This window comes from Chenopodium album, chromosome 5, assembly GCF_948465745.1.
Source record: "Chenopodium album chromosome 5, dcCheAlbu1.1, whole genome shotgun sequence".
Classification (NCBI taxonomy): Eukaryota; Viridiplantae; Streptophyta; class Magnoliopsida; order Caryophyllales; family Amaranthaceae; genus Chenopodium; species Chenopodium album.
The window spans coordinates 76,162,645-76,232,739 of NC_137838.1; the positions used below are offsets into that span (position 1 = coordinate 76,162,645).

General features: G+C 34.4%; 8 protein-coding genes across 10 annotated transcripts in view; 4 read left to right on the plus strand and 4 right to left on the minus strand.

The window, feature by feature from the left end:
* Window positions 1–4,839: 4,839 nt before the first annotated feature.
* LOC145631119 (uncharacterized) lies at window positions 4,840–8,955 on the minus strand. 3 transcript variants are annotated; one of them, XM_081683208.1, is made up of 9 exons: window positions 8,519–8,955; window positions 7,564–7,619; window positions 7,391–7,468; window positions 6,613–7,302; window positions 6,391–6,531; window positions 5,865–6,284; window positions 5,699–5,761; window positions 5,436–5,546; window positions 4,840–5,358 (listed from the first exon to the last, which is right to left on the minus strand). In XM_081683208.1, exons 2-5 carry the CDS (start codon window positions 7,609–7,611, stop codon window positions 6,493–6,495), a joined length of 855 nt encoding a protein of 284 aa, XP_081539334.1. In that variant the 5' UTR covers window positions 7,612–7,619; window positions 8,519–8,955; the 3' UTR covers window positions 4,840–5,358; window positions 5,436–5,546; window positions 5,699–5,761; window positions 5,865–6,284; window positions 6,391–6,492. The 3 variants fall into 3 exon arrangements, with proteins under 3 accessions (XP_081539334.1, XP_081539335.1, XP_081539333.1); XM_081683209.1 differs by having other exon boundaries at window positions 5,829–6,284; XM_081683207.1 differs by having other exon boundaries at window positions 5,699–6,284.
* A 1,330-nt stretch (window positions 8,956–10,285) lies between these two features.
* Window positions 10,286–15,396, minus strand: LOC145632325 (uncharacterized). The gene is made up of 8 exons (XM_081684671.1): window positions 14,379–15,396; window positions 12,993–13,125; window positions 12,664–12,879; window positions 12,140–12,295; window positions 11,708–11,960; window positions 11,173–11,573; window positions 10,904–11,020; window positions 10,286–10,818 (listed from the first exon to the last, which is right to left on the minus strand). The coding sequence occupies exons 1-8, from the start codon at window positions 15,323–15,325 to the stop codon at window positions 10,477–10,479; spliced, it is 2,565 nt and encodes an 854-aa protein (XP_081540797.1). The 5' UTR covers window positions 15,326–15,396; the 3' UTR covers window positions 10,286–10,476.
* A 3,795-nt stretch (window positions 15,397–19,191) lies between these two features.
* On the minus strand, window positions 19,192–24,126 carry LOC145632326 (pentatricopeptide repeat-containing protein At1g80270, mitochondrial-like). The gene is made up of 3 exons (XM_081684672.1): window positions 23,921–24,126; window positions 22,550–23,129; window positions 19,192–20,703 (listed from the first exon to the last, which is right to left on the minus strand). The coding sequence occupies exons 1-3, from the start codon at window positions 23,956–23,958 to the stop codon at window positions 19,453–19,455; spliced, it is 1,869 nt and encodes a 622-aa protein (XP_081540798.1). The 5' UTR covers window positions 23,959–24,126; the 3' UTR covers window positions 19,192–19,452.
* A 1,581-nt stretch (window positions 24,127–25,707) lies between these two features.
* Window positions 25,708–33,307, plus strand: LOC145631120 (uncharacterized). Its single transcript, XM_081683210.1, has 7 exons — window positions 25,708–25,825; window positions 28,062–28,221; window positions 30,747–31,382; window positions 31,467–31,607; window positions 32,115–32,206; window positions 32,705–32,773; window positions 32,965–33,307. Exons 2-7 carry the CDS (start codon window positions 28,089–28,091, stop codon window positions 33,112–33,114), a joined length of 1,221 nt encoding a protein of 406 aa, XP_081539336.1. The 5' UTR covers window positions 25,708–25,825; window positions 28,062–28,088; the 3' UTR covers window positions 33,115–33,307.
* A 4,640-nt stretch (window positions 33,308–37,947) lies between these two features.
* LOC145632327 (F-box protein At2g26850-like) lies at window positions 37,948–41,543 on the plus strand. Its single transcript, XM_081684673.1, has 5 exons — window positions 37,948–39,449; window positions 39,585–39,664; window positions 39,807–39,979; window positions 40,106–40,180; window positions 41,244–41,543. Exons 1-5 carry the CDS (start codon window positions 38,799–38,801, stop codon window positions 41,429–41,431), a joined length of 1,167 nt encoding a protein of 388 aa, XP_081540799.1. The 5' UTR covers window positions 37,948–38,798; the 3' UTR covers window positions 41,432–41,543.
* Window positions 41,544–43,972: 2,429 nt separating this feature from the next.
* On the plus strand, window positions 43,973–51,637 carry LOC145631121 (rhomboid-like protein 20). Its single transcript, XM_081683211.1, has 8 exons — window positions 43,973–44,200; window positions 44,345–44,445; window positions 44,834–44,974; window positions 45,445–45,511; window positions 48,835–48,983; window positions 49,142–49,243; window positions 49,527–49,652; window positions 51,110–51,637. Exons 1-8 carry the CDS (start codon window positions 44,176–44,178, stop codon window positions 51,275–51,277), a joined length of 879 nt encoding a protein of 292 aa, XP_081539337.1. The 5' UTR covers window positions 43,973–44,175; the 3' UTR covers window positions 51,278–51,637.
* Window positions 51,638–52,327: 690 nt separating this feature from the next.
* LOC145632328 (uncharacterized) lies at window positions 52,328–59,048 on the minus strand. Its single transcript, XM_081684674.1, has 7 exons — window positions 58,913–59,048; window positions 58,383–58,817; window positions 55,508–55,560; window positions 55,328–55,392; window positions 55,132–55,210; window positions 53,825–54,133; window positions 52,328–52,782 (listed from the first exon to the last, which is right to left on the minus strand). The coding sequence occupies exons 2-7, from the start codon at window positions 58,796–58,798 to the stop codon at window positions 52,628–52,630; spliced, it is 1,077 nt and encodes a 358-aa protein (XP_081540800.1). The 5' UTR covers window positions 58,799–58,817; window positions 58,913–59,048; the 3' UTR covers window positions 52,328–52,627.
* Window positions 59,049–66,020: 6,972 nt separating this feature from the next.
* LOC145632329 (uncharacterized) overlaps window positions 66,021–70,095 on the plus strand; it is a 4,744-nt gene continuing 669 nt past the window's right edge. The window contains exons 1-3 of the mRNA XM_081684675.1: window positions 66,021–66,713; window positions 68,139–68,368; window positions 68,902–69,180. Of these exons, the coding sequence (XP_081540801.1) occupies window positions 66,308–66,713; window positions 68,139–68,368; window positions 68,902–69,180 (915 nt within the window). The 5' untranslated portion in view covers window positions 66,021–66,307. The remainder of the gene's footprint in view (window positions 66,714–68,138; window positions 68,369–68,901; window positions 69,181–70,095) is intronic.

Sequence of the window (70,095 nt, forward strand, 5' to 3'; positions counted from 1 at the left end):
TTATTAATTACGAAGCACGAAGTTTTAGATTTCTCATATGATCAAGTTATGTGTAATTTTTATCTTTCAGGAAAAATGAGATTGAATAATTATCGATGACTTTTCATACCTATATAAGTGAGAAGTCATACCGAGCTAGTGATATATTGACAAATAATAGTTACATATGGTGATAAATACAAAAAAGTATGTCATTTTTCGGGTAAATTACGGATCGGGTTGACTTCGGGACGGGTCTAATCGGTTCAGTTTGAGTTCATGTCGGATCAAATTGGAATCGGGTTGAGTTCAGGTAGGATCAAATCGGTGCCGGTTAAGTTCATAACGGGTCAAGTTCGGATTCGGGTTGTGTTCAATTCAGTTACGGATCGGGTTTGATTCTTGAATTTCTCGGATCAAATCGGATCGGTTACAATTCGAAACGGATAATTTTTTTCGGGTCAGTTCGGTTTTGACACCTCTAATAGTACCACCATAGTCACTACTTGTTTTATATATATGAATATCAACCACAAGCACTCCCCACCCTTCACCCCTTTAACCAAACGCCATTTGATCCTATCCAATTCACAAGGTAATCATCTTATCACCACCATGCCTATCCCTAGAATTGCCTACACCAAGAATTTTAACCGTTGCTTCCTATATTTCCACCCACCCGAAGCTACCCAAACCGAGCCCGATTTCAATTGCATGATTTACCTTTGTCATGATGAGGCCAACAATCCCGAGTTTGTGTACAGACAAACTATAGCCCAGATGATCCTAAACCCAAATGTTTTCAACCCTCAATACCCCACTCTAAAGATGCGGCCTGACCACCTTCGAACGGTGACTAAACCAGCCCACATCCCCAGCTTTTACGATTGTTACTCTTTACCTGATGAAGCAAAAGCAATCATCAAGTGGTACTTGGAATACCAGAGCATGATCCCTCGAAATTTACAACACCTGATCGATCCAAAGCCAGTTTTGGATTTGAACGTTCCACCCGTTAGATTGTGCTTGGACACAGTCTACCTCTGCATGGGAACATTCACCGACGCCTTCCAGGTGATTGATGTTCCCTTGTTTGAGTGTTTGATTATGGTGAAAATTTATAGGGCTACAAAATCTACAAAGAGAGGGCCATTCCATGTTGTATCCTTTGATCCAGTTGTGTGCCCAAATTGGGTTCCTCATTTAGAGAATATACCCAAAGACACTAGAATAGTTTGTTGGAATGTGCGTGGGATTGGGAGGGATTCCTTTTTAGAAAATTTTAATTTAATGTATGGTGCAGTTAATCCATCGGTTGTTGTACTCTTAGAAACAAGACATTTCGATGAAAATGTTAGAGAAGTAACTTCTCAGCTGCCCGTTAACTTCAGAGTACACACATCGTTCATCCATTCATGCACAGGTGGCACGACTATTCTCTACAAGGAGGAATTCATCAAGATGGTGGAAAATCCCATGTTCTCTCATTATGCATTGACTGATGTTGTGTTACAGGTAACGCTTATGTAATACTTTAAGTTAGTTATTAACGATGGAAAAGTACTTATAAAAATTTTCGTATTGGCAGGGGAAACAAACAAGTCCGCCAAACCTGAAATTTCTTTGCCCAAAAAAGCTCAAGGCCATCAAAGAGTGATGATGGTTATGGTTGGGTGCTGTTATGAAGGGGTAAAAGGTCTATGAAGTGGGTTGGTTTTGCTTTTCATTAGATTATTAATAAGTTTCATGAAAGGTGTTACCAAATTACTAACATTCACTTGTAAGTCATTATGTGAAATGCTCGTTTTATAATTGCTATTAGTATAAGTATAAGTAGTGGGACTTTTAAATTTTCATGTAATATGTAAGTCCTACAATTAGTGGTATTTGCGGAAGTAATGTATGCGGATAGGACTTACAAATTTTCAGTTAATATGTAAGATGTGTAACATTGTGTTCTTACGGAAAAGTTGATCTTTATTTATTAAGCAAATGTATTTCTTCAGGTTGCTAAACCTCTACAATTTTACTGTATAAGTACAACATGAAAAGATAATTAACTGTTCTAGTTTAATTTTATTTTCGGGATTTTTAAAATGAAAATGGAACATTGAATATATCGAGGAATTAGATAATATAATGTTTAGGCTTTAATTGTTTTAATTTTATAAAAAAATTAAATAAGCAACAACAAAGCAAAATTGGGTAAACAAAAGAACTAAATAAAAAAAATATTACATACCAAATAAATTTTGGGTTGAAGGATGAATAACTTCATTTAATATAATATTAAATGCAGTTGATAGAGTAAGTGAAATGAATTACATTTAAATGTTTAAAATTATTAGGAATAACTTAATGGAATTTTAAGTTAACCAGAGACTGAAAAAACACGCAAAGAATACTTCCTCCGTTCTATTAATATTGCAACAATGGACTTTTTACACTATTCATCACTCTTGTTTGACCATATAATATAGATTTAACTAGGATAAGCAAAATATAGTCATGTGGGATCTTATTGGATTCGTCTCATAAAATACTTTCACAATATCAACTTTTAATAATTTTTACTCTTTCACAATTATATATATTTAGCATATAAATTGTGCTTTGGGATGCGTAATTTCCTCATTGTTGCAATATTAATAGAACGGAGGAAGTACTTAACAATGTGTATTTCAACTATTACAAAAATGATTTTTTGTAGGCCCAAAACTAGTGGATATTATAAATATTTCAACAACAGGACAACCATAAGATGATATTAATCAGTATATCATATCAGTAGTTTCCAGTAATTAAGAAACTTGAATTGGCTATCAAATAATAACAGCTATATGATTAACTACAATCCCGTGACACTAAAAATCTTTTCGCAAAAAAATTAAAATTCTAGTAAAACTAATGTGAGGTTAACAATTCTCCAGACTACGTATGTTTTTAATAAGGTAAATCATCATAATTTGGGAATTGTATTACAAATGATGTGATGGTACTTAGTTTGTTATTTTTGGGTTAAATAATCACAGTTTGTATTAGATTAATAATATAACTCTGATGAATAAAAATACATAATAAAATTATATAGGATGGAACTTACGCTATTGTAAGTTTCTATACATTTCATCTTCGTTTTATTAATTATGGTTTTCCAACGTACAAAGATAGTTATATTAATAATGAACAATTTAAATATTCCTAAATTTAAAAGTAGGTACTCGTCTGTTAGTTCTTCCTCTCGTCCAGTTCAAAAATTTAAAAGTGAACTACTTAAAATATTTTTTGTTGCTAGAAAATGGCTCCAAATTTTCCCGCCAACATTTGGCATTTTGGCGGATTATTTATTGCATAGTTTGCTATAAAAGGTGGGCAACAACACCTGCAACTAACAGCACCTAATCCACTCTACTAAAAACACAATGACTCCCAACGAAAAACTTAAAAAAAAAAACAGCTAATTCAAAAACAAAAGAAATACTTATACCAGCTACCATCATTAAACCCCTAAAATATATCCAACCAAAAATGAAGAGGAAGAGGTTCAGCGCCACAAGTTCAACCCAACCTAAAGGTCTCCTTGCAGTGGTAAAAAGTTGTGTTTTAAACAGTAAGGGGGAAGTTCCAATCAGGCTTGTAGATGCAAAATCAGCTGCGACCACTGTCTCCCAAGGTGGTCAATTTGGGGGTGATATTGTGGTTATTCACCATAATAACCAAGTGAATCCGGGATATTTACCGGAGTTGTCAGATCTTGCTCTTTTACCTGCAACTTTAAAAGTTGCGGTGAAATGGATTATCGCGAACCATGGGGGTGAGGGTGGTATTGGATGTGAAAAAATCATCCCAGAAAGCATTACCAGTTTACTCGCTGGTTCTGCTACCCCAACAATTCAGACGCTCATTCTTACAAGGGGAACTAATTCCATTCACTTCAACAGTTACAATGACTACAACCACTTATTTTTAACACCCAAATATTGTAAGATTAAACAAATGTCTATTTCTTCAATTTTACACACTAGTGAGATATTAGACGGAAAAAAAAATCAAAATTAATTTGAGTGTAGAGAGCAATGCTGATGTAAAAGCATGATCGATACAAGGCCGCAATGAGTGGGTGGTGTGGAACTGCAAAAGCATGGCCAAAAATACATTTGTGCAAGAATTCCATACCATGGTGGAATTAAATATGCCAGACGTGGTTGTCTTAACCGAAACAAGAGTTTCAATACACATGGCCCGTGTGATTAGCCATGGAATATTTCCTTATGCGGTGTACGGAACTTCAAAGACTGCTCTAGACGGTGGCCATGCTATTGTGGTTTTCAGGAAGGAAAACAGTCTGGAGTTAATTGATAGCTTTAACAACTCAAAGACATGGCGATCTTTGAATTGATATCAAAAGCACTACATACTTTTATATTTAAGTGCAGGTCATCTTTTGTCAAAGTTGAATGTAAAAGTTTACTACTTGATGTCCTGTAGCAACCTTAATGTGTAGATGAGAATGAAAACGCCTTTGTATTTTGCAATATGATGTAAGGTCGAGGTTATAATCGAAGTGCATGGGCCTTATAGCCCTAAAAATTATTCTGGATTCTATAACTCAAAATATTAAGGAGCTTTGGATTAACTGAAAAGTATTCGAAAAGGCCCATAACATCTTTTTCCCCATCTGAATATTGGGCCATATGTTTGTTGGGCCATATTTGTGTTCCTACGGGATTCTATCTGGCCATATTTATGGACTTATAATTATTGTCCTAAAGGTAATTGATTGTTAAACCAAGTTAATGTCAAAGAACAATAGTTATTGGACCAGATGTTTCGGCCATGAAGGTAGCATGAGTAAATTCATGATCAACAAAGCAAACTACTAACTATTATGTATTATTGTGTGTCACTTAAATAAAACTTGAAAATAAGTTGCTAAAAATTTGGAGAGGAGATGACTACTTCCATACAGACAGAACTAAGAATATGGTGCCTCGAAATACACAGTTCTCAACAACAATTTACCATACTAAAAAACTGTTTTACACAATAGTATTATTTACCAATAACAAGTTCCTTGACAGCTTGCATGCATTGAGACCCTTCATGCAGGTGACGAATATATCATGATAAACTTGGTTTAAGTTCAACATCTACACACAAATAAAATAAGGATAGTATGTGATTACCTAATTGTACTACACCAACGAATGAATATAAGCACATACAGCTACTTACAGGTCTGTTTAAAAAACTCATGTCCGTTGTTATTGAATCAGCAGATAGCAACATCATCTCAAACCCCGCAATAGTCTTTAACACAATACAAATCCGGTGCATAACAGGAGCACAGCTTGAGGACCTTCTGTCCGGGAGATGAACCTACAACCAAAAAGTTGTAAAAATAAACGATGACCACATTATACAAAAACTCTAACACCACGACATACAATACTCACCTCTGACACAACCACTAACACTGGACATCTAGGGTTGCCAATGAATGCCGACAGTGAAGGAAGCATAACAGTATTGTAATCTAATGCCGCATCAAAGGATTTTACCTCAAGCTAAAACAAAATAAAATTAATTAAATTCAGACACAAAGGAAATAACTTTACCCACAACAACATAATCAATGGAATAAATAGATCAACAAAGTTAACAAACAAAAAACAATAATACTTAATTGTTAATGAAATGTGCATGGACTTAGACTCACAAATGCACGAGATAAAAAATGTGGCCAATCTCGAATGAAGAACCAGTTAGACCCTCTGAGTACCTGTCAAGAAAAAAAATTATTTGAACATATAAAAGTATAGTCAGTGCAAACAACAATATGAAAATACCTGAAACCAAAGTGTATTAGCCAAGGTTAATCTAACCAATGAAATCATATTTCTTAGCAGGGACAGGGATCCGGCAGATAGAAACCTACAGAAAACACCAAAAAGAGGTGGCTTACTGTAATGAAGCATAAACCATTCATATAGACCATATATTATTCATTACCTTCTAAAGTTATCTACATTACTAACAAACGGAAAATCAACAAACCCAACTTCTATTTTGCCTTCTGTTTGTTTCACTCCTTCAGAAACTACTGTAACACCACTTCGACTCTCTATTACGTCTGTAAATTCAACCCCTTGGCGAGGCAACTTAGACGATGACGCCCCTCTACGTCGTTTAGGACCAGATGTGCAATCAATATCATCTTCGATAACGACATTACTTACAACACCCGATCCATTTGTATCTCTAGCTTGCCTTGGGTGAACCTCCCCATACGCAACATCCAAAGTCTAAAAACAAAACACAAAAAATGTAACAAATGAATACTTACAATTATTACCGTAGTTAAAAAAAAGTAACTGCAGATGTAAGTTGAAAATTAACAACATAACATACCCCTAAACATCCATAATCACCTCCATTTGGTGATCTGTCCTCCTTGCTAGCAATTGTTATCTCTTTCATGGTCCACACCTTCAACCTAGGGAAAACACCCCATTAAACAGCCTCCCTATCAAGCCGGTCCAAGTAAAAAATCTGTCAAAAGAACAAAATCAATATACTTTTCCCATTAAAAACCACAGTCAAACAAAGACATACACATTACACTTATCGTACCACAGCAAACAAAATGCAGCCTCCACATCCACCAGCATTCCCGCAAGAATAAAATCTTTGAGCAAAGGACCGGACACCAGAAAGCAACTTAGATAGCACCAGAGTGCACCAATCATATTCAGCGGCTACCATAGCACATGACAGAGCAGGTACCAAATCAGGAGCCAATGTAGGTGACAGAGTAGGACACAACAACATTTCCAATGCAATCAACAAGAACAGTGTCTTAAATTCCTCCTCCTGGTTCTCTTCCCAGATACTCTCAAGCCTCTCCAGCAACTTAGGGTACACCCTAATTCCTACAATATTGTAAACCGTAGATTGTCCATTCTGAGAATGGCTCTTTCGAGTTGTGCCATATTGTCCTAGTATTTTTCTAACCTTTTCACGTTGTACCCTGTTTAATGTTTTGCAAGATGGAAGTACCTTTGGCCCATTAGGGATGCCAAGAACCCAATTGACTTGATTTTTAGACAGCCTTAAGCACCTTTCGTCTGGTGTTATTACCATCTTACTGATCGGATCGATTCGGGTCATTAGCCAGTACCCAAGCTGCCTAGGAAGATGCATGTCACCGGAAAAATACAGCAGCCCTCCAAATCCCATTTCAGCTACCCAACGCCTCCTACGTGAGTCAAAGGTTTGACAAATCCTAGCAAAACTCTCCACCCGACAATTTGTGTTCGATGGCTGTTACAAATAATTAAGCAATGTTTAAAGCTTACTTAAAAGCAACAATATGGAAAAAAACCTTTACTTAATTTACATAAAACATTACCTTAGATCTCGCCTTAAAAAACTCCTTCAGAACTTCTCCTTTAGCTTTCACTTGCCCACCACAAGTCAAACTATCGTCCTAAATGTTGATTATTAAAAATCAGCAAAAATGAAGAAAAGCCACACAAACAATCAATGTTCCCAGATAGGATAAGTATGTGGTTACATAATTACCTTGAACATTGCCTGAAAAACATGTTTGCTACTACCTTCCCCTTGCATGGTTTCCCCTAAATCAACACCAATAAAAATTATATAACATTGAACAGGATGGATTTAACTTATAAATATTGCATTTTTAAAAAGCAAAACCACTAACTATTTGTTCTTATACCCACAAAAAAGGCATGAAAATTTCCAATTGAATTTAACTAATACAACAGGCAGAGATTCACAACAACTGCAATAAATCACAATTATTGATCTAACACAAACAAAAATGGGTCTTAAACACTACACAAGCAATGATAATTCATATTGGCATCTAGTCACATTTTTCGGATTTTACAATTGATAACACTACCCGCTGCATTTTGCAATTCAATGCAGCCTTGCATTGAACAAATCAAATCAAAACAACTAACTTATTCATATTGTTGTTAAGGCCACACAAAAGACAGGAACAATTCCAATTGCATTTATTGCAGACCTACAAATCAACTAAAATAAATCACATATATTGTTCTTTACACAAACAAAAATGGGTCTTACAGAATAAGCAATCAATGTTGCATTTGCAATTTAAAACAAACCCGGTTCATTTTGCAATTCAAAACAAACCCGATGCATTTTGCCGGCTAGTCCAAGTTTTCAAAATTAGCAATTGAAAAGAAACACGATGATGCATTTTGCAATTCATTGAAGCCATACTTGTCCAATTTTTGACATATTTCGTCCACCACCCCAATACTTACATAAACACAATCGATCTTCTTTAATTATAATTTAAAATACACTACAAACGACACACTATGAAATCAAATTGCGATTCCATCTAAAGTAGAAAAATTAAAACAAAAAACAATGAGAACGCAAATACCAATTCCATCCAAACTACATACCAATTAAAATGAATCACTCTTCAATTGAAGCCAAATATTACATTTATTACGAATTACAATCAGCTAACCTGATTTCGTTCTCCACGATCCACTGGGGGGGGGGGGACTGAGGGTGGAGCGGAATGTCAGATAATCCTATAACACTGCCAAAACCCAATTGGGACTACCTCAATTACAGTTTCAGCTACTACCGTCGATTACCCTCATAATTCAAGGATCTCTGATAACTTTACTGCACTCCCGATTCGGAGATAAGTTTACTACACTCACAATTCGGAGAGAAGGTCGAATTAGGGTTTCTGAGAAATTTACTCCACGATTTCAAGCAGACGGACGTTAACGTCTGAGTTGGAACAACGTTGACGTTCACGTCTGAGCTGGAACATCGTTTGCCAATTCATTTGAATAACTTGGTGATAATGACTTAAATACCCCTAACTTTATTCGAGAAAAGACATTTTTGCCCGCTAATTTACAATTCTTGCAAATCAGCCTGATGAACATGAATTTACTATATATATATATGTATATATATAGGTATAGGTATAGGCGTATAGATATAGGTCGTTGGAGATTAAAGATTTAATATTTGAATTTGAATTAATCGGTAAAACAAGAAATTTTTGAATTTGAATTTGAATTTGAATTCACAAGTATAACCCCTCAATTATAAGATTCAAATCTTTTTTTTTTCTTTTTTTTAAGAAATATAATATTCAAATCTTTATTATTATAGAATGGAATGTTATTATAGAAATATTTCTTTTTTGAATTTAAGTAATTTCTTTTTTTATACCAATTTCAGTACTTGAGAATGGAATATTATTATAGACTGAACATTTGAATTGCGTTTGCATCAATGTAGTGTTGGCTGTTTTTGCTGAAATGATGAAAAACTAGGAACAGGGAAGGTAAAATAGCATTAGTGTAATATTGGTTATTTTAGTTGAACTCATGTATTAGCACTTTGATTAGCATTTGTAATAAAAATAACCCTTAACGACAATTTGGTATTAAAAAAAAAATTAAAAAAAAAAAAAAAACACTCTAGCTACATTTAAGCCTTTTTTTTTCTATAATTTCTGGTTTGGTCCATTCCTTCCCTTTACCTGATTTTGTTTTAATTTGTGTAAATACATGTATAGCAAAAAAAATGGATTCAATTAGATAAAAAGCACAAGAGGGAGAATATACGAGAGAAAAAAATGCGAATATGCCAAAAGCATTAGAATCTTACTAACTACAAAACAAACATTGTTAAACAGCACCCTTTGATAAAACTGCACTATCCTTGTTTCAGAATTTCTGAACTAAGCTAATCATCACCCTAATCTCTTCTTCCTCTTTTAATCAGGTAATCAATCTGCTAAATTCAATTTCAATTTATAATACTTATTGGTCTTTTACTTCATTAATTTATATATTTACTTGTTTTATTGCTCCATATTATAGTTTTTTTTGTCATCAACTTTTCCATTTTAGTTGTATTGAATGATCATATTTATATGGTAGACTTTGTAGCTCAAAACTATCAAAAACCTTAAATTCTGTTTAGTGTTTGTGTCATTGTGTGTGTGCGTGTGAGCCTGTATATGTTTGCTCCTTCATATCTCTGTTACATGGACTATTCATTTCGCCTCAATTACCCTAGTTGAACCCCCGACACTCGAACATGGGTTCACACTAGGTCATTTTGACATTTTTAGTTCAAAATATTATTTTTTTTTCGAAAAAAAATAGCCGGGTCATCATATGCTTAGACAAGTACCCGTGTACATTGAACATTGGTCACGTAGTTGTATACTTTAATTAGGGCTATATATAAGCATTAAATATACTTTCTAAAATGGAATTAAGTTAGAAATTCATGACAAAATTACACGCAAATCGGTGTGATTAATGTAAATCTATCCTTAATATTTCCTTCCTTAGCTCCTTATATATAACCCTAAGGGCTATGTTTATCATTTTCCTTTTTTTATACACTTGTTACGGTTGATAAAAAAATTTACATATAAGACTAGTATCATAGAATATCTAAATCCCTCAAATTTTGAAGGAAAGTTTGAGCAATAAAAGATCCAGACTTGACAAATACTGCTGGATAACCTAAAGGAGCATCTATCTTAGCTTCAGTACCTAAGCAGTTGTACACTTTTCCTGTCCAAATATGAATCCAAGAACAACTTTCTTTATTTTCTAAGGGAAAATAAACCTTTGCTTCTCTTTTGCCTTTGTCTAGTACAGGTGCCACCAGAATCTCTGATCCAACTAGGAACTGCTGGTATGTTAGTGTCTGCACGTATTCGTCTTCAGGGTAGTGCAGAAATAAGTGCCGGCACACAGGGAGTCCCTTCTCTGAAGCTTCCTGTTATAGCAAATAGCAGTTCAGAGAATGACATGATATGTAGGTGATTAAAAATAGTTGGTCTTTGGCTAATATAGGTAGTTACCTTAACAAGTTGGATTCTGTAGAATTTCCAGGCCTTGTACACCTTTGCAAGGCGGGCGAAATGTGATAATGTTTTGTGATTGGAGTAGAATTGAGAGTTGCAGGATGGTTTGTTTCCCTGTATGAGATTAATGTAACAGGTTGGTAAGTTTGTTGAATATTATGTCAGTCGAAAATAGCATATAATATGTTCATTTGACAGTGACTAATACTGATACTTTCTGCTCAATTAGTTTCAAGAAAAGGTTAAGATTGGAAGAACAAACGTACCTCATGAGTCCGGAATACTGTTGTGAAAGCACTAAACTCCATCCATCTGAACAGCAGTTCCTCGCTTCTATGATACTTGATTAGAGGTAAGTTTACTGCACAATACCCTCCAATATCACTGTGGTTAAGAGCATAACCAGAAATTCCACTGCTAAGCAGACCGACAACAGCACTTTTAATCCCATCATTTGCTTGCCAACTGACCATTTGATCTCCCTCCCAGAACAGCATTGCCCATTTCGGACTATCTCTGAAACCGGCCCTCGTGAAGAACACCAATGCCTCTTCAGGGTCTTCCTTTTGCTTGCCTGAACAACTTGATTTCCACTCGTCGACAAACTCCCTGTTTATCTGAGCCCATAACTCTGGATATCTGTTGTGAGCAGCTATAGGATCTTCACCTGAGCAATGAATGCATTCAGATTTATCCGAGGTTAGTTTGTTTTATTTAAAGCAGTAATTTTAGACTTCAGATGATGCAGAAGAGTTATATAAGTCCATCCTTCCCTTTATTACTCGGAGTATGGTAAAATACCTGAATAGAGGGTTGCATCAACAGGGAGGCCTTCACCAAAATCAGCCATCCAACCCCTAACTCCGTCATCTACCATTTCTTGTAGGATGTTTTTGAACCATGGTGCAGTTTCTGGGTGCGTTAAATCCAGCATCCCCACATCAAAGGCCGTGTTAGGAACCATGTATGGCTCTCCATCCTTGTCTTTCACTAGTATGTCCAACTTCTTTGCTTCTTCGAACATGTTTCTTCTCCTGTTTGGCTTCTCATCAGTCTGGTAAGAACGTCATGTAACCAATCATTAATCATATTAAATAAGCAATTGACAGAACTCGAGTGATCATGGGGAAGACAGGTGCACCCAACACGCGGGTGTTTGATGCATATCAACTAGGAACTTGTGCTCCAGAAAATAGCAAATGTATAGGATAAACTAATGAGCAAACTACTTACTGGTGCTAAACAAGGGTTGCAATAACTCATGACTTTGATGTGCTGATTGTTTAGATCTTTAACAAGTTGCTGCCATCCTTTATACCGCGTTGTGTCTACTTCCCAATTCCACCATAGTTGTGATCCTACTAGTGTTTCTCTTTGTCCAACCCAATCCTGTAGTTTCAGAATTTCATTTCTTGTCATTATTATTATGCATCAAGGTACATAAGCAACATTCGCAATGTTGATAAAAAATTCATTAGTAATGACACAAGTTTCTAAGATTTCAAACAAAGTTTGTCATGGCACAACTTTCTCATGTTCATTTATTTTTGTAGGGCTGATCATGGGCCAAGCTGAGGTAACTGCCCTTTCAATCCCCGGTAAACACAGGCCAGGCCGAGCAGGGCAAGGACTATAAAATGAAGTGTATCCGGGATATATATATATATATATATATATATATATATATATATATATATATATATATATATATATATATATATATATATATATATATATATATATGCATTTGAAATTACCTGCAGCCAGAATGAAGAAATGGGAACATCATAAGTCTTAAGAATGTCCCAAGTATTGCGGACAGTCTCGGTGCCTCCCTGCATTCCAACAACAGCCCCTGATATAATCCAATGAGGAAGTTCAGGAGGTCTTCCTATAGATTCAGTGAATGTTTCAATGATCTCAGTAGGTGAGTTTCCGTGCAATATTGCTCCTGCAACCGAGTTTCCATGTACCTATACAGCCAGTGTTAACATTCAGAAGGGTATGACTATCCTAACTTTTCGATTTGTTCATATTCTGAAAAGGTTGTACACTTGTACCTAGTAAATTATATAGGATGCTTTACCTGAATCTGAACTCTATCTTGCATAGTTAAGTCGAATATGGTGTAATCGTACCCTTCTAAGTAAAGAGACCTCATCTTTGATGTCATATAGAAAGGAGAGGGTGCACAGGTGGTACTCCAATCACCAGCTGCCCTGATAGAAGAGATCAAAATATTAATTTCAAGATTCTATGTTAAGCGGACTAATGCAGGTATGTGTTCAAGGGTCGAACTTGTTTATTTTATACAAAAGTTTACATGATTAAGAGTCAAGTTTTCATAAATGGATTAAAGTGCCGAGGTTCAGACATGGGTGCTTGAGTGAAACAAAGAGTTCAAATAACATAGATTAAAAAAAATCGGTCATCTCATCACTTTTAGAGATCAAGGTGATTATGACTACACAAAAGAAATTTGGATGGGGTAGCTTAGATTAGATATGATTTACAAGTGTTGTCTACTCAATAATGAGAGTTGATGTTCTTAGGTGGAGCGTGTTTTCGTTGTTTAAGATAAGGTGAGATGAAAATGGAAGATATTAACAAAACGTTAGCAATCACAATCACTCAAAATACTAATAAAGTTTTGCAATAATTATTAAATGGAACTCTGAAAATATCAGGGATTCTGCAGGGTTCAAGTGTGAAACCTTTACCCTGTTTGGTGATTATTATATACTAACTTCGTCCCTAAATAATATAGTTGGCCACGTAAGAATCTTTGACCATAAATTTGTTAATTAATACATAGTACGTAGTATATTGAATTATGATGTTAAAAAATGTAGATATTTCTATAACTTGTAGATCATACTGTTGAACTATATGAGCTTATGAAGTATGGTGTTTTCTTCTTTTTTTTTTTCTTTTTTTTTTTTTTTTTGGAAAGAAGTATGGTGTTTTCTTGCATATTTGCATTTTTTGGAGAATTGGGGAGAAAATTATTGATTTGTTAATATAGTTTAACCACAAAAAGTTAAATGTTTTTCTTTGGTTAATTTAGTTCAAATAGCATCGCTGATGCACATTGTTGTATACTTGTGTAACTTTGGTAGTGTAAAATGACTTGTATATTGAATATAAAAGGTTAAAATGCCTCAAAGTTTTGAAATATACTACAAACAGATAGCTACTTTCTCCTAATCTCTTTGTCCTTTTAGATTTGCCTCATTTTGAGGTTTTGTTTAGTTGAAATGGTTCCACAATAGTTCTCTATTTTATTTCAATATCTACCCTATATAGTGACAAAATTATCCACCATTTCAATATACTATCATACTATGTAACTTCTAAAAGAGTAAGTTTTAAAGGTATGGGACAAACATTAAGAGACGAATGGAGTATAGGTTACGAGTAGTAAATAAAAAATAAAAAAATAAAAGATTGAAAAGAAAGTGTAATAATTTACCTATAACTAACCAAATTGATTGCTAGAGAAATGGGTTGATCTCCTCTTCCAATCCCTTGTTCTTGAACAAAAATAGGAACCCTTTTGCCTTTAAAATCCATATGTGAAAATTGTTCTCCAAACCCAAAAAATCTCTCATTTTCTTCACTTGAATAAGTCATACAAATCCTGTTAAACTCAATTGATTTTGTTAACCATTTCTTCTCTCTTTCATCATCTTCAACTGATATCACTGCTGCCCTTAATGGTAACCAACTTAACCCGAATTTTCGCCTCCGAATTCGACCCAATTTCTTATTGACACCCTTTGATTTTAGATGTGTAACTTCATAATTTGGTTTATCAATCTTCACTTGGAACCCAATTTGATGGTCATTTTTCTGATAAAAAATAACCCAATATTTAGCATAACAAGAAAATTTTCCAATTTTAATTTTCTTGTTCTTGTTATAAACCCTCCCTGTTATTAGTAAAACAGGGGATTTAGCCCCTTTTAAATCTTGTTTAAGATCAAATCCAATGAACCCAGATGAATGATCTTGATCATTAACCTCTAAATTCCCATCTAAATCAAAATTGATCTCTTTAATCTCTTCAATATACTGGTGTTTACAAACTAAATTGATTTTGCTGTCGCTTATCGCGAATGATCCCCTGCTTTCTTCAACCTCTGTTTCAGCCATTGCAGCAGAAACAAAGGATTTTCCAGGAATTGTAGACCAAATTGATGTTTTAGATTTAGAAAGATGAGAAATTGAAAGATTCCCGCCATTTTTGGAGGTCCAAAAGGCTTGGAAATGGGTTCCGATGGAGTAAAAATGGTGAGAAGGAAGTGAAAGAGGATTGAAAGAAAGGGTACCTTGAATGAGAGGGAGAGATTTTGGGGGTGAAGGAAAAGGATTATTGAAATGTTTATGATGTTTTTTTATTGTTTTGAAAGTTTTCATTTTTAGGGAAATAAAAAAAATTATTAAGAGAGAGAAAATTTGTTGGGCAAAATTGATTTGGTTTGATTCCTTAGTTTTTGTTCAATTTGAATCTTGTGGGTATTTAACCATTTGTAGATTCTAAAAGTTGAAGTGTAAGATTCATGACTCATGAGTTGCATCTAGACCACCAATGATATTTAATACATTTGCCCTCCATGTCACCATATATCCTCTAACATCCACAATCATGTCAAATCACATAAAAGTTTCTTCTACTACTCTTTCCGTCCCTTAATTAGATTCTTATTTCTCTCTATTATGTGAGTAATAAATGTCACACATAGGAATTTAATAAAGGTAGAGGAGTATGTATTATTCTTTCCAATAATTATTTACTCGTTTTTTGAGTGAAAAACATATATTGTATACACCTGTTTTATAGAAATTTTTGCTAAACTTTGGTCGATTGGTGTAAGAAAGCTTATTTGGATTAGAGAGAAAATACAAGTTTAACTACTCGATTAATTATACATACACATTTGTTAGTTTATTAGCCGGGAAAATTTGTAAATAAATCAATAATTTTCCATTAAATATGGGTTTCATAATTGTTGAACGGCTTATTTACAAAAATACTATGTTAATCTATTCACAATTTTGTCATTTGTTTATTTATTTATTTTACGAAAATGTCATTTGTTAATCGATATGAAGGAGATAAATTGGGACTTCCACTTGAACTAGACGGGTTTGTAAATTTATGCGATTTGTCAATAATACTCTTACTTTTTTGGTTTTGACTTCTTGCTTTGAATTGGGCAACCTTTGACCGACTTGCCGTCATCAACCGCTGATAAACGAGAGGAAGCTTCTTATATGACAAATGGCCAACCAAAACAAAATACAAGTAAGAAAATAATCAAACTACTCGTATAAGATATGCAGCGTATGCTAGTTCAAGTATGAATGTACTCGTTTTTGTGAAAATTCTAAGTTTGAATTTAGGTAGACAAGGTAGTGGGTAGTTGAAAATGTCTTTTCTAAATTTTAAATAGGAAAATTTGGAAACATAAATACATAATACATTAACAAAATTGTGTGTATGTGTTAATTTTCTGTAATAAATAGCAATAATATAGTTATACGGAGTAACTAATAAATAATGGAGTACCATGTAAGATGTAACATATGCTGACACAACAAATGTTTTCGTGTTTTTTTTTATTTGGGTTCAGTCGGTGAGTCAGATCAAATCTAGTTCAGATTTAAGTCGTGCTAAATTATTGTGTTCATACACATCAATTTTAAATAAGATTAGATTAAGTCTAATTGGATTGTTTTTAACACCTCTAATATTAAGCTATCGGATTAACATGATAAAATTATTACGAGGACATACTTTGTAATTAGTAGTTTACAAATTACGCACGTGAATTTACAACGATTTACGGAGTACATACACAACAAATGGGATATCGCAAATTTTGCAATAGGGATATTTGGTCCTACCCTTCTCTACAGCCAAAATGCACGTGAAGACATGCTCGATGAACAACGATGCATGCAACTAAATAATGGGTCTAAATTCAATCTTCTACGGAGTACTATCTTGTTCTCGTAATTTTTTAAAGCTTCGATTTTGTACTATACTTTTACTCGGAGTAATTTTGTTTCACAAATTACAATGTTTATGCATTAAACTAACTTTATTTTGATAGAGTATAAAACATATTCCTAGGCCTCAACCATAAATTTAAGCTTTTGGTTGAGTTGGTCCTTTAACATGGTATCAGAGCCAGCGTGACACAAAAGTCACGGGTTCAAATCTCATCCGCCCCTCCTTCAAAGTGGAATTAATTCGCACCAGGTATGCGTGGGCCTGTGTTGCATCCACATTTCAAGCCCAAAGGGCCTTTCATGTGAGGGGAAGTGATAGAGTATAAAACATATTCCTGGGCCTTAACCATAAGTTTAAGCTTTTGGTTGAGTTGGTCCTTTAACATACTTTTGTGACTAAATAAAACAAAAATATCTTTATGCTATTCTATCTTTAAAAAAAAAACCTTTATACTCCGTACTATGTAGTACGGAGTAGTAAACTATTTGACTATTTCAATAAAATATGAACTTCTAAAGAATATCATTTCATACTATGAGTACTAGTAACTCTTAATTAGGGCACTAAATCCAAAAGTATTCTTTTCCCAATAATTAATCATACAAGTATCATGTTAATTCAAAATTAGTAAGGGTAATCCAAAATGTAATAAAGATGTTTAAGACTTTTGTTTATATAGTTGGAATATATTATAAAGATTTGAATTTTGCCACATAAAGTGACTAAATTCATGATGAATGTGGCCATGATATGTAGGATTTTGTACCAACCCAAGATTATGGGGTCATTCAAACCTTCTTTCTTAAATTCAGACATTCATCTATAAAAAAAAAATTGGAGAAAATTTAAGGAATGATGAAGGTTATAGATTATACACAAGTACACAACCAAGTGACTCTCCTCCATCTCTCATGGCAGATTTATCCCACCTTATTTCTTTGATGAAAACTTCATATAAAAGAAAAATAATTGCAAATGAAGTATTTTTTAATGTAAATTATCAAGATTTTAACTTTTTTATAAGTTTAACTTAAACACGATTAAAAATCTTTAAAGTGAGATTATAAAGATGAGTATGCTTGGTCTCAAAGGTCACAAATTTCAAACAGCAATATTGTTCATGACTTCATCAGTTCATCTGTATGTAGCCGTTAAATAAAAATAACGAATGTAGCCTTAATATAAGCATATGGTTCATATCTGCCAAACTATCTCAGTTTTTTTTTTTTTTTTTTTTTTTTTTTTAATAAAAAAAAAATATTTATTTAAATTTGCTATATTTGAATGGATTAAAAGTCCGAGGCAATTTTGATGACAAACTTACAAATTTTGAACTTATTTTAAGTTCAGTTTAATTCTAAAACTTGTTCTTTTGGACTTATTTTAAGTTCAGTTCAATTCAATTCTAAAACTTGTTCTTTTGAACTGATTTTCAATTTGATTTAATTCAATTTAGTTAAGCTAGTTCATTTATCATATACAGTATGCTATCTATTACAAATATCATATCAAAGTTGATGTGTGAATAGTGTTAACGTCAAACTAATTACATACCATATGAGTTGTGACCTATTTGAACCATATTACCATACTTTCAAATTAAAGGGGCGATATTATCTCAAATCGTTAATAGCCACTGTGCAAAGCGAGACCACACGCACACATTGTACTTGCAACTTAAATTTGACATACAAAACAAAGATCTTAAACCATAGTTACTTTTCTTAGTTGAAAACAAGTTATGATTGGACAAACAAGCCTGTTATCTAGTCTAAATTGAAATTAGGTTCATTTGCCCAACGGCTTAAGTATCAAATTTGATCACCACGTACACCAATCTCGGCAGCAAAAGAACAAACCACGCGGAACATGGATTCAAACGGTGTAGCTCAATCAACTCTATACGAAGGTACCATTTGCAACAGTGACTGATGATATCAGTTCACTGCAATCCATTGTGATTAAAAAGACATAGGCTCAGCGAAATGTCCACGAAGATAACCTAATAACAGAGTACGTACTTGTATAACCGGTGGGAGAAAAAAAAAATCAGTCGCAAGACTAGTTCATTCAGTTGCAAGACTAAAACATAAATCATCCAGGGAACAACTGATTAAATAGAATTTATATATTATTCGTTCAAACGATGGAACTGGATAACAGAAGTATTTATTACCAGATAAAGTGAACCACACAACAAATAGATGATTCACTCACTAGTACCTTGCTGTCATATGAATCATAAGCAATATATTCACATTGGCAGTATCAAAGGTGATGTTCTTGAATTCCATAAAAAAGGAAAAGAGAGAAAAATGACATCAAGATTTGCTGATGAACTAGCAAAAGCATACTTCTACAGTGGTCTAAAGCCTACGCAGAATATTCTAACATTAACAACAGAACTTACAATTCGAAGCTGTATATTAGATACCAGAGATGGAATAGTTACCAACTTTAGGAATTCAACAAAAGCAGATATGCAGTTCCTACTGCAAGAATGCAAATGGATCATTCAGCAAAATCTTCAATCGAGCAAATCAGACACGGCATTTTTGCTAAATGCATCAACCTGAGCTAACTGTCCAGCAAGTCCTTTATTTGGGAATATATTGTCTGCCTTCATCCTCTCTCTAAACCCATATGCTGGAACCTTGGCATTTATGTACGCTTGGAGCAGCGCACTGAATGGCCTTGCACGGGAAACATAGCCAGCCTGCTTCATCCGAAGGAACATTTTCTCAGCATTATGGATATCACCCCTTTTAGCATACTGGTCTAAGATGGAAATATAAGAACTAAACAACGGCCTCTTCTGCTGATTCTGTGAGGTTGCTTTCAGCAATATAGAGTCTGCTTTCTCCACTTCCCCAGCATCCACGTAGAGCTTCACAACAGCATCCCAAGCAACTGGCCCAATTTGGCAGCCACTGTTTCCCATCTGCTTTAGTAGCTGCTTTCCCTTGCCCAGCATCTTGTTTTCTGCATATACTTTCAGCATGCAAGAATAATGCCGAGTAGAAAGCTTTTTGATTGATTTCTCCATCTTATGGTACACAGCTTCTGCTTGTTCGACGTTCTTCAGCTTCCCAAAAGCTTCAATAGCAGCCAGGTAATCTCCTTCTCGGGGCTTTGGCTCGCAAACTTTCCACAATCTTTCAACATCATCAGCCTTGCCTAGATTTGCATAAATTAAGAGCAAAATGGGGCAGACTCCGCGATTAGAGTTTAAGTCATCCCCTTCCATCTCCTGCAGAATTGCTTCCGCCTTTTCTTTGAGTCCGCCAAAGGCATAATGACGAGCAAGAGTGGCTTGGACACGGAAGTTGGGTTTGACGCCTTCAGCTCGCATTGTCTCAACAATTTGTTCCATACCAATAATGTCATTTGATAGCCCTTTTGTGTCTATCAAGAGTTGGTAAGTAAAAAGAGTGGGCTTAATATCATCTTTCTCCATCATTAAAAGTACATCTGCAATTTTTTTCTTATCAGTTCTCTTGTAAAGAACAAGCAACTGGTTGCAAGTAAAGGGAGAAATTGGAAAGCCAAGGTCCTTCATTTTATTAAATATCTCTTCAGATTTAGCCACATTGGTGAGGGACACACAGTTGGCAAGCAAAGTTCTATAGACCACTTCTTGTCTGTGGGATTTAGGGATAGTGTCGATAAAAGTCTCCGCCTTGTGAAGACCACGCACCTTGGCAATCAGATCCACTCTAGATGCATAATCCCGCTCGGTCAACTCAAAATCCTCTCTTTTATCTAGCCACTCCGACAGCTGACATTATATTTAAAAGAGTAAGAACAGCATTAATATGAGCACAATATCAACATTATCATATACACATATAAGTCCATATATCCAGAATTATGTGGAAGACATAAGCATATAATGATACAAGTACCATTGCAGTTGACTTCCTTGTACACAGAGTAACAGACTCCTAAATTATGGACTACAACAACAACAAAGCCTTAGTCCCAAAATTATTTTGGGGTCGGCTAACATGAATCGCCATAAGGATCCGTCCAAAAAGGAAATATTAATTATGGATAAAAGCCAAATTAAAATATCACCATATAGATATTCATAACTTGAACAACTAAAACAAAACAAAAAGGCCCTAAAGTTGCTTCTAATACACAATCCACTTCCCTCCCAAATTAAACTGTTTCCTTAACAAACCTACAGCAGACTACACAAAATTCAGTCCAATAAGCAAATAAAGCATATAAAGTAAAGTTGTAAAAATCTGACAAATGCATTTTGCTTCCAATACAGCAACTCATTTTCCATACAGCAGACTGCAGAAAATGTACTATAATGTGATAAAAAAAAAAATCCAAAAATGCTCTACCTTGTGAAAAAGAAGTGTAAAAAGAAAAAGAAAAAGAAAAAAGAAAGAAAGAACCCACAGCAAAGAGTGCAATACTGCAATCTGCTGCCTTGGACTGTTCTAAACCAGAATATTTGATAACCTAAAAAATCAATTCCATCCTAGAACAATGGCAGACTTGAGAAGATAGAAATATCAGTCCTATGCATAATTTCAAAGTTCAACAACTTTGCCATGGATGTAAGCTAAAACTCCAAAAGCAACATTAATAGCATTAACATACAAGAATTATACTTGTAACCATAACTGTTAAAAAATTGCTTCAGATTTGGACAGATGAGGTAGGGAAAAAAATCCATCACAAAATAATTAATTTGCAGGGATTGAAAAAGTGCATCAGCATCTAGATGAAGAGGCCACCCATCTAAACATTTATTGCTAAAAACAAAAGGAACGAATAATCAGCCACTACGTAGCTACAATTTGACATAGAGGCGATTGGATATTCTTTTTAAACATGCTGCTGCTATGAAGATGCACCATTAAGAAATACAACAAATGAAACACGACAAGAGGATGATCTCAGAATAATATAATACAATCATAAGCACATTGCCACAAACAACAGCGCGAATATGTAAATCATTCATGAAATAGATGAATATTAGAAGAGCAAATGGAGTTTCTATGTGATTTACACTTTACAGTAAACCATATCCTACTAAGAACAGTGTGTTAAAAAATACAATCCAATAGCTTTTTGACCACAAGACAAACTTCATTCTTGACAATTTTCTACACCCATGAATGTTAGTCATATGACCTTACTCGTCTTTAAATTGAATACAAGTTTCTAAGAAGCCACTTCTAAAGTTCTCACCCATCCCATTTTTAGGAGATGACTAATGCCTTGATACCAAAACAAATAGTGGGGCGTTTTGAGCTGGATATTATGAAGCTATGAGTGCATTCTCTTTAATCAAATTTGATTTATCTGAACTTTTCACACTTCTACAAATTTCTCTGAACTTTGCAACTTAGTTGTAATTTGAACTGAACAGCCCTTATTGGAACTTATCCAAATTAATTAAAGTAAATTGGAACTTACTAGAGCTTATTGAAACTAAATTATTTTTTTTAGGTGATGAGAACATAGCCTGAGCACTTGAATTGGAAATGAAGAATAAGTCAAACAAACAAAGGAGTAAATGCACATGCACATGCACATGCAGATGCAGATGCTGCAAATAATTAGCAAAACACATTAGAAGATGCAAGCATGAGCACCTGCAAGGCCTTTGAAAACATCTTACGCCGCCTTAGATTCAAAAGAGCATGATAAACTTCAGCGCGATTTAAATCCTTGCCCTCGGTGGCATAATTATCAAGAGCTTTAGAAAGAGATGAACCAGACTCTTCAAAAAGTAGTTTCAACAGAGGTGAATGGCCCAACTTCTTCGCTGATGACATCTCTCCAGCACCTTTCAACAGCTCAGCTTCCAGGGTCTCTTCTGTATTCTCATCGACACTAGATAAGTCAGACTCAGAATCAGATGAACTGTCACTATCTTCAACACCTCCCCCAGTAGACACAGAGGGATCAGGTGTTTCAAGCTCAGAAAATCCCTCTTCCAAGTCATCCTCTTCCTCTCCACCACTCTTAGCACCAGCTTCTGAGGAAAGACTTCGGCTCCCAGCTGAGAACTTATTTGGAAAATGTACAGTACACTGGCATGCATTTGATGTTATCCACCTATCACGCATCAAACCACGATGCTCACAGTTCTTTGACTTGTCTTCTGTATGGCCACTGAACTGTCCAAGTCCAGCACAAGCTCGAAATGCTGCTACATTTAATCCTTGAGCCCTGAATACACAACGAAAATAACAAAATTTACCAATCATTAAAACAGCGAAAGACAAGGCACAAATCATATAGATCATGTACGGACTCAACAACATATAACAGATGAAAGTGAAAAGGTGTTGAAACAACCACTAATTTAAGGAATCAAGTCCAAACGCACACTTGCCACTCCTAAAATTTCTAATTTTTAACCATTACAACCATTCGAGCTTAATCTAGTAACCAATTCTACTCGCAAAAAAAAAAAACCCAACATGTAAAAGATATCATCTTACAATTCTTAATATTGACATTCAGTTTATCCACCCATCCCCAAATCCTTAGGAATGCAATAATGCACCCCAAAACAAAGATAGGGAATGTATTAAAAAAATACCACAAAACTTTATTTCTTTTGTATAACAGCCCGAATTTAAGCAATCCTTTCTTCCTTATATAATAGGGTCATTTCATATCATAAATTGCCCAAAAATAAAGCCACAAAAATTAATACTCAAAATTTGAAAATTTCTCATCTCTGACAATAAAATCACCATCTTTAGAGGAGAAAAGGTGAGAAATTACAAACATTAAACAACCCAAAAATCATTAAACCCAATTTCAAACAACAAGAAATCAGTAATAATTCAATACAAAATAACACATTATTTGATTTAACTGAAAACAAAAATCATAATTTTGTAATGTCAATTACATGCATCAATCATAAAATATTCTGTGAACAAATGCAATCAGCGACTAACAAATCGAAAAAACAGACGTTAATACAGAGAGAAAGAGAAAGAAAATACCTGATAGAATTTGCAGAAGCTCGACGAAGAGCCCACATTTTTCGCAGCTTCGAAGATGATTTACTGAGAAAATTGTAGAAGATTGGGGAAGAAATATAGAGAATTTGATCGAAGTTTGAGAGAGAGAGTGATAAACCCTAGAAATGAACAAAGCTTAAACCCTTGAGAAAGACTGAGAGAGTAATGTAATTGAACGAAACGAACTTTCCCCAAATTACACTCTATGGATTTTTTTTATTTTGGCCCAAATTATACGGGCTTGTTGAATCTTGCCTTTGGAGATTTAGGGTCTAGGGATGGCGGGTGGGTATTAAAAGGGCGAGTATGGATAGTGGATACTACTTTGGCGGATATGGATATAAAAGTCATACATAGTACTACGTATTCCGATTTCCGAGTATACATCAACGGTAGGGATGGCCCGAATCCGCCCCTAGTTCGATCCAATCCGAAGAAAAAAAGTCTGAGCTGAATCCGAGAAATAATAATCTGAATTCGATTCTGACTCGGAGGAGGGTTGGAGTCGGGGTCTACTTAGAATCTGACTTATCCGATCCGACTCCGACTTTTCTATGTACTTAAATATTCTTTTATTATTCAATTCATGAATTTATAGGTCTTTAAAGTTGATTATATATGGGTTGCTATTGATAATTGGGGTCATTTGTTAATTTAAAGTCGGAGTCAGAGTCGGAGGCTGAAAACTTAAGTTGGATCGGAGGCGAAGGCAGATTAAAAATCAGACATCTTGTAGGGTCGAAGTCAAATTTTGCATAATTCGATCCGACCCATTGTCATCCCTAATCATGGGTAGCAAAGTGGGTGTTGGATTCAAGTCGTACCCGCCTAATACCTTCCTACCCAGCTCCTATCTATCGCAAAAGGGAGTTTAATGGATAATTATTATATTTCCGATGGTTGGTAAATATAAGGAAATGAAGAGAAGAAATTCCTTCAAGTTTGGGAAGAAAGGAGAGTACAGTTTTTGTAAAGACTCCTTTCTTCCACTTCATTTCCTTTCTTACCAATTCTCATACTCCGTATCATTTATCATACCAGGAAACTAATAAAACTCACTTCCTTTCTTTTCTTTTATGACCAAATCTCATCAACCAAACAAAGGCTATCATTATTAAACTCAAATATTAGCAATTTATACTTTATAACTCCATAAGCCCAACTTAAAGTGGTCTTAATATCCTAAGCTCCTACACACTAACTCACCTTTAGTTCTCTACCTCCTTTCTTTCTCCCAAAGCATCACATTTCCAATTTTTTGGGTTGACAAATTTTTATATGTGGCTGGCCACAATGTGTTGGTTGAAATTACTTGATCAGGGGTTGCTTACATGGGTTGTGTGAGGGGTTAGGACTCACTCAGGAGTACCTCGAGTAACCCCGACCGAGTAACTTGAGTAACTCCGACCTCATGGCATGGCCAGAAGAAAAATCCTCTTATTAAAAATAAGTAATAGTGTATTAGATTTATTATTATAATGATGTTTACAAGCGTAACTTTTTTATTGGCTTTTGGCTTATTAGTCTAATTTTTCACTTAATTTTATCAAACAATTTTGTAAATTGATGGCTTTAACAATTAAAATCATAAGCCAATTCGTACAAAAAGTACTTTCAATTGGTCAAATAACACAGTCAAATCGACCAACAATCCGATGCCAACCGTTGATTACCAAACAACTCAATACTGTTTTACTCATTTGCCAAATGTGAAAATAATGTTTGAAAAGCTTAAAGATATTTTTATCCGAAGTGGATATTTTCGAACACTCATCGTACCTACAATTTCTACATTTGAAGAATAAAAAAAAGGGGGGGAAATAAAAAACATCAGACGAAAATTAACAAGAGAGAGAAGTATACGCCATTTTTAATCCATCAATTGCTGTAAGTTTTCTTCCATTTCTTCGAATTTGATTTTCGCAGCGTCAATTTGTTGAATCTAGGGTTTTTATAGTTTTATTATTTTGGTGATGATTTTATGGCAAGCTGCAGCTTTTTAGGGTTTATGTAGATTAATTTGATTTTGACAATTTAATGATTAGTTTTTTTGTTTTCTATATCATTTCAAATGATTATAATTCATTTTGGTATCTGCAATTAGTTGAATTTCGTAATTTTCCCTTGAATTTCCTTGTTGTTAATTCGATTTTGGTGTTTTATAGTTAATTTTGAAATTGTTGCTGTGAAAAGCTGTTTGAAAATCTGGACATACTTCATGAAATGCTGATTACCTTGGTGTTGGGTGCTCAAAGCTGTGTATTTTGGCAGTATGGTGTATACTCCTTATCTTGTTTAGCAGGACTAATCTTAATTTGACAGTATTATGTAATAATTTATCCCGGGTGGTGGGCGTGCTCAGCCGGGGGTGGGGTGGTAGCATGATAGAGAGTGGAAGGTTAACTGTCATTTTCTTGAATTGCACCTGGATAGTAAAATTATCTTGAATTCCTAAGTTATGTTGGATTAGGGATGAAAGTGTCAAACAACTAGTTTGCTTAATCTAGTTTTCAGGGTTATACAATGGTTATATGTTTTACAGTTTAGGGTTTGTGATGGTTTTTGACCGAGTGGAGTTTGATTTTTAGAGCTACATCAGTTTTCCATACATCAACGTTCTGTTATTAGCAATTGATAAATTTAGGAGTTACATACACAACAAGGTACTAAACTTTGGCAAATGTATCAATTAAGGTACTGAACTTTCATTTGTATCAAATAGAGTACGATAACCTTGACTGTAGGTAAACTTTCCGTTTGCCACTGATTGTAACCGGTTAAATACAATTTCCTTAAAAAAAAAAAAATTTATTTCTGAAAATTAAAAAAAAAAAAAAAAAAAAAACCTCACACCTAGACATGAACCCAGCTCGTTCAACTTTCTCTTTCTTTCCTTTAATGGTGGACAAGCCATTCCTAATAGTCTAATACCATACTTCATAATCTCACAACCACCCACAATGATCTAAAATTGAAAACATTATATTCGAAAATTAACAAGAAATTACCCACAAAATAAAACATTAGATCTGAAAATAAACCAGATTACAAAGAAAAAAAATCTAAAAATATGCCCATTGCAAACCAGCCCAGCCCCGTCCCCCCCCCCACCCAGGCACTCACCGCATGAACTACGTACAACCGTCGGCCCTCCCCTACCCCTGACCCTTTTATCTTCCCCCTTTATTTCCAAAAAAAAAAAAAAAAAAAAAAAAAAAAAAAAAAAGCACCATACCCACCTCAAATTCCAACCATAACCACCAAAATTTCACCCCATATCTACCCAAGACCCAACCCTAACCACAGAAACTCACCCCAGTCATTCCCAATCAGCCCAAAACCCTAAAACTCGTAAAATATAATTAGAAAGAGGAGAGGAGTAGAAGCGGCGGCGGTGTACACGGGTGGCGTTGTTCTACAGTGGGGGAGGCCGACTTTTTAATTTTATATAAAGGAGAGTGGATTTGAAGTTGATGATGAATGAAGATGAAAACCCAGAAGTTGGAAGAGGGAGAAATTAAAAAGATTTCATTTTTTTAATTTTATTTACAATGTTAAGTGGTTAAAGAGAGAGAAATTAAAAATATTTTGTTTTCTTTTATTTTTGTACAATGTTAACTGGTAATATTAGGTAAAAGGGAGAGTTTACCTGTTTCAGTACTCAAACTGATACAAATGAAACTTTAGTACCTTATCTGATACATTTGCCAAAGTTCAGTACTCTCTAGTGATATTAACTCATAAATTTAGTGGTGATCGGGGGAGCATATTGATGCAAATATGTGAAATAAGGTGGATGATAGGCTTCTGTTCTCTGTTTAATGGACATCTATGGTTATTTAAGGCTATTAAGAGATGGAACCGTAGAGATTTGTTTAAGCAGCGTTTTTATTTGATTTGCTTGGACTAACACAAAATGTATTTATTATTCATTTTTCCTCCCATACTGATTTACATTCAATTTGGCTGTTGTACACTACTTGTATGAGGTAGAGGGCATTTCACCATTATAGTAGAATTTTTTGTTTACCTTGGTAGTTAAGTAGTTTGGTACTACGTTGTCTAGTTCTATGGGTTAATTGGATAGCCTGATGACTTTTTACGCTTTCACATTTCTATGTAGGACTAAGATTATATTTGTCTCACCGCTATGGATTCTAACCCGTCCTCGCCAACCCAAGAAAGTAATGAAATGAAGGCTGAATTTCGCAAGATTACCAATGACACTGCCAATCGGAAATATAGGCGTCACTCCCCAGTTTCTGGATCTTCTGATGAAGATGGTTAGTTTTTTTAAAAGTTGCTTTATCATTTGCTCTTGTCTGGGATCATGTTGTTTGAAAGTTATGAAGGAATTATCATGCATTCATGCAGGAGATCCCAACCTAAACAAATACATAATAATTGGTTCCTATCTCTATTTCTTCTTCCCCGATCCTTATACCTATGATTTCTTGTCATGCTTGTTTCTCAGATAACATAGATGCATTCAACCCTATTAGTCCTTCAAGGATTGTGATGGGATAGAATGGACATGTATGATATTCTTTTGCTTTTGTATTGCTTGATCTATGTTTCCTTTTCCTGTATAAAATCATAATGCAATAACATGCATTAATCCCTTCCGGAGAAAGAAACAGTTCCTTTGGGTTTCTTTTAAAATTTTTATTTTAAACAATTTCCACCATTTTGACTTTTGTATTACTATTCACTTGCGGACATGCAACACATCTACCAATTTTATTTATTTTTTTATACTATCTTTTTTATTTAAAACAAATGTTAATATGTAAATTATTATTGGATTAGTCTTAAGGTACATTTTCAAATCGTAAACTTTTATGATTACTTCCTTTGTTTCTTTCTATTGTTACATTTTGACTTTGGTGGTCAACGTATAAAAAGTTTGACTATATAAAATATAAATTCACTATCATAAAGATCATACCTATATCATGTGTGGTGTTGTTGGATTCGTTTTGAAATGAATTTTCAAAATATCATCTTCCAATTTTTTTTCCTCAAAACATATTGAATATATACGTGGTCAAAGATGTGCCTCGGAGACCATAAGGTCAAATTTTAACAATAGAAAAGAAACATAGGAGTATCTACTTAGATATCTATTATCAAAGCTGCGCGTTGCTGTATTTGAAATTTATGTTGACTTTGACATACCAAAAAAAAAGGAAGTATATTCCGTTCAACAGTGTTTTGGTCTCGAGTGGTGGTTTATCTTGTCCGGAAGAGGAATGTAGTATAGCTGTGTTTGCAACCTTTCACCTACCATGTCACCCGTGAGCTTATGCTCTAGATTATACTGATAAGCTAGTTGAGAAGCACTCAAAACTCAAGTTATGTCTGGAGTAGCTTGAAGTAGTTTTTCAGCTAGTTATGAATCTTTTATTATATTAAAAAAATACCCTATGAACTTGCCATTTGCCCATTTCAGTTAGCTTGGTCATGCCAATCACACTTAAAAAAAGTGACCTGAGATGCTAAAGGAGCAAGACTCTAAGACTGATTGACTTATAGTCTGGTAGCCTCTCTCTCTCTCTCTCTCTCTCTCTCTCTCTCTCTCTCTCTGGGAGTGTAGAAGTAATCTAGTTTTTATTTCCTACTAAGTGTAATGGAAATTGATTCAAATTTCATTGTTTTGCTTTGAAACATGGTTTATAGTCAACAGAGAATGAAAACTTCCAATATAATGCAGTTGAATACTTTCATTTACATCAACGAGGCTGGCAACGATTGTTTTCATTTTAGTACATTGGGAAGCTTTGCAGTCATTACCTTTTGAGCTTTTCTCATAAGATCTTGAATATAATGGAATCTCTCTCTCTCTCTCTGTCTCTCTCTCTCTCTCTTTCTCTCTCTCTCTCTCTCTCTCTCTCTCTCTCTCTCTCTCTCTCTCTCTCTCTCTCTCTCTCTTTCAAATTAATAATTTATCTATATTTCCAAAGTGTGTCCCTATTATTCCAACCGAGCTCCTATGTCATAGAATCTTGCATCATGAAGGAATGAAGGTTTGTTACTTGGTTATGCATTGATATCTGATCCTTATTCCTAGCTTTGTGTATTATGGAGCAAAGTATAAAGATAAAAATTATTGAATTTTTTTAATTGTTATGTAAAAAAGCAGTATATAGCTTTATATTTATAACATACTTATTATATTATCATTATTATTGTTATTATTAATTTTGGGACTAAGGCTTTATTGTTGTTGTTGTTGTATGCTCTTCATACACTTGGGTCATTTGCTTATGGCAAGAGTTTTCCTTCCTACCATCTCATTGATTTTTTTGAAACATTGGAGAGGTCAATAAGTCAATGCGTGTAAACTTTTACTATTCTTTGCATTGATGCACAGTATGTGTATTGAACATTTGAACTTGTAAGTGGTGCTCAGTAGGTTATAGTGTAGTTTGTATATGATGTGGAAACTGTCTCTTTTTGTAAATGAACTTTCTAAATGCTGTCCATTGACTGTTTGAACAGTGAGTGCAATTTCTTGATTGTTGCACGTAAGAATTAGTTGTGGACAGCCGTACAGGTGTACACTCTTACCTGAGGCTTTGTTTATCCCTCTTTAATTTATGTGCTATGTGTAATGTAGTAGGTCCTTTCTTATCATTCTGGAACATCTTTCTTGATTATGATGTACCCTGCCCTATTTTAACTTCAAAGTGCTGCCATGGTAAATGTTGCCTAAGAAGAACATCTTAGTTTAGTTATACCATTGCATGTCTAGCCGGAGTGTGTAATGTAGTTTTATTTTTATCAGTGACCAATTTTAAAATTTCAGGGAGCCCGAAACGTGATCACAGCTCAAGAGCCAATAATGAGAGAAGAAACAATGATAAAGTGGATGACAGAAGATCCAGCCGGAGCCAACATGGTCGTGGCAGTGATTCATATAGACATTCGTCAAGAGGTGATAGACATGATGATCACTCTAGGTATGGGAAGCATGCAGATGAAGACGACAGAAGTCTTGCAAAATCATCTGTTCGGTCAGGACGAGAGTCCAGAGAAGGCACTAATTCTGATAATAGAGATCGAGAAAGTGACTATAATAGGTCTAGAGACCGCTACAAGGATGTGGACAGGTATGCAAGAGGTAGGTCTGATAGGACCAGGTATGATGGGAGGCGTGGAGATAGGTTTGATGACCGTGATAGGCATTCTAGGGATAGAGATTATCACCAAGATGAGAAGAGGGAGTACAGGAGTTCTAGGGGGCACAGCTCAAAGAAGGAAACTAGTGACATGAAGGATTTAGAAGGTTCAAAGTTCAACCAGGAGAAGAGTAATAATGAGGGGCTTGACAGACTTGAAGATAGGCATGTTAGAGCTAGAGGGAGGTCCGAAGAAAGATCTGCTTTTGTGAGTGAAGCTTCTAAAAGGACTAAGTTCAGCTTCGGCAGTGATGACAAGAAAGGTGTGAGTTCTTATATAATTTTCCTCGGCTTAGGCTGTTAGTCCTTGTCATTTGAAGTTTCTTAAAACATTAAAATTGCTGCAGATGAAAGGCAATCATCAGGTTCGAAGCAAAGTGAGGATTTTGCGGCTAAAGTATCACCTGAGCAAGGTCTTGTTTCTGGTGATGAGTCTGCTACAAGCGTGGATGCTGCTAAAGTTGCTGCCATAAAAGCTGCTCAATTAGGTAAGTGCAAATCTTTGAAGCTATTTGTAGAACTTAAAGTTATACCAAGTAACATTAAGGCAGTTTTGTGATAATTTAGGCTTAAATTACAATTAACATTGGCTTGGACTATTTATGGGGCATTTATTTGTTACTAATCCGTAAACCTTAATCATTGTCTTTGAGCCTCGGCATTTGATTTGGCAGAATAAGGAAATTATGAAATACGGATGAGTCATATTAGGTTGTTTTACATAGCTGGCAACTGTTCCTACTGTCATGGTTGTTCCATGCTTTTCTCCCATTGTCCTAGAGCATTTCTTTTCTAACTGTTAATTTCTAAAGTATGATACGCTGCATCCATTTTTTATGATAGGTGGATTGTAGTGTAAGTAAACTTTTTCTGGGAAGGGAAGTAGGCTGTTTATGTATGCCAGAAAATATAGCTTATTTTTGTTATATTTGTATACTGCTATAGTGCTATGTATTTTTTGGAAATTTGGCTGTAAATGATGTTATTGAATGCAGTTAATCAGAACCTTACAAGTACGGGGTTCATGACTGCTGATCAGAAAAAGAAGCTACTATGGGGAAATAAAAAGAGCACCGCTACTGAAGAGGTACTTCTCAATTTTTCTTTTTTTTTTTTGGTCAAGATTTCTTTTTTCATTGATTGGCTTCTGTTTTGTAAATTTGGTGCTTGTTATGATATCTAATCGTGGTAGTTGATTAGTTCTACGCCTATCTACTTTTGATAGCAGGAAGATGGAATTGGATTATGATCAAATTTTGGCTGTCTGATTATCATTTGTGTTATTTATTTAAGTTGTACGGTCTTAAAAAAAATCCACTTGCCTTGTAACTTCTCTCGTTTATGCATAGGCAAGTAAGGCAACCCTAATCACATTAGGCTTGTCATATCTTTTTAATTTTTGAGATGGCACTCGTATGTTCAATTGAGGATGTTGAATTACTGATAGTGAATAGTGATGAGTACTTCAGCAGTTCACAATCCCAGTTCCCTGATCGAAAGGGGCCATGATATATGCTGTTTATTTATGATTCACCTTCTTTGCTGCTTATATATTGTTTTGGTGAATGCTTTTTTATGAAAACAGCCTAGTCATCACTGGGATACATCTCTTTTTTCTGATCGCGAACGACAAGAGAAGTTCAACAAACTCATGGTAATTCTTCTTTTTGCAATATTCTCGCACCAGGCTACATTTTGGTTATAAAATAATTTAATGGAAAGATAATCTTGGCATAGTAAGTTAGTAGATTGTAGATACTCAAGCATGATGTTTTCTCAATTAGTATTCTTCACTAACACAGTTTTAGAGTCTGAGGTTGCCTTGGTACATATGGCCAATTGTAGGGTGTGAAGGGCGAAGTGAAGGCGGACACGAAACCCCCGAGCAGTCAAGATGCAGAGAAGCAGAGAGAGCAGCTTCAGCTGGATCTAGAGAAGCAATACACTGCTGGACTCCGACGAAGAGATGGTCGCACTGTAGGGTTAGGTCTCTAAAATCTTACTTGGGTGTCTCTCTTACAGCTGAGACATTATTCAGCCAATTAATATTTATCGTTTGTATGAGAATTTTGTCGAGTGTTGTATTGTGCCGTTTGAAGGTTATGAGAATTCTAGGTTTCTATACAACTATGTCGTATTGCTTTCCTCTGTTTATTAATTGCAGTTCAGTGAATTGTTGTTCTTTTCAGATTTGTGCTTCATTAGGCTGACTGTTTAGATCACAAAGTTGCCGATAATGTTTCTGCTGTAGAGTTTGGACTTATATAAATCGAAGCAAACTAATTTTGATAGGTCTCTAGGGAAAAAAAAAACACCCTCGTGACTAGAAACGGTTCAGGACTAGGTTATCCTGTGTCAATCTTGGCTGGTTAGAGGCGACTTAGAGCTGTTCTGGACTTCTCTGATACTCTGATTACTCGCTGCAAATAATAGTTATACACTGATTTGTCCATGTATGCAGCTTATTAAGTGGATACCTATAGAACTCATCGAGACGTGCAATGTAGATGGCTTGGGCTTGTTGTCACCCCTACATCTGATCTTAATACGGAGTACTTAATAATAAGATAATAAGATGTGCAAGTACTCGCATACTTAGATGATTTATAATACTGTATAAAAATTGTTGGATGTAGATGTAGTAGCTCCACTAGTCCAGTGGTTCTGATAGAGGCATTATAATTTATAAGGTTTTGAATCTAAAAGAATATTCTTGTTACATTATAGATGGGAACTTAATAAAATGGCAATACACTAATATGTTCAATTTTAAAAATAACCCTTTATTTTTTATTTTTTTTTGTGCTTTTATTACTAGGCACCACTTTGTTTACAACAATTTGTCATATAAAACACTTTTCTGATCAGTTGCAACTTGAGTTTGATTCTAAATGATGCATGTATAAAGCTAGAATCTTGAGGGGTTAGGTAGGAATGAGGTTATAATGAATCTTGTTGTCCACACTCCAAGATTGACGAAATTTCATGTGTTTTTTTTTTTTAATTTCGAGATTACCCCTTATTAAGTTATCACAACCCGAACGACCTTTAATTATGATCCAATCTCGGAGATAGAATTATCTAGTTAATCATTTCTCTAACACCTCTATCCCTAAAACGGGTAACAATTTGATTTTAGCATCGTTTTTAAATTTTTTATCAATAGTGTTCATAATAAATCTTCACTATTTGTCTATCTTCATTTTTATATCTCCCACCTTATAATTTTATAGTGTATAATTAAGTGAGCTATATATACTACTACGGAATATTATTTTAAAATGAGTTATAGAAATCTTGCGTGTTAATTTATGAAAGAGCAAGTATCAAATTTAATTTCACAATTTCAAATGTTTTAAGTCAATGATTGAAAGTAGTGATGTTTAAGATTGAAAATGTATTAAATGATAAAACCCAATCTTAGATCCCATTAACCCCAACATTGACACACACAAAGTAGTTTTAGTTTTGTTTAATAAACAAAGGACAACACAAAATTACAATTATTGTAAGAGCATTATAAATCTATAATGCCTAATACTTTTGTGCCTAAAAAACTAAATTAGTGGTAATTAGGGGACAGAATATTCTCTAATCAGCTTATATTTCTCTAATTAAGCATGCAATTTGTAAAGAGACTGATCGAATCAATGGAAACATAAAGCTATTTTGTTGTGCTCCCCAAAAGCTCAAACATGAAAATTTTATTCCCTAAACCAATAAAGAAGCTAGATTCATACATAAATAAACAAAAAATATTTTACTTTAATTGTTGTGGGAATTTTTAATTACAAATGAATATATTGAATGCTCTATATCATAAAGATGCACTAACCAATAAAGTAGTACTAGTAGTTAAGAGCTTAAGATAATTTAATATGGTGGACTAGGGAGCCTACATAACGGGTTTCCAATCTTCAGTCTCGAGTACCACTCTTAAGACTTTAATATAGTTTGTATAGACAAATCGGCATTTGTCATGATTTAAGTCAGAAGAATCTTTTTAGGTTTTAGTTTAATTATTGGTGACATCTAACTTGCAATTTTTTTTTCCCTTCAGTTTAATTGGGTGGAATGCTTTGGGTGCTAATGTTATGGCCAACTCTATGTGTTATTTTTCCAGAGTGGATTTCCATGGAATCATGTTGATATCATCACAGCATATTATGTCTAAAGTACTATAATTTGGAGCACCTGAATCCATATATTCCCTTCACTTTATATTATATCTCTTTCTTTTTTGCCAGATATTTTTTGGTGCTAGTAGTAATTATTGTTTTACTTTCTTTGAATTATTTGAATTTGAATAACACAATTTTTATGTGTTTTCATTAATCAAAGCATTTATCCTATGGATAAGGCCGGTTACATGAATTAAGATTTTATCTCCTATACGGCTATACTTACTCACCATGATCTTCAGCTTTCATTCCCTTCTAACCAATGTTATATGTTCCTACAAACCTAACTTCTTCATGCCTTTCTTAACTCTTTTCAGCCAAGTCATATTTGATCTTCCTCAGCTTCTTCAGAGATTTATTTCTTTGATCTCAACTCTTCACTTACCTTACGGGTACTTTTTCCAAAATTTGATTGACATATCCAAACCAATGCATCAATCATATCTTATTTTGTCCTTAATGTCGCTACTCTTAACTCTCTTTCTAATATCTTCGTTTCCTATTCTATCTTTTAGTTGGGAGTTATACACGGTAAGTATTTATGGTCCAACTTTATTCAAAAGAAGCGGAGAAAGTATTTTGTAGTTCTTATGTAATCTGACTATGTACGTAATTGATTGTAACTGTAGATGACGAAGCATAGGTGATCAAGCACATATATCAACCATGCAATTATGCAAATGAAAAGATAAATGATGTTTTTTTTTTAGTTAGGAATTAATTCATATCATTTGATAATGAAAGCAGTGTTTTCTAGATGAAAAGGGCATTTTCTCAGCATCAAATTAAGGCCAAACGTTTATAATATGCGCACCAAATTTATGATCCAAGAAATCAGACGTCCTAGTCGTACGTCCAACTACATGCCATTGCCCATTGGCCCTTAAGGTATCGAGTAATAGTCTTTCTAAGCAAGTTGTAAGAAATTAATTTCACTATATTATTATTATTATAGCTTAACCTTTTGATCTAAACTTGAATTCAAATACCAACTCTATATAATTTGAGTTAGTGTTTATTCTTTTCTAGATTAATAAATATTTCTTTATGGTGGTCAAATTTCCAAACTTTGAATATAATTAAATAAAGATTAAGGAATATGTCTTAGGGTCTGTTTTCTTACATTGAAATTCAGTTCAGCTCAGTTCAGTTCAGCTCTTAATTTCCTTCTCTTATAAAATATTCATTTCAGTTCAGCTCTTAATTTCCTTCTCTTATAAAATATTCATTTCAGTTCAGCTCTTAATTTCCTTCTCTTATAAAATATTCATTTCAGTTCAGTTCAGTTCAGTTCAGTTCAGTTCAGCTCAGTTCAGTCAATGAGAACAGACCCTTATATGTATTTGCAAAATATATACGTATATTTTATCAAAGAGTAACAAAATAAGTCAAACAGCTACGTAGAAAATTGTAACATGTAATTTGTTTTAGTAATAAAAGAATGACAAAGATATAAATAATATTTTTCTTTCAAAAAAAAAAAAGATATAAATAATATTTTAATTAACGTCTATCAGTAAAAATTACATTAAATGCTAGCTACTCGCATTAGCACAATTAATTATGAATTTATGATGATTGGAGGTTTATAGTGGAGCCTATGTCATAATTAAACAAATACTAAGCTTATATGTAGAGCTAAATTAGAGACCACTAATTTATACAACCTCTTTATTTTCTCCATCATAACAAATGCTAAAATTATGATAAATGGCCACTTAAATTAAAGTTTCTTTAGCAACTAAATCGACAAAGCATTGCTTTAGCACATGGATATGGGTTATGGCTTTCATCCCTCTTTACACAATGAAAATTAAGAAAATGTGGTGGATTCAAAGGATTTGGACTTTTTAAGTCAATTCTCTCTTTGCACATAATTTGATTTATATGTGTTTCCAATAATAGGACTTGTCACAATTCAAGGACAACAACTAGTCCTTGCACTATCTTCTTCTTCTCTAACTTAACTTAGCTTTTTATAACCTATTGCTTACTTTGAATGATTTCCATTTTAGTTATTCATCATTTTGTCTTTGGTTCTATAAAGACGTAAAGTCATTGTTTATCTATTCGAATCTTTTATACTTTATATATCTTTAAATTGTTAAAAACGGCCGTAAAGGCCCGTGAACGAAAACTTTAATGTGTACAACTCCTTTATAACATAAGGAGGGATACATGCATCTCCCGTCTAATGAATCAAGTACACATTTACTTTCTTCATTTTGTTTTAACCACAACATAATTCTGTTTAGAAAGTTACAACGTTATTGTAACATTACTTTATTTGACGAATGATTCTACAGTATTTATCTAACGAACGAGTTGTGAATTTTAGCTGACTAAAGTTTCTACATGATGTAATTAAAAAACGACTTTCAATTTAAACTACTGAGTACTACATTATTTGTCCTTCGTGACTCTTCAGATTGCGGGATACTTAGAGTCCCCACATCGGAACAAAAGGACAGAATGTTAACACAACAAGGTCCCAAGTACACGTCTACACAGTCACACAGAGTTTTTTTCAGCAAATTTCCACTCTACGACTTTGCGGTGGCTGTTAATTTTGGTGTTTGGTGAGACTCACACTCCAAGTTTCAGGTGACTTTCCTTTTTCACATTTTCTCTTTATAAAAAATTACACCATATAGTACGGAGTATAAACTGACAAAACACAAAATAACCCAATTTCTAGCTCAATTTATCCATCTTCTTCCTTCTTTTTCTGGGTTATTTTTCTGGGTTTCATTCATTTTTGTGATTCTTCTTATACTAGTGTCAAATTTTCCTTATTTATAGCCCTTTTTTTCTCCAAGATTTATGCTTTATTTAATCTAACAGCAGAATTTTACAGATTTGAGCATCTGGGGTTTGCAATTAATTTACCATTATCTTGTTTGATTCATCAAATCTTTGTTTTTGGTCTGTTTCACAAGCTTGAAACAAAATCATCCACATTACTTTTGATTATTTTAGTCATATTTATTGCCCACTATGCTGTGATTGGTGTCCCTATATAATTTCTGTTATTAAAGTTGGTGTCAAATTCACTGTATCCAGATACCCTTTAGCATTTATGCAGCAGCTCACTAATTATTTGTTACATGTCCTGTGTTAATATTCTTTAACTATTACTCTTTCCGTCCTATTATATAGTTCGTGATTCATTTTTCACGGGAGTTAAGAAAAGTCTAATGTCAGTAGATTCTTTAATTTGTAGTTAAATCCGTGTCGGTCAAGGTATCTATAGATTGCCTCTCATTAAAACGACTTTGTTAAGGTTTTTCACTAGATAAATTCCTATTATCTAGCTGACCCCTCATCAAATTATTAAGATTGCTTAGATTTTGCTCCCACTTAGAAAGTTGGGAGTATTATATACAAGTATAGTACATTGTGCAATCACTTGGTACAATAAATTCTCAGATCTTGCACAATATTCTTTTATTATTGATTAGTATACTATTATATGATATACTATTTGATTCAAGTCCAATGCTATTCTTCTTGATATCTTGTTTCTCATTCATCTTTGTTGTCAAGTCTTTGTTAACAATTAAACTAACAAAGATGAGACTACTATCTCCCTTTTTCTGGGTAGAATTATCCAAGTCCCTTATGTGTTATATTAGAAAGAGGGGGCTTGTTTTTGGTGTTTTTGAGGCTACTTATTTGAGTCCAGTGAGAAAAGTTCATACAGTTGAGTTTGTTGAAGTGAAGGATGAGGGAATATCAGTTTTGGATTTGCCAGACTTGACCTTGGATATGATTCTAGACCGGCTTTCGCCGGCTGATTTGTGTAGCTTGTCTGGGGTGTGTAGAGAGTTGAGAGGAAAATGTAGGAGTGGTCATATGTGGGAGAAACATATGAAGAGCAAATGGGGAAGAGTGATTGGTAATGCTGCTCTTGTGAAATGGCATGAACATATGGCCCTTAATAAGAGGAGATTTTCCTTAGGTGGTAGCAGCAATGGAGGGATTATTTGGAATATTTTTAGTTTGTGGCCATTTTCATCATTGATTAGGCCAAAATTGATAGGTAGAAGTGAGCTTAAGGGTTCTTTACCACCTGATTCAATCATGGGTTGGTATCTTTCTCTTGAAAGCGGCGAGTTCTGGTTCCCAGCTCAGGTCTATAATCGTGAGGTATACACACGAATTTTGTATAGAATTGCATATAGCATATTGTAGAGGCATGTTTAGCTGTTTTTTGTTCATTTGTTTATATAATCAACTAAATCAAGCATAGATTGTAGACCTAAACAACTTCTGTTATTGCAGAATGGACATGATGGATTTGTGCTGTCATGTTATGATGCTGAACTTAGCTACAACTCCAAATCAGACACTTTCCAAGCTAGGTAAGATATATATATGGTAGAGAGTTATCAAATTCTTACATAACTTGACCTTGAATTTTATATTTTGAGTAAAAAATTGTTGGGTCTGATAAGTTTAATTGGGAGAGTTTGTTAATGGAATTGCTTTTCTTATGTTGTTAAGGTATACCCTGCATGGCCGAAAGACCGTAGAGGAAAACATATCCTGGAGTAGAATCAGAGCTCCACCTGTTGATAATCCTGCATATGAGCTTCATGTGTCTGATTGTTTAGATGATTTGAAGCCAGGAGATCATTTAGAAATTCAGTGGAGAAGAAACAGAGAATATCCATATGGTGTGTTCACCGCGCTTTTTGTATCCTGAATGTGTAGTCGAAAGCATTAACATCTTGAAGAATTTACTATTTGCAAACTTTTTCTTTGTTCTTTGATTCTAATCATTTACTGTTAATGTGTTACAGGCTGGTGGTATGGAGTTGTTGGTCACCTGGATTCATGCACCAGGAATGAATATCATTGCATATGTCATGATAGTGGTAAGGAACTCATACAGTCATACCGTACCTTGTTATCTGGTTTTATGATGAATCTTTCTTTTTAATATTGTGATTTGTGATTCTATCATTGGTAGTTGAAGTTTCTAATCTGATTGCCACCTTTATTAGCAACTGAAATAGGACATTTAAGCTAGCAAAGCTGTTCAAGAAAGTCCATTACTTTGAGAATTGGCAACCTTGTCTTGCTTGCTTTGATGTAGTTGACCACTCCTGTTCACTTCACTTATTGGCTATATTCTTATAGGTCTAATTTGTCTAAATTCAGCTGATTGACTTGAGCATGGCTGATAGGCATAACCAAACTTTGAATTTGTTGTAGTTTCTAAGAAAGATAAGTTCGCATTTAAACTTGTTTAAGCCACCAAGCGTGCGACTTGGGAGCATATAGGTGGTAGTGGTCCAACATGGTGGCCATCCATGTTTTCTACTGTAGGTGACACTCTCCCTCTCTAGAGACTGCTACCAGCAACGACTTATGGGTCAAGGGCTGGTCATTTTCTAAACAGATTAAGGCATATGTGCTTATAAATTTTGTTTAAGCTCTTTGCTCTATTTTTTTTTTTTTTTTTTTTTTTTTTTTGTAAATTTAGTGGCAGTTGCCCTATACTGGGATTTAAGTGTAGACGTCGTAGTGTCACACTATGCTATTAGCACATCTACTGCAAAGTCATTTTTGGCGGAATACTTTTGGGTCATGTGAACTCTATCTGTACACGAGGTCTTTAAAATGACCAAATTCTTGGAGACTATACTTCCTACCTTCTACTCCTATTTAGATCTTAGTGATGGAAAATTTTAGGTTGTGGCCAATGTAATCCTAAGGCTGTGATAGTGTAGTCTCTTCAGTCTTCACGTTCTTTATAATAGCACGAACTGTTTTTTACTGTTTGGTTTCCCCTTTGTTGGAGAGAACAGAATTGCTTTTTTTCTTTTTTTATCATCACTTGTATGTGCTATGCAGCAGTCATCACTTAAGAATCGGTTGAATATCTCCTGTCATTTCTTGGATAGTTGATTTAACTTCATTCTTTTATGCTAACAGACACAGTGACACTAGAGTTTAATCAATACGCCCCTGACTCAAGATGGAGGAGAATGAATGTCAATAGGAAGAATCATCGAGAAGAAGGAAACGAGGGTGATGGCTTCTATGGAGGAATCAGAAAAATATACAGTGAAGAAGAGATCACCATTTGGAAAAGCTTATGGCCGACCAAGGTCCTAAACTAGCAGACAGCTTTTTTACTCTTTAATACCAGTTACCTTTAGAAGTGTAAGTACCACATTCTTCAGATGGTAACAATGTCAGATGAAAATGCAAAAGTTGGCCTTTGTTTCTCTATTTGATATGTGCAAAGGCGTTGTACAGATTGATTTATACTGTATTTGTACCATACATCCCAAAAACAAACTTTTGAGTGTGCTGTGTGCATCTAGTTACAATTTGGTGTTGTATTTCCGTTTTGTATAAACTGAAATGATCAAGAATTCTCGTTGATCAGAGGTTCCAAAATTTTCCTGCACGTTATGCTAGTCTGTGTATATGCACGCGCGCACACACGCAAACACAGCACTCTCGTGCTGTTTGGAGCCTAAAACTAAGGCTGAAAGATCATAATATTAGTTAATGGTAAATGATGGAGCATTTTCAACTGAAGTAGACAGAACAATAACATGGTATGATGATAGGCAATTAGGTACTATTACTAGGAAAAACTAGAATTAAAATGAACAGAGTTCTCAAGTAAATTCTGGAAACTGGGAAAATTTGTTGAAGATTCCAAATCTTTGTTGTTTTGTTTTGTGCAAATAAATTGTTGGTTTGTTATTGGGGACCCAAGAAAAGGTCTCTTCATCCACTTTCCATCCAGTTTCCTTACATTTTTGTCAAAATTAATGTGGTTTGACCTAGTCAAAGGTCAATGCAACAACAAAGCAAATTCTTGTGATTTTTTGTGCAAATTGCAACTTTGGTCTAAGATATTCTAGATTCTTAAGTAGCAAAACTGTAATTTGATTAAATAGCTTGGGAAATGTAATTAGCTTTGTTGTTCAAGTCATACTTTCAAAGTGACTAACAAGAAATTCAAGTCAAATTTTGTTTAGTGATTTAATGCACTTTAATTAATTTTAAATTGGATATTGACAAATATGTATGCATGAATTTTATTTCAAGTTGATCTGAATGAAAGGCTACACACAAATGAATGTGACAATATATATGAATAGAATTGGAGGAAAAGGTGTAATAGAAAAGTCTTTATAATTCACCTGTTATTTCAGATTACCAATTATGGAATATATTATAATCTTCAACTTTTTATCCAATGACAAGCTTGATCTTAATTACATACATGCATGATACATGTATAAATTGTTAAATACATTGTGTATATAACCAATGTCATTAGAGCTTTTTTTTCATTTATTAGGGATAGGTGGAGGTTGAATGGTTGATTAGATGTCTTTAATGAATCAAAAGCATCCATTTCATTCGAAAATAAAAATAACTAAATATTACATTTGTTTTGCAATTAAAAAGATTGACACCGGTTTAGCTAGTCGGAGATGTGGGAGTAATAAAGTACCAATTGTTAATCAAATCTACATGTATTTAGTTTTGAGGTGTGTGCTTATGTTGGAATTCTTGATTTTTTAGGAATTATATGTAAGTGCCGTTTGGCTATATTTAATCAATGAAATCTCTTATCTTCTTGTAAAAATTAAAAAAAAAAAAAAGTACCAATTGATAATGAAATTAATCATTCGTTATTTATCAAACCGCCTTACTACGGAGTATATATGAATTTACCTACACTTGACCAATTTTTTTTAGTTACAAGAATAACACAATCTATAATATTATTATGAATAAAGATATATGCAGCCCTTACACCGATTTACTCGTGAATTGCCGAAAAATTCCAAACTTAATACTTAAAAAAGAAGTATATTAAATGCTTATATACAGTCCTTAGGGCTGCCTATAACATTACCCTATTATTAATTCTTATAGGGAAAACATGTTGACGACATATGTCACTCCATGTCATAATGAGATTTACTACATGACACCACATGGATGATGATATGACACTACGTATAATTATTTAGACCATATTCAATTTAATCCCTCATCATCCTTGGAATTTCTAACTTCTATGACCAATATTATTCTATCAATCAAGTAGACAACCACATTGATTTCCCGTAAATAAATTCTTTTTTACTCTATTGTATTTGTTTTCATATTTCACAATTAATGTCTCTCTATCACTTTATTTATAAGTTGTAATTTTTCATTAACTTGGATCCTAAAAGTTTTTAAGCATATTATGCAATGTCCTACTTAATTGTAAAACATATACAACTGCATCTCTCTTTCTATCCTCTTTTTTTTTTAAAACTTTTTTTTTTATTATTTAAAGTTAAGATAATGTTTTCAAGATATTATTAAAAGTCAAGGTAGATTTTACATGTTTTATTTAAATAAACCCCGAGGCATCGCCCGGGCCTTAAACTAGTTTTAATAACAAACTCAATTTATCTCTATACTTGACAATGGATGACAATTGACTCACTCAATTAGCATTTTAGAGTTGTATTCAAAGTGTGGATCAAATCACGACCAGGGTGACTATAGCCTTTTTTTTCTTTGTTAAATGGTCTTATTATGAATGTTAACTATCTTAGCCAGTACCGTTTTTTCATCTCGGAAGTATATCCCTTTGGTTTAGGAGTCTATAGTCTTTAACTCTTTATGGGACTATTGGTGGGTTAATTCCAATTCCTAACATTCACCAATCACCTAACAACTTGTATTGCGTGAGAAGAAAAACCCAGGAAAAGCAACAGTTTTTTCTGGGAAAAATTAAGACCAACAAAACAAACCCAGATTTCCCAGAATCACTGCTCAGACAACCAAGAGGAGAGAGAAAGAGAAGCGCAGAAGAGGGTGCCCTTTGAACTCGAAGATGAACGGCGGTCCATCTGGATTCAGTGAGTTAATTCGTTCTTTCTCTTCAAAAATTGCTTCTTTTTCCGATTTGAGGCATACCCTTTTCATAGATTCAGCAAATTTAGATACCCTTTTCGAAATTCTATGTGATTTTCAAATTTTGATCGAATTTTTGGTAATTGCAGATAATGCCCCTGTAACTAGAGGTGTCATTGTTGCTTCCGCCCTTTTCACCGTTTTCTTTGGACTTCAAGGCCGTTCTAATAAGCTTGGATTCTCATATCTGGTAAATCCAACATTTTCTGTGATAATTTGTTCTTAATTTTTGTTGATTTTGTGTAATTTGTACTTTGATGCTAGTTTTTGTAAATTCATTTCTGCCAATTTGTTGATCTTTTCCTAGTTTTCTACCTGAATTTTGCTTTTTGATGTTTTAATTTTGATTAGTATTTTATCTATGGTAAAGAGTATTTTTTATTTAGTGAATTAGTCATATTTATTGTATTTCATGCTTAATTTTGAGGGACATTCTTTGCTGTATTAAGTAATTATCATCGTTCAAACCAATGTTACAAAATATATACTGCCTGGTTTTCAGTTTCTGTTATAAAATCGTGTTGATAGATGGCTTGAAATGGGCTTACTTTTACCTAATAATTTAGCTCTTTTAATAGGATATATTCCAGAAGCCTCAGTTATGGAAGATCATTGTCTCAACTTATGCATTTACATCAACACCAGAGATGATGTTTGGACTCTATCTGCTGTACTATTTCCGGGTTTTCGAGAGACAGATAGGATCAAATAAGTACACAGTGAGTATTCATTGATGATTTACTTATGTGACTTTTTCTGTTGTTCATACTATATAGCTTAATTTGGAGTGCAATCTAAATGACATTTATGAAAATGTTACCCATGATAAGACTATATTATTGATCAACCATGATTATTAATGTATAGTCTTTTATCTGCCTGATGTTACAATATTGTGTCATTAGCATTAAGACCAATTTTATGTTATTGCTTCTCACCTTCTCTCCATTATAGGTTATGAGAATATTGATAAGAATGTGTTGTTGATGTATCTTTTCTTTTCTTTTTATTTTTCCTTTTTTTTTTTTTTTTTTGTCTTTGGAACTTTTGTAAGGCGTTCAGTGGATTACCTCCATCGAAACCCTTCCAATAGAAGATAAGGAAGAAGGCATAAAAGGAAAAATGTTGAGCATTTTTTGTGCAACTTTTTCTAGAATTTTCATTTATTGACTTGTCTAATCTTTTGCAGGTGTTCATTTTATTCTCTTTGATAGTTTCTTTCTTCCTAGGCAGTGCCACACTAGCCCTCCTTAAAGGTATGTGGTGTAAATACTCAAGTCAAGGCTGCCTTTTAAGTTATGATTATCTGTGGTTATAGACTTGTAAAACTCCTGTTAAAAATGAACATGTATGACTCAACAAGATCTCAATTGAGTCTTTTTCTGCTGGAATGACTAGTAAACTGAATTTAGCTGCATTAGATTCACATTTCTAACATTGGTATAACTTTTTACCACAAAACTAAGGATGCCTCTATTGGATCTCTGTGGCAAGCCAAGTAACCCCAATTTCTAAATCTGGGGTTATTTTTGAAAATAATTGCGCTGGAAATAATGTTATTAAGTTTAAAAATTGAGCCGTCAAGTGACTAGGAGGAAGAGACAAAAGTTAGGGCACTTTCAATACTGTGATTGGAGTGATCAGGGTCCTAACATTTTTGTGTTGATGTCTGGTGGTGACAAAAAAAGAGAGGAAATAAAGACTTTTGATTGTAAAGATTAATCTTAGTTGGGTAGAGAATATTAGTGAGGCAGGGAGAGCGTGAGACAACTAAGGTGGAGTAAAAAAAAAAGCTAGGATATTAGGACAAGAGTCCAAAGGGTATTATTATTTACTCCCTCTAACTATTAGTTTTGGATTTCCATTACTTTATTGGTGTCCTATGATTTTCAATTTATATGCTCTTAAAAAAAAAAAAATATAAAAAAAAAAATTAGAAATAAAAACTTCTCTGTAAATAAACCTTCAGAAGAATTTTGTAGTCATACTCAATTTAATTTAGACACCCGTTACCCATGTATCTTAAGATTGTTAGTTTTACATGACAGGCTCTGATCCATTTTTAAATTAAACCTGTGTTTGAGTTTAGCCTAAATGATGATAAGTGTTACAGTGCCAGTTATTGCTCCTGGCTTCTTGTAGCTTGGCCTAATTTTTGGAGTTAGCTGTTGAATTTTAGGGCTGTGCATGATGGATATAATGTAAGCTAGGTTTCCTAACATTGTTCCTGCATATGAATTCAACTATTTAAGATTTAGCTTGGGGCTGCAGCTTATTTTTACTGTACAGTATATCAAGAAGCATGAGAGGAAAAAGCTGCACCCTGTTTTTCTTGTCCTGTTATGGTGGGCCAATTATGGGTTTAGACCGTTTGTTTTTTATATGGAAGTTCATAGCATTTTTTTTTAGCCTTACTAGATAGTGTAGATACTTTCATTTAAATTTCAATAAATTAATAAAGAGTAGTTCAACTGAGTACCAAACTTGTTTTGGATCCAAATATGTGGAAATTCTGTTTCCCATTACTCTAATTCAAAACCAAACCTGTCTGTATCAGGTGGTTTCTGAGTGGTTTCAAGTCTAGAATTCCCTTTCAAGTGACGAAATCTTGGTGGAAATTTCAGGCAAAAGGTACCTTTGTGTTGCCTCATGGGTCCGTGGCCATAGATAACAGACTAACACAATTGATAAAATAATATCTTCTAGGGTTCAAATTTGTAATCAAGAATTCAAGATTGTGAATGACAAACTAAGTTAAATCATCCTTGCCTTCCGACATAAAAGGCAAAATCATCCATGAGAAGTGTATTTCAATTACAAAAAGCTCTGTGGCCCTACAAATCTTGACAGGTACTTTAGGAAATAGGTCAGATACTTTAGGAAATAGGTACCTTGGGTTGCCCACTCTCCTCAGCCATTGATGATGCACTCACACTAGTTACAGGACAAAGATTGCTTCTCCTCATCAAAGGTCATTGTCAATATGTTATTTCCTTTATACCCTTCTAAAACATTAATTGAAAGTCTTAGTAGATAGATATTGGAGTGGATTATGTTTGATTTTCAAGCATCCTTCCAAAATCCAAAAGCTCCTTTTTACTTGGAATTCATGTTAAAGTTTATTGCCTTGATGAATGAAGAATCTAATGAAGAACTGTAGGAGTCCACGGTTCTAGGTACCCTTTGTTCTAAATTGCTCTTTTGTGCAATGAAGATTGATTTAATTGAGTAATATCACTTTGGTGCCCTTGTCTCACTAATTCCATTGTGGTTCCCTAACCTTAAACATTGCTCATTCTAGGGACCTGCCCTTCCATTTAAGTAGTATTCTTCTTTTGTGTATTGATTTCGCACTGGATCAAAGCAAAGTATAAGCCTTTTTATATTTTTTATTTATTTTGGTGTGTTTGATGAATTGGTCAAAGATTTTCCTACTTTTTAAGTATTTTAGGAAAAGAATATGGAAGTTTTTTTTTTTGGTTGAATTTTTTAGCAAGTGAGGGTGTCAAATATACCTGTTGGCTTTTCAATTAGCATTTAAATAGAGCTCTTAATGACTTACAGGTTATTTGTGGAAAACTGAAGTTATAAAAAAATGTTAAAACATTAGGGCACTAGAATGGAATTAGTGAAAACATAGGGCACTGCGTGAATTTATCCCAATCCTCAGTACACCAAAGTGAAAACTGTCCTCAAAATTAAATGATAAAGAAAAGCTTGAATGCTTGAGAAATGTATGATAATTATTTTCTTGATAGTTTGTGTCTCGTCGCTCTATTTACTGTTCTGCATGTGGGACCGCACCCCTGCTTCATAAACGCTTTGCTTGATTCATATCTCTTCCAATTAGAACCATAATAGTGGCTTGATTACTGGGTATTCCCTGTTCCTATACTCATTTAAAGAGCCTAGTCCTTTATTGCCTCTCAATCATGTTAAAGGGTAAATATTCTGCTACTTTTCCTTGCTGTGCTTTTACCTTTTATATGGATTTGTGGATTCTGTACCTTCCCATTAGAGGTTCAATTGCATATCTCTGCAATTGAAAGGGTAGATTGTGTACTGATCTGCTATCTTCAATTAGATTTTAGAAGCAATATGGTGCATTAGGAATGGCACGGGGAATGTGAAGTCTTTATTTGGATTTTGAACACCAAATTGTAGGTCACAACAGATTTAGACCTTATCTAAACATATGGCAGAAAGCTATGCAAATTCACTCTTTTATTTTTTGGAAAGACTGCCTGGGGATTTGGAGCAATTTCTATTGCACTGCACAATTTTGCTTGTGGACGTCAACAAGCTTAGTTTGTTAGTTAGTGTCTTGGGAGGTAATACACTATGGACAGGGATCAATGCCTGTCTACAACATTGCCTTTTATGGCTTCCTATACGCACAAAATAAAATAAAAATGGAACATTTTATTACATTCTGGGTTGTTAGAAAGGTCTGTTTGCAGTTTTCCATGTTATGTTTTTGAAAACTATTGTTATGTCATTTTGCACTTCTGCATGAATAAAAAAATTTCTTGAGCAGTGCTGTGATTTCTGATGGTGGTCATGTACTGTGTTGCTGCAGATCCAAGCTCCTTAATCACGGCTGGACCTTATGGCCTGATCTTTTCTTCATTTGTACCATTCTTCTTTGATATTCCCGTGTCAACACGATTCCGGTTGTTTGGTTTTAACTTCTCTGACAAATCTTTCATATATCTGGCTGGTCTTCAGGTAATGCATTATTTGGTTTTCTTCAACCCTTATACTTTGTATGATATGTGGCCCCTTTGCTGGTGTCATTATTCCATCTGCACCTTTGACTTCATTGATTTCCCATGTCTCCCATATCTTTTTCTATCCTTGTCCTTACTTTGGTGTTTATTTTGCAGTTGCTTCTATCATCTTGGAAAAGATCGATTTTGCCAGGAATATGTGGCATCATTGCTGGTTCCTTATACAGAATGAACATTTTTTACATCCGCAGAGCAAAGGTTATAATTTTATAATTACACCCACCTCCCTTCCTTCCAGGGGAAGTGGGTCAGAGACTCTTGCTTTGGTTCTTTTTTTTTTTTTTCCTTTACTCCTCTTGTCTGCTCATAAGAATAGTCCTCATGAACCTAGGATATGAGCTAGGTTCTGATCTACATAAACCTCTTAACACAACTGACCAATCTCTCTCTCTCTCTCTCTCTCTCTCTCCCTCTTTCTCTCTTCCAAATATAAACATTCTCATGTTGGCTAACTTTATCAACTTGGTTTTCATGTTTGCAGTTGCCTGATTTCATTGCGTCTCTATTTTCGCGGGTATCTTGGCCATCTACGGGAAGCCCATCAGCTGCAACTGGGATTAGGAGTGTACCAGCTACTGCACCTTCTTATGCGGGGCGTCAAGTTGAGGCAAGTACATCTGCTTCATGATTTTATCTATTTTGTCCCTCTTCCCCCTGATAAAAAAAGGAACAAAAAACCCTTGAGCTATGATGCACGTAAACATTCTTCCTGAGTTCCCCCTGAACCTCCCTGTATGTGAAACGCAAAATATTTCTGAACGCCGGAATAAGACAAGACATGTCCCAAACATGAGAGGCATCTTTCAAACTGGAACGTGACTCATGCATTAAGCATGGTATATCACGTATATGTATTGACTATTACCCTTGCATATTAAATATGTTGCACCATCCATCCTTTCACTCTGTTACAAGTACATTATAAAATTTTTGCAATGCAAATGGTATATTGCTCCCAATCAATCAAATTATTAAATGATGTATGTTTCTTTGAAATTGCAATTGCACATCTTCACTAGAGGTTCTGGATAAGGCATGGACTTTTAAAGCTTAAAGCACATAATTATGTAAAAAAATTCCTCGTATATAATTTATTACCTTAATAAAAGACCACTAATGTACACTGATTCCTTTCTAAGCTTCTCAATAGTAATCTATTGAATTATTTGAAGGTGAAAAGTTCATTGGTTGTAATTCGGAGAAGAGGCCTTTTTTTTTTTTTTATGTTTTGAGGGAAGAAAGTGAGTTGAAGCTGGGAAGGTATCGTCAAAACTAGGAAGGGGGGGGGGGGGGGGTTAGCAAAGCAGGGTGAGGAATTGAGCACATGGTTGTTGAGGTGAACAGAACAAAGAGTATTCAAAGGGTTTTGAGTTTGTGACACGTGATGGATGAAAGAAGATCAGCTCAGCCTTCTTTCAGATAGTGTTGCTTTACACTTACTTTTGATGGAGTGGATTTATGTGTAGTTGGCAGGTTTGGGTTATTAGTTTCCAACATTTCATCATGTATATCTTGAGACAAGTAGTCAAGTATCACAGTAGATTTGTGACCTGGTGTTGTAAATATTAACTACTAGGCCAGTCCAGCATTTTTCTGTTCAGTATACATGGTGGATATTATGGATGTGGAGTGTTAGTGGGTGGCCTTGGCTTGATATTATTCGAGGGTCAAAATTGGTGTCACTAAATTGCTCATATTGCCTACAAATTATGTTCTAGAATGTGAAAATTGTTGCATAGTTTAGCTGTGCAGTTCAGTAGTGTAACGAAATCAAGGAGCAAATTACACTCCCTTTCCACGTACTAGAACATCTGTTTTCTAGGTAACACTGGTCAAATATATTAGAAAAAAAAAAAAAAAAAAAAAAAGCACGTATCCAGTTGCACATTGTAATAATATAAGCACTGGCCAGCGTGCTAAGCTTCTAGCTTTATTACACATCACAACTGCCTCTCATTTAGGAGGAAATTGTAGTCAAGTAACCTACATTTGCCATCTGCATTAATGCATTGCGGCATGCCCTTGTTGGATTTCATTAACTTTTTTTTTTTTTTTTAATTGTAGAGAAACTACCCTACTCCAGTTGTCGGCTCTGTGGAACCATCAGATGACTCCGTTGCAATGCTAGTATCCATGGGTTTTGACCAAGATTCCGCTAGGCAAGCACTTGTGCAAGCTAGAAATGACGTCAATGTTGCCACAAATATCCTTCTTGAAGCACAATCCCATTGAAGAAGACAAGTGCAGTTGCTATGGTAAATTGGCTCTTGTTCGTTTTGTATCATCCAAATAGGGTTGTGAACAAGATAATTGATTTCCATAACTATCAGGAATGATAAGAAAACAAGGCTCGGTCGTTTTCCATGATTAAGGGGTTCCTTGTAGCAAACCTAGAACTCATTGGCATATAATTCTTCCTTGATTCCCTTTATTCCTTAAGAATGGGGGACTCACATTTAGTAACAAAGCATATAAGCTGACAAACTTTTTGACTTTAGAAGCCTTGTGCATTTTATTTGCAGCTTGTTAGGAGTTACTCTGATGTAAATTGTTTGTTTCAGGAATGTAGCAGTGTAATTTATACTTAGTATATTTTATGCAATTTTCTTATCCTGTCCTTACATTTATTATAATAAAGGAAATTTCATTGGCTATTGTTACTAAGAATTGCTTTGATTTAGGGAGGTTTTTTGCTTTTACTATTTTTTACTCGACTTTCGACGCTCGGTTTTGACGCTTTGAGCTCGAATTTCCGACGTCTAAATATTTAACACTCGGGCGACGAATTAAGGCGAGTCGGTTCATATATTTTCTTGGTTGTGACCCGAAAGGTTCAGTCAAGATTAAGCTGTAATATTAATTATACATTAATATTACTGATCAGAAGCGGCCTCCACCCAGGCATTCCGATCACTTGACCTTACTGAACCAAACTACTTCTGGGAAGTTATTGTATTTTTTAACTCACATTTTTTGGCATCAACCCAATAGATTCAAGTTTCTTTAGAGGCATTGGGGCAACGTCGATGTTTGATTGAGCTGTTGTAATTTCTTCTGTCATTCCAACATCGATGTTTGATTGAGCCGCTGTAATTTCTTCTGTCATTCCAAATCAGATGCGAGGTGCTGTTATTCCAAATTAGATGTGAGTAAACGCCAATCTTTAAGGTTGTGTTTTGGTACATCTTTAGACAAGCTTAAAAGCAGAGAAGTCCACTGTGGTAGGTAATCTCTTCTATTGCAAAATTTCCAACACATTTAACTAATACAGAGTACATACAGTTTTTGTGTTAAGGCCAAACTTTTCATCATTATCAATTAATACTTGTATATCTGTTTTCAAAAACAATTCAATACTAGAGTTCTCTGAGAAACTGGTACACATATTTCATGTAGACTAGAATAACAGAAGGAAAAAAGAAAAAAAAGATGAGGTATACAAAATCAAACTTAAGTAGCGTATTCTGTGTTGCAAGGAAGCACTTCTTTATTGGGTCCAAACCAAAGAACAAGTTTCTTGATGATCATTTGAACCCCAGAGCCTCTTGCAATAAAGATAGACTGATTCAAAGGCCTGGGTAACTATATGGTGCTGAGATCTATTCGACTCTTGTGAAGTTGAAATGCAGGGGTGATCCAACTCCCACAATTGCATTGAATACCTGACCAGTTGAAATAGCCTAAGCGAGCATCACAGTGGACACATAACAGCTTCCCCTCAATCGCCCCTTCTTCAACTGTATGACATTGATAGTATTGTTAATGAGACAAACCTTAAAAGCAAATGCAGCATCATGTGGACTTTTTAAACAGAAGTATGATCTCCAGAGCATGAGTGGACAAGAAAAGTTGAGAAGCGAGGGGTTGGGGGTTGCAATCTTAAGCCAGCTTTCCACTCCCTCAGTTTAATTTAGTTGTTCTGGCATATCATAATGTAAAAATTTTAAACATGACACAACTTACAAGATACAAGTTATAATAGTTGTAACTAATAAAGTCTCCAATTCTCCATCACTCCAATCCATTTTGCGTAAAAAAAAAAAAAATAAAAAATAAAAAAAATAAAAAAAAAGAAAAAGAAAAAAATTCCAATCAAATCAAGAAAAATCACAGTTTTCTAGGGTAATCCTAAAAACATACTTCTTCTGTTTTCCGAAGTTTTATTCACTTTTGCCTTATACCTTATTTGGTCATTAGTTTACCTTCCAACACCCCACATGAAATCAATTTTACCATTTCCTCCCCAATACCCCAAAAATACACAGGGTAAGGTAACTGAGTAGGACGTGAAAACCAGAGAGTATATACGACTATATGCTAGACAGGCAGACAGTGAGAATATACTTTTATTGTAGCACCACAGTAAAAGTAACTAAACAAAACCTAGAGTCAGATCAGCGTCAGTAAACCAAAGTTATTAGTCAAGGTGGCAAATAACACCCCCATCAGCCTTTTTTTTTTTTTTTTTTTTGTTTGGAGGGGGGGGGGGGGGGGGGAGGGGGGGTTGTTACGAAGCGAGAAACTTGCATTGCAGGAATATACTATACTTAATCGTTCTGTAGCATCATGCTGAAAAAGTGAACCATGGGGTGTCAGTCGTTCTCTGCCTACGATGAACTTTCTTATGCATTATTTAAGTAAAAAAGAAGAGGGAAATTTCATATTTGATCTATTTCTCAATAGGAGCCCTTTGCTGCAATGTCATTTGCTTGAACTGCCTTTTCATCTCTAAAAGAAAAAGGGAATAGGGACTTGGATAGAAAGAAATTTTGAAATTACCTGCTTTCATCCACTTTAATGGCTCAACAAAAATGGAGGAGCATCCAAAATCATCAGATTTGTCATATGGGTTTCCACTTCTCCTTTTGTGCCACTGAAAGGCTGACATGCCTTCACCTGGAACGTGATCCACAATATTCTCTTGCAAAGCAACAACTCTCCGGCACTTCTTACAACGATATGCAACATTAGAATTTTTATCACCATCTGGCAATCCATCTGGCCTAGGAGACTCAACTCCTTGTGGCAAGCCAGGATCTGCTCCAAACTTAGAGCCGTCTATTTTATGCCCACGATTATATGAATCACCTGAAATCAAGAGACTGGTGACTCAGCTTTGAGGCCTAAAATGAGGTTTCACTTTCAAGACTAGGAAAAAGTTATACCCTAAAAGGCCTCATAATATACCACGTCAAACATAGCAAGATTTATCTTACTGCTAATGCCCTTCAGCTGTTTTTTGTAAGGGACTCCAGGCCAGAAGTTTAGCACAAATATGAAACATGGCTATTTAGAGTAATTAAGCTTGCTGGATAGCTATTTCGACCTAAGAGATGTTGACTTGCCAAAAACATTTTCATTGTTTAGACACCTTTATGGACAAGGGTGTTTACGACTGTCTGCATCCACATACCAACCAAATGCAGTTTAAAAAAAAAAAAAATAAATAAAAAAAAAATCTATGATTTTCACAGACAATTCTCTAACCTATGTTGCCTCTATAGATGTTCTAATGGAATCTATTCTGAATGTTGTATGGGTAGATCTGTTTGTATTGCTTCAAAACTTTATGGCTTCAAAAGGCATCTCTACAGGTCCCTCGTGCAATGAGCAAATAACAGACGCAAGAAACAGATCAATGAAGGTCAAAACTAGAAGAATAATTGATTCTTGAAGAAAGTGACTCTTACACAAGTTCTTTCCACCTCTTGATTGTTTAGCAGTAAAAGTCTCAACAGGAGTGAATATAACCTCTCTATTTCAATGAAAAGCCAGAATTTGGAAGATGAAGCCCAACATGGATACATAAACTGGATCTAGCCACATGCAAGATATGTTAAGGAACTCCATCAAATCCTCCCAAGCAGCAGCAAAATCCCAAGTTATACACACCACAACGGATAACAATTTAGAACCAACGTGCTATTATTTAGATCATCAAGCCGTACATGGTAAAAAGCTTCAATAAAAAAAGATAGATAGATCTAGCTTAGGCAAAATGGACATCAATAATCAATTCAATAATACCAAATTATCAATCAGAAATGGAGAATGTAAATATGAAAAGGCTAAACGGAAAGGCATACCCAATATTTTCAAACGAAATCGCTTATATTGGGTGTTACCGCGATCAACTTTAAAACCCATCTCCTCAAACATTTTCAACTGCAGATGAGCAGAAGAAATTTAGTTATGTTTATGAAAGGCACTTGAGGTTTGAGAGCATTAACACTACATAAAATACACAATGCATTAAGCATCAATTTTGAAAGCACTTCTAACCTGTTCTAGAAAATTATCATTGGGTGAAACAAACTCACAACTTTGACGTAAGGATTCAAGCTCAGCTGCATAACGTGCCGCAGCATGACCAATGAAGGTAGGAGAAAATCATTAAACAAGTGAGAACATAATTCACAGATAAGCGCAATAGAAGCTTCGAATAGCATTAAACTCTCAGACCTTCCTGAGATAGTTGCTCTGATCTCATCAAATACGCTGTGACAATAGCTGCACTGCAATGAACATATGCAAAGAAGAGTGTTAAGTTTGTAAACCCACTAGGACTTGATAAAGCAGAAAACTGGAAAAGCAATTGCAATGTACATTTCTGAAATTTTGGGAAAACTTTTAACACATTGTAAATAAAGCTGAACAGATTATTTGAAATTAAAAATTAAAATTAAAAAATTAAAAACAAAAAGGTAACGGGTTATACAAATAACCTATTTTAAGTCTACCATAAGTCCATAACTACCAAAAACACTCTTCTCCAAACCAAAGATATCATAAAATAAAGGCAAATTAAGTGGAATACATAAAATGAACACCCAGCATCATTCTTCTCAAGGTATCATCAGTGTAATTCTATTATTCTTATACTTCCTCTATTTCTTTTTAGTTGACATATTTCTTTAGTCACATTTGCCAATGCAAAAATTCAACCATTGATACCTTTAAATACCAATAGGCAAAAAATATAAAAAGTTGATATTTTGAAAATATGTATCGTGACGAATCTAACAAGGTTTCACATGACTATATTTTTCTTACGTATAAATCACAAAACAAGGTCAAAGGGAAGTGTGTGAATAGTGCTAAAGTCAAAACGTGTCAATTAAAAAAAACAGAGATAGTACAAGACAATGACAAAAAGCAAAAAAAAAAAAAAAGCTTTTGGATAGAATTTGTTATTGATGACTAAATCTGCGGTAAAAAATCAGTATCATTCTGCTAGTGTATTTCTCATAAATTAAGACAGTGACAAAAGAACATAGAAGAGAAAATTGCATAAAATTCCCACTTTGCTTTAAGTTAATCTAATTTCCTAGATTAAAGGTCTAAGACAATATGTTTCAAAACCACAGAATTTATTTTTTTCACCACAAACATGGGAAGACTGCTTTGCCTGGTTACTCAATAAGTCACCATCTTCACATGGACCACATCTATCACTCTGTGACAAATTAAGTCTTTCCAGTTTTTCAGCCTTAACTTTCTAGCATTTTTAAGAATGTACATCAATTAAAAAACAACAGACTCTACAATCTATATCATCTGGCCGTCAGGTTTCAACCTTATGCATGACTTTCACTTCCTACAGATTCAAAGTTCTAATGTTCTGTAAGTATTGCTTTGCATCCCAAATTTCGGATCTAATCTAAGAGGAGACAAATTCTCTCAAAGCTAAATCAAAATCTACCAGAACAAGCCCACACACACACACACACACACACACACACACACACAAGAATGATGGTTCATATCAACTTAGGCTAACATAATTCCAAGTCTACATTCTAATAAACCACAAGCAACAATCATGACTGGATTACAAGTTACAACACTTAAAGCAGCATGTGAGTCATCTCACATAGTAGTATATGGTATTCACTATTAAGTGCTTCTGTTCTTTATCCATTCCAGGAAGTAAGTTTGATTGAATTCAATGATAATGCATCAGAAAGAAAAAGATAGAAACACTTGTGAGATAGGCATAGGAACACTATTTGTGGCTATCTATCTGAAACTCAATATTCACTCCATAACCATCTAGAAAACAGCTGCTTAACAAATCAGACCCTCAGGAACCAGGATACAAAGTAATCACCAACTTCTTTATCAGAAATGTGTCTCCCTCACACTTTGTTTGGATTGAAGGAAATGTAGGGAAGGGATGGATTATCTTTCATTTGGATAACAAAGGAGGAAGGTTGGGAATTGGAAGGGAGAGAAATTGAGGGATTAAATTATAAGAAATTAATCTCTCCGTATAAGGAAAACTCATCATTTTTCACTTCCCTCCGCTTCCCTTCCCACCCCTTCCCCTCACTCCCCTTCTTTTACTACCCAATTATCTATCCAAACACACTGTTAGTAGCATCTTAAGGGTCCAAAATTATTAACAAAGCTGAAACCTATAAGCAATAACTTCCATCCAAGGAAGCATAATAGCATTCGTGCTACACGTGATTCAAAATCAATAGTAACAGAAAAATCATCTAGAGAAACCCTCTCCCAAACCAATGTCCATGTCAAAACGTAAACTCTTTCAGTAAATGCCTTTACAATCTATCCTGCTGGCTGCAATGCTGGCATACACCAAGCTCTACATGACCGTCATTGGGGCGTCAGTTTTCCACAGACACTAAACAACAGTTAAACACATGTAGTTCAGCAATTTAGTCCAAAAATATCTGTCTGCAGACAAATCGGACATCTACATCCAAGTAAACTCTCCAAAACTGTTAATCAAGTAGTGTAATTACTTCTAACCCAAAAATCATCTTCAAAGTTTGTTTTCTATTTTTGACCACTAATTATGATAGAACCAACTTGCTAATTTGGACAGGTAAGCCAAAGATATACGTCTATTCTACAAAATTAGGATAGTAATGAAACAAAATTAAACATGGCTCATATAATTGCCTGCACTTTCTTATCTATTACTCCATATGAAGTAGCAAAACCGTTCGTTGAGTATCGAATTAGAGGTCAATAAGCAACTTCCTTTCTACCATCACAGCAATAAGACAACAGCCGCTACATGGGCAACATGGCCTACACGCCACTTGCCTGCCCATCAAAACCTTAGCTCAAAAAAGCATCAAAGAACAACATCTAAGTTTTCAAATTAGATAATCGCGGTAAATTCCAAGACTGCCAACTAGGCTGAACTAGCTTTTAGTTCATTCAAGCGGGTGATACCTAATACCTAAACCCGGGATCAAATTCCGTCTACATCACTACGTGCTGGGTAAAGATTTCTAACTTAGCACTAGCAATATCAACAATCAACAAAACAAAATTAATTCAAACAATCAAGAACAAGAATTACCTTCTTGAAACACCAGCAAAACAATGCACTAAAACAGCTCCATTTTTCCTTCCATCTTCAATGAAATCCAAACAAACCTCCAAATAATCCAACAAATTCTCATCCTCAGTATCTTTAAGTGGAACCGCCATTCTCACAATCTTCAAATCCTTTCCAGCATACTCCATATTATAAACCTCCTTCTCCGGCGAAAGCGCGCTCTTCGAACCATCAACAAACTCCGAATCTCCGGCAAAAACTCGCCGGATTTCCTTCGCCGGAATCACAAGCGAACTCCTCCATTCACTGAAAAACGAAATCGACGATGAACTCAACACTGACAATACATGAGTAATCTCATCGCTTCCTTTCTCGAGAATTTCCGCAGCATCTCCAATGTTACTGATGAACAGATTCTCCCTTACTAAATACGGCATTTCACAAATTCACAATCACCTGCGAAATCGAAAATCGATGAGAAATCGTAAAATTAGGGTTTAGGAAGAACCCTAGGAGAGAGAAAATAGGATTAAAAGTGGCGGAAGAATTACGGAAGTTCGCCGTATACGGTGGAGGAAGGGAATAATCCGGCGAGTTTAGTGTGTGTGAGATAAGTGAAGAACGGTGAAGTGTAAAGAGCGGTTAGTGTTTAAGTAAGAGAGAAGAGTGGCACGTGCGAAAATGGGTGCAATGCAAATTGAGGAGGTGGCACGTGTGAGAGTATTGGACCTATTATGGGTGGATTAAGTGGATATCGTTTTAGATGCTAGCTTTGTGAGAGGCCCAAGGGGTTCAAGTTTCGATGTTGATTTTTTTTTTTTTTTTTTTTTTTTAATATGCGAAAGGAATCAAATTATTAAGGGCTTGTTTGGCATCATTTTGGTTTTCAGTTTTCTTTTTATAAAAAACCAAAAACTGGAAACAAGAAAAAGGTGTTTCCACTTTTCTGTTGTCAGTTTTCAAAATTATCATGATTTTAATAAGTCTATGGCCCTGTTTGGCAGAAAGCTGAAAACTAAAGCTGATTAAGTTAGCTGATTTTGACTAGCTGATTGTATTAACTGATTTGACTAACATATTTTATTAGTTGATTGTATAAAAGTGTTTGGTAAATAGCTGATAGCTTAAAGGTGATTGAGTATGTGAAATGACCAATAAGCTAATTGTGGGGTAGGTAGTTTAGATAGGATTTTAAATTAAATGAGGTTATAAGTGTCATTTCACAATAATTAATGAATAAGCTAATTGAAAAAGCTCCTAAAATGAGCTTTTTCAAAAAGATCTTATTTAGTGGAATAAGCTCTTTCAATAAGCTTACTACCAAACACTTGTATTAGCTTGTTTGACTAGTCAATCAGCTAAAGTTAGTCAAATAAGCTAATATACCCCCAATAAGCTTTCTACCAAACAGGGCCTATATATTTTCTGATTCATTATGTGACATATATAATACACTTTTAAAAAACAAAAAACCAAAAAATGGAAAACCACAGCAATGTCAAACGAACCCTAAGGGCTTATTTGGCATTGTTTTTTGTTTCAGTTTTTTGTTTTTTTTTTAAACAAAAAAACAAAAACAGGTAACAAGAAAAAAGTGTTTCTACTTTTCTGTTGTCAGTTTTCAATATTATCATGATTTTAATGGGTTTGTCTAATTTTTGTTTTATTATATGACATATATCGTATGAGTTTGAAAACCAAAAAACTTAAAACCACAACGATGCCAAACGAACCCTAAGGTCTTAGCTAGCAATTTTGTAATACGACTATGCTATCTAAGCATAGCCGTATTACATAGGAAATCAATTGTTAAATAAAATATTTATGGTTTTGTACAATTAAACACAACAAGACAAGAAAAACCTTTTCTAAAATCACTATCATGTAATCTGAGTTAAATTCACACAAAATTAACCAAATTCTTCAAATATTTTCCAACCAACACATGCTCTAACATTTACTTAATCAAAACAAACAAAAAAAACAAGCACAAGAATACACCTTCTTCAGAGTACAACCTTCGAACTTTCTAGGATGGGAGCTCAGAAGTACTAGGCCACGACCAGTGGCGGAGCCAGGGGCTGGTGTGGGCCATGGCTGTAAATAATTATTAGAAGTAACAATAATTTTCATATGTTAAGTTGTATAGGAGATGGTTTAATTAAGGGTCTGTTCTCTTACGTTGAAATTCAATTCAGTTCAATTCAGTTCAGTTCAGCTCAGTTCAGTTCAGTTCAACTGAGTTCAGTCAATGAGAACAGGCCCTAAGTTGCATTATTCATTTTGTCTTCCTCATCTTGGGTTTGAATCCTATGTCTTGCATATTTTTTGTTCAATTTTGCTTTAGTGCTTGTAGCTACAGTAAATAAGAGTAGTATCTAGTTTGTGGTCTTTGGGCACTTGTCTCCCTAAGCTATTTCCAAAATATACTCAACTCAGCTTAAAGTTTTACTTTATTAAAAATAATTGGGGTTTTCTCATTAATTTATATTGTTCTAGAATACAAAATTATTGTTTCTTTAATTATTAAATTTTAAATCCTAAGGAAGTATACATAAATGTTTTTTTACTTATTTTTTGTGTATGAGAATGAGTTATGAGTACATAACTACATACATAAGATTTGGCCCCCCTAACAAAAAATTTTTGGCTCCGCCACTGGCCACGACATTATACTCCTTGTTCGTCTCCAAAGGGAAAGCTTCAAAGTTTTTTTTTTCTTTTGGGGCTCTGTTTTTTGGCGAAATAAGGAAAGATGAAGAAAGCTTTTGTTGGATGCTTTATTATAAAGCCCTTTAGCTTTCCCGCGCTTCGGCTATTGTGAGAGGTTATGATGGCTTCTCGTTTACCAAGATTGTCTACCATTGGTCCATCAGTTTTGATTAAATTGTAGAATTTTAAAAAAAAATTAAAAATATTACAAACTTTAGGGAGTTACCTAGCATAAACGGTTATAGCCAGTTAAATTACCTCCGACAATCGGATAAGTGAGTGATTTGCAACATTTGTAAGTTTAGGGAGTGAATTGCAACTTTGTTGTAAGTTTAGGGAGTGATTGTATAGTTTACTCCATTGAAGAGTGTAGAAAGTGTTGGGAAGTGTATTCCACATTGAAGAAATAAGAAAGTTGTGTCCATTTTATAAGGCTAAGGGGCTACCCCCCTCATTGCCATATGATTTTGAGGTGGAACCTCCTTAATCGTATAAAGTGGACAGTTGTGAAATGTGTGGCCCAAGAATTTTTTCTTTCAGGTTTCCTCTTAAAATTTTACACAGTACATCCAACATATTTTGTTTTGTTCAAATTTTACTTGATATAAACATTTTGGGTTTTTCTACGTTGTAACACTTTAACCCCCCCTTTTTGAAAAATCTACATTGTAATCCCAAAATACATTTAATGTCTATACCGACATACCGCTATACAGTAACATTGCCGTTAGTAGGACCCACCACTTAATAATATTTTTTTTTATTGATTTGCGTGTTGAAAATGATTTTGTTAAAGGTTTTGAGGGCTATTATGTCCTTTAAAGATTCAAATTGAGCTCAGATTTAGTAAAAAGAAATTAACATAAATGCCTCGTTTTGCATATTAAAAAATATCTCGATTTGCGTGTTTACGTAATTAATACGCAAAACGGGACATTGACGTCATTTTTTTTGCCAAATGCGAGCTCAATTTGGAACCTTAAGGAACAAAATAGCCTCCAAAACCTTTAACGAAAAAATTTTTAACACGCAAATTAATAAAAAAATAATAATTATTATTAAGTGGAAAGTGGGTCCTACTAACAGAATTTGTTAACAACGGAATAACGACAAGGTTACTGTATAAAAACTAAATGTATTTTGGGGTTACAATGTGGATTTCTCAAAAAGGGGGGCACATCGTAGAAAACAGAAAGTTAAAGGGTTATAATGTAGAAAAATCCAACATTTTATAAGAAACCTGAGTGAGTAATTTGTGGGATTTCTTGGTCTCTACCTACTTGAGACTTGATGGTTGGTCTCAAGTAAGGGTAAGAAGGTAATTACACCTAAAAGCTGTCCTATACAAAAAAAAAATAAAAAAAAATAATAAAAAAAACGCAGAGTATGTGGGCCCACTTGTCTTCAGTACAAGTTATGAATTTTAAAGTGTAAAAAGTAGCGTGCATCTTTTTTAGAGAAGAGAGAAAGCAATTTGAGGGTCTGACTAAGGAGTGAGAAATTGAAAGAGAGATATTCAAGGGTTTCTTTGTACGCGAGACGAAGAAATTCTTAAGAATTCAAGGGGACGATCGAACGCTTTGTGGTTCAGTGAAGTTTTCGCGATACCGAAGTAGCTTTTTCAAACGATTTAATTAATATGTTTTTAGAATGGAGTATGTGATAAGGTCGTACATTGCCAAATTTGTGTAGTAGTCGATAATGGTACTTTAATATGCAGTGTTGGTATTGTATTAATACCATCAAGTGGTTGGTATTGGTTTGTAATAATATATATGCAGTATTGTATACCATCATGTTGTGGTTGTTTTGGTGGGTGTTTGATTTTGATTATCTTTCAAAGAAAGCTTGAGTTTATGTTGTTAGATGTCTTTGTCTTTGATCCAGTATTTATGGCTTAAGTATATATATTTGTGAAGAAAATATATATGTATGTTTTTGTTTTAATGAATTGATCTATATAATCAATTGCGCATCACCGACTTGCAGGAGGTCTCTGAAAAAATTATTATGCTACCCGGTTAAGGGGAAGAAGACTTTAAAAAATATCTAAGACCAAGACCTTTTTCTTTGTCTAATATAAGTTGTTAGTTGGATGCTAATACCATACAGAAGGCAGTTGGTACCATCCTGATGCATGGTGGTATTCTTGTTGATTACAAAGGTTTTTAACTATCATTGGTTAGCTTGAGTATGGTACCATCCTGATGCATGGTGGTATAGTAGTTGTGTTAGTATTGGGAAAACCTTCTGCATAAATTTTATGTTCGTGTTTATGTTATATCCATTACGAGATACAAACTATGAACTAGTTGTATAATTTACCACTAAAATTTGAAAAGATACAACAGTAAGGTCTTTCTGAAAAGGCTAGGATTTGGGATTGAAATATGAGGTACAGAGGAAAAAGAAAGGGTCCCCTACTGTTGTACTGTTCTTTTAGTTATTTTGTTTGTATTATGCTTTTTTTATTTTATGGCTATTTTTTTTTTTTTTTAAAAAAAAAAAAGAATTGGTTGAGACCAACTTGCTCTCAAGTAGGTAGAGACCAAGAAATCACCATGTCTCCATTAAATAACTTCGTTTCTAAAGACACTTAAATTATGCGAACTCAAAGGAATGAATACATTTTTTTTGAGTAAAGGGAATGAATACATTATACATGTACATATACATATGTACTATATACTCCATAATTCATTTGAGCTGACCTTCTAATCTTATAAATTATGAATATCTCAGTTTTTGGGGGTTCATTTAAGGATACAGTAGACCAGTAGTATTCAAATTCAACTATAGGCCAAAAAAAGGCAAAAACCATGTATCTTACACATTTCATGTGCGTGTGGTCACTGGTCAGGTATTGTATTTGACTTGTAGTTGTATTGGACTTGGCAGAAGATTTCATGGAAGAAGTCCCTAAACTTCAGGGAAAATGAAGTGGAAGTTTACTTTTTTTAAGAAAATTTGATCTTGGGTCAATGCTTAATTTAAATTAAATTGGGTCAATGCTTAATTTAAATTAAATTGGGTCAATGCTTACTTAAAGACTTTAAGCTAGCAGTCTAACCTCTAACACATAGTCACACACCCAAACAAAAAAGGTACAGTAGCTCAATTAAATACTGCTCGTAATATACTACGTAATTACTGTACACTTAAAGATACTCATAAATACTCCAACTTCTAGGTGGAGAATGTGTACACTTGCTGAATGTTTGCAGAAACATCATGAGCTCCTTTAGTAGTAATATTAGTATTTTGGGTTTTTCTAAGCTATACCCCTAAGGTAGTTGAGTTTCTAAGGTGTACCCATGCTTTTTCAAGTTTCTAAGCCGTGCCCTTCAACTTCCTATCAATACTAAAATGTAACCTTATTAGTTATTTATAAGTTAATTGAGAGTGTGATTTCGTGGCTTTAGTTTTCGTTATTAGGGTGGTTGTGGTTAGGATTTCTTTCTCGTATCATTTCCTTACCTTTTATCATCTTTTTATTAAATTTATAGTTAACTTAAGGTGACATGGAAGTCCCAAGGAGGGTACCATTCATTAATGGTAGTGAGTTGAGGGGCACAACTTAGAAATTTGAAAAAGCATGGGTACACCTTAGAAACTCGACTACCTTAGGGGTATAGCTTAGAAAAACCCTAGTATTTTTCATTGTTATAGGGAGGGAAATAAAGTAGCCGATAGATTGGCTAATGTAGGAATAGTCCGTGGTAAGGGAATCATGTATTTCGATGACCCCCCAATCGAAATACGTGAGACTCTTAGGGAGGACTGTTTAGGAGTTACTACTCCTCGCTTTGTTTTTTAATTTTATTTGTATTGGGCATGGCCCTCCTTTGCATAAAAAAAAATAAAAATAAATAAATATTCCATATTATAATAATAATAATTATTATTGTTATTATTTCTTCGTATTACTCCCTCCGTCCCCGATTGATAGTCACTTTTGCCATTTTTTGTGACTCAAAATGTTAGTCACATTTGCTTTTTTCAAGTATCATTAATATAATTTTTTTAACCAAAATTCTCTAACATTTGCAAAAATATTTGTGCAAATTTAACTTTTCCATGTACTTTAATTACTTTTCTCTCTACTTTTTTGCATACCCAATGTAAATTTGTTTTTTCAATGTACTTTCTTTAATTCTCCTTAATTCCCGTGATTTTTCTTCAAAAGTGACTATCAATCGAGGACGGAGGGAGTATTATCAATATTTTAAGCAAAGTCCATAATTATTAAATCAAGATTATTCAATTATACATACTCCATTCATTCCTGAAATTTGAATTTGCACTTGATAATAGTAGTATTACCGGCAAGGTTGTGACACTTGCAAGATTAGATAATGTATTCTTCAATAAAGGATTAAAGTAAAAGTGAATCCAACTTTTTGAGATGAAAAGTGATTTCATTTTGTTGCTACTCAATACCTCAAAGCTCAAACTCATATTAAGGGGTTTAGGTGGTCACTATGACATCAGAAAGAAATGTAGTACTCCATATTAAAATAAATAAATAAATAAAACTCAACCACACTTTAAAAACATAATGAGAGTACATAATCTATAAATATAAAAAAATTTCCGCCAAAACTAATAATGACATCATTTTTTTTTTCAACATAAATGAAAATTTGAAAATGATAAATTAAGTTTACATTTTCCTAACAAATTTTTCAACATAAACTCCGTATTTATTTATTTTTGGTGAAATAATAAATACTCCCTCCGTGTTTTAATAAATTTTACAGTTTGACCAAACACATATGTCGAGACACGACTTTGACTCTTAATATGAAATTTTAAATCATATGAAATTTTATAATATGAAAGTATTCATTATAACGAATCCAATAGAGTCTTATGCACTAACAATTGTTTGTAATATATTGGTAAAATAATCAAGTCAAAGTCATTAAGTGAATAGTGAAAAAAGTCAAAATGTAACACTTATTAAAGCACGGAGGGAGTATTAAATATTAATACTCCGTAATACATGATCATAATTCATAAATACGTACAGTGGTACTGTATAATACAATAATTAGTACCGTATAAATTAATAGCAACGGTTGTGAAGATAGCTCAAATCAAAAATTATAAATGGCAACATCATCATAATATAAATTCATTACCGATTCACACCAACCAACTCAATCAACCAATCATCTTCTCTTAAATCATCCCTATTTAAAACCCTTAACAAACACCAATCTTCTCTCACAATGAAAATGGCGGAAATTCAGAATAAACCCCAAAACTCAAGCTCTCAACAATGGCGGAAACTTCCAGGATTGGAAGGCAAAGTAGTTATGGTTACAGGTGCATCATCTGGTCTCGGCAGAGAATTCTGCCTCGATCTTGCTAAATCAGGTTGCAAAATCATTGCCGCTGCTCGTCGTATTGATCGCCTTCAATCTCTTTGCGATCAGATCAATTCTATCTCCTCTTCTTCGTCTTCATCTTCATCTTCATCTTCATCTTCTTCCTCTGCCATTGATGGTGGTGTGAGAGCGGTGGCGGTTGAGCTTGATGTTGCCGCCGACGGAAATACGATTGATGCGTCGGTGCAGAAAGCGTGGGAGGCGTTTGGTTGTATTCATGCTCTTATTAATAATGCCGGTGTTCGCGGTAATTTTCTCTCTCCTAAATCATGGAATTCAATTGTTGAGTTTTGGTTGTTATTGTTTGATTTAGCTTGATAATTTGATTATACATTGATGTTGTTGGTAGATTTAAGCAAGGAATTGTTTTATTAATGTTTATGGTATGAAATTTAATTGAATGAAATTATTGCTTTGTCTTCATGTTTATGGAATCTGTTTGTTTTTACTTGTAATAAAATTTGTTTGTATGTGCAATTTGTCTGTGTTATGCTTGGATTTATTATAGTAAGACTAATACATTTATTTTATAGCTAATTTTTTAGGAATTTGGAAGTTAAATTATATAGTATTATGATCTCTTTTGGAGTTAATTATCCACAACTGTAGCTTGTAAAGTTTTTTGTGTGATCCCTTCCAATGATTGGTTCCTCACTTCCTCCAATTGAGATTCCGAACTTTGCACCTCCCGAGAATTTTTTACATACACCAGGTGTAACGTACACCCATAAGTATTTTGTTCTCATCTTGAAGATGATTTTTCATTTAATCATCAAATGAAGAGCAAAACTAACCTTGGGTTAGTTGGGTGTACTGTACACCCGAGAGTATATAACAATCTCTCGCACCTCCCTACCACCTAATTACTTTAAGCATTGCGAAAGCCATTTGAGTTACCGGGTGAACCTAGCTCTAACCAAGACCATTTTTTAGCTCATATGAAGAGCTCACATTTAGCTCTTCTCTTTTGATGAGTGAAAATTTATCTTCATATAATCATAGTGGTGAGACCACGTCCATCCAAGATACAACATTAGGTCCACGGCCACTTTGAAAATGGGGGTTCGTTTATTTAAATCTCTCTTATAAAAGTCTTGATCCATAACAAGAGTGACACTTTGAGATTCTTAGCATGTGAGGGGAGGAGATTGCATTAGTTGGAGCTTTCCAGCCTGTTGGATGATGAAGAATCTATGTAACCAAGCAATTGAGGGACCAAGGTTGTCCATTTCCCTCCTCCCCCCAAAAAGAAGGAAAAAAAGGCTTAGGATATAAGATAGTGTCCCAGTCTCCCCTGTCAATGATACTTTGTATTAAGTCATACAAATTCTAGTGATCATACATGATCACTAGTGATATTTCACCAAGGTTTTGTTAAAAGTTTGTATTGCCTGTTTATGCTAATCTGGTCATCTTGAGCCTGTATAGTCTTTCCTTCATACCTTGTTGATGTAAAACATATTTTCCTGTTTATATGGGTGCATAATTTTTTGTCACAGATTACTTTCTCGATTAAGTGTATAAAGTTGTTGTCATGGTATGCATCTGGTTGTGGATTTGTGGTAATTCTTAAGAAATCTTATCTTAATTGACTGCCTGATCTTATATTAATTCTTGTCACTGTATCCTGGGCTACATGAACAATATTCTAACTTTTTTTCTTTATTTTCAGGTAATGTGAGAACTTCATTAGAGTTATCTGAGGAGGAATGGAATAATAACTTCAAAACTAATTTGACCGGGGCATGGTTGGTTTCGAAAGCTGTATGCATACGCATGCGTGATGCTAAGATAGAAGGATCAGTCATCAATATTTCTTCAATTGCTAGTCTGAACAGGGGCCAACTACCTGGATCCTCAGCCTATTCTGCATCAAAGGCTGGCTTGAATACACTGACTAAGGTATTTCTACTTGACAAGAGTCAACCTTAAGTGATTACCACACTGACTAAGGATGCTTATCCTTCATTCTTGTATCCTTCCAATTGCTTTTATATAAGAGTATCTTCAATATTTAGATATGTTATCATTTTCAATTTACAAAGTAGTATGCACTTTGAATATTCATGGCCATTGTTTGATCTGATATCTAACCAAGTTCTATTAGTTCTCAGAATTCTAAAGACTAAGAATTTGGTCATTGATAAATTAAATTTAGGCGTAATTAATTTGTGTAATACTTGTATTTATATAGTGTTTCAGAAATGTTCCCCCCTTTTGAGTACTTAATATACTTATGAGTGACAAGGGGTACAAGTAGAGGGTAAACACAGTAAACTTTACATGAAAGAGGTGTGGCCGTGTGGGATTGGTTATGCCAGCAGTCATACTTTGAAAAATAATTGTGCATCACGTCAAATAATCATGCCAGCAGTCCCTGAGAAGGGCGCAAAATTTTGTCATGGTTAGCTATCTAATGGTGAGTGATGGTGCAGATGATGGCCCTGGAACTCGGCATGTATAAGATTCGAGTTAATTCCATATCTCCTGGACTATTCAGGTCTGAGATCACCGAGAATCTCATGGAAAAGGACTGGCTTAACAAGGTTGCTGTGAATACTGTACCTCTACGAACATTTGGAACATCTGATCCAGCCTTAACATCTCTTGTCCGATACTTGCTCTTCGACTCCTCAGAGTATGTAACAGGCAATTTTTTCATCGTCGATGCTGGTGCCACTCTACCCGGTGTGCCTATTTTCTCTTCCCTCTAGGTATGTCCCTATTTTCTGTGCAATATGCCAATTTATATATCTGTAACTGGGACAAATATGTCTGTTTTGCTGTATATCTGACTAATTGTTCAACTGAAAAGTTTCATTTGGAAAATAAAAATTGAAGCACATTTAATGTAGTGTGAAATTCTTGATATACTATACAAGATTACAAGCAATTTGACTAATGAATTGAAAAGCTGATTTTGATTCAAACTGAAGCTAATCTTGGTTTTGATCTCATCTTTGAATATGTTGCCCTATTAAAGTTGCAATCTTGTTTGATCGTTTTAACTTTTAACAATATTTTTTTTTTTTATTGGCTGCTAAAATTTATGTCATTTGTTTAGTGTAATTGACTATCTCGAAAAGGAAAAGGAGATTGTTTTCTCTGGTTCACCCTTTTAAATGTCAGTGACTAATTAAACTGCTTGAGGTGGTTTGGTTAATGGGTTTCACTGAACACACAAAGTTAGCACCACGCTCATCTGAAGATTTATACTTTTATATGTCTAACCATGTTGTCCATTTAGTTTAGAGTTCGGCTAAAAAGGAATTTACTTCACTAATGAGCCAAGAAAGTAAGGCAGGGACAAAAAATTGGTAATTCTAATTTTTGTGGGGTCTGCACTCTTCCTTCCATCTGGTTCAAGTTGTTCACTAGTGAACTACTCCATGGTTCAGTGTTTACTCATTATATTTAGAATGAACCTACTTTCCCCTCTCCATTTATACAGTTAAGATCATTGATTTAGAATAGAGTCACAAATTACAGTCAAATAACTTATCGGAGTTAATGGAGAAATTTATAAGTGGTAGAGAGAAATCAAATCCTTAGCCGAGTTAGTCCCACAGTCGGTGTACCATTGCATATATGTGCTGTTTATTTTGGCTGGCTCATAAAAAAAGTGTCGT

Excerpts from the sequence above, each read along its gene's own strand:
- LOC145631119 (XM_081683208.1), bottom strand. The coding sequence starts at position 7,611 with ATGCAAGGGGAAGGTAGTAGCAAACATGTTTTTCAGGCAATGTTCAAG. Across the intron at positions 7,469-7,563 it reads TTTTTCAGGCAATGTTCAAG|GACGATAGTTTGACTTGTGG; the intron begins GTAATTATGTAA and ends ATCAACATTTAG. Across the intron at positions 7,303-7,390 it reads TTTTTAAGGCGAGATCTAAG|CCATCGAACACAAATTGTCG; the intron begins GTAATGTTTTAT and ends TATTTGTAACAG.
- LOC145632325 (XM_081684671.1), bottom strand. The coding sequence starts at position 15,325 with ATGAAAACTTTCAAAACAATAAAAAAACATCATAAACATTTCAATAAT. Across the intron at positions 12,880-12,992 it reads AAGATAGAGTTCAGATTCAG|GTACATGGAAACTCGGTTGC; the intron begins GTAAAGCATCCT and ends CTGGCTGTATAG. Across the intron at positions 11,961-12,139 it reads GCAACCCTTGTTTAGCACCA|ACTGATGAGAAGCCAAACAG; the intron begins GTAAGTAGTTTG and ends CGTTCTTACCAG.
- LOC145632326 (XM_081684672.1), bottom strand. The coding sequence starts at position 23,958 with ATGTGGGCTCTTCGTCGAGCTTCTGCAAATTCTATCAG. Across the intron at positions 23,130-23,920 it reads GCTTCTGCAAATTCTATCAG|GGCTCAAGGATTAAATGTAG; the intron begins GTATTTTCTTTC and ends TTGTGTATTCAG. Across the intron at positions 20,704-22,549 it reads TGTTTTCAAAGGCCTTGCAG|CTGTCGGAGTGGCTAGATAA; the intron begins GTGCTCATGCTT and ends ATATAATGTCAG.
- LOC145631120 (XM_081683210.1), top strand. The coding sequence starts at position 28,089 with ATGGATTCTAACCCGTCCTCGCCAACCCAAGAAAGTAATGAAATGAAG. Across the intron at positions 32,207-32,704 it reads AGAGCACCGCTACTGAAGAG|CCTAGTCATCACTGGGATAC; the intron begins GTACTTCTCAAT and ends TTATGAAAACAG. Across the intron at positions 32,774-32,964 it reads AGAAGTTCAACAAACTCATG|GGTGTGAAGGGCGAAGTGAA; the intron begins GTAATTCTTCTT and ends GGCCAATTGTAG.
- LOC145632327 (XM_081684673.1), top strand. The coding sequence starts at position 38,799 with ATGCTATTCTTCTTGATATCTTGTTTCTCATTCATCTTTGTTGTCAAG. Across the intron at positions 39,450-39,584 it reads CTCAGGTCTATAATCGTGAG|AATGGACATGATGGATTTGT; the intron begins GTATACACACGA and ends CTGTTATTGCAG. Across the intron at positions 40,181-41,243 it reads TTGCATATGTCATGATAGTG|ACACAGTGACACTAGAGTTT; the intron begins GTAAGGAACTCA and ends TTATGCTAACAG.
- LOC145631121 (XM_081683211.1), top strand. The coding sequence starts at position 44,176 with ATGAACGGCGGTCCATCTGGATTCA. Across the intron at positions 44,975-45,444 it reads TAGGATCAAATAAGTACACA|GTGTTCATTTTATTCTCTTT; the intron begins GTGAGTATTCAT and ends AATCTTTTGCAG. Across the intron at positions 49,244-49,526 it reads TTTACATCCGCAGAGCAAAG|TTGCCTGATTTCATTGCGTC; the intron begins GTTATAATTTTA and ends TCATGTTTGCAG.
- LOC145632328 (XM_081684674.1), bottom strand. The coding sequence starts at position 58,798 with ATGCCGTATTTAGTAAGGGAGAATCTGTTCATCAGTAACATTGGAGAT. Across the intron at positions 55,561-58,382 it reads TTTGCTGGTGTTTCAAGAAG|TGCAGCTATTGTCACAGCGT; the intron begins GTAATTCTTGTT and ends TGTTCATTGCAG. Across the intron at positions 54,134-55,131 it reads ATTTCGTTTGAAAATATTGG|GTGATTCATATAATCGTGGG; the intron begins GTATGCCTTTCC and ends TCTTGATTTCAG.